Source organism: Nansenia antarctica (genome assembly GCF_963989245.1).
Source record: "Nansenia antarctica genome assembly, chromosome: 10".
Lineage (NCBI taxonomy): Eukaryota > Metazoa > Chordata > Actinopteri > Argentiniformes > Microstomatidae > Nansenia > Nansenia antarctica.
The window spans coordinates 34,368,971-34,441,059 of record NC_137680.1 but is presented as its reverse complement, the minus strand read 5'-3'; the positions used below and the strand labels follow the sequence as shown (position 1 = coordinate 34,441,059).

Below are 72,089 nucleotides of genomic sequence, written 5' to 3'. Positions count from 1 at the left end.
GTGGTTATATAATATTGTGATTTAACTTTATTAATTTTATATTTTACTTGGTTCCTTAATCTGACATATTCATCATAATCCTGCTGCTGGTTTGTTCTTTTGAACTTTACTAGAGCACTATCCCTATTTCTAATAGCCTCTAAGATCTTATGGGTAATCCATTTTGCAGTATTCTGCTTGACTATGTTTGACTGGGGCCAATGAATCCAACACCAACAAAATTTCCCTTTAAAAAGACTCCATGCCTCATCTATGTGTTCATCTTACTGTTTAGTATGTCTGTCCAATTTATTGCACCCAGAGACTATAAAACGTTCTTTTGTATACCTTTTCATTGTTCTTGTTTTTATATAATCACCTTGGACATGGGGAACTTTAGTGTTCTTGCGGGTACAATATGTTACCATAATGATCACTGATACCGTATGCCAACACTCCAGACTGACTAATTTCTCAGAATCAGACACTAGAATCAAATCCAGTATCGTTCTACTGTTTACACATACGCGTTGGTTCCTTAATTAGTTGTTTCAGACCATACCATTTTTGAGTTAATAAAAACAATTATTGATTGTTGTTTATATCGTGCTTATATTTTTTTTTGATTTTGTATATCTACTGCAATGCCAATGCCTATTTGAACCTGTACCTACTCTTTGTATCTGTACATCGATGTAATAAAAGCATTCTGATTCTGATTCTAATTCTGATGTTGAGTAGCAGGTTGGTTCTGCTCACACCACTCAACAAAACAGTCCACCAGTCCTTTGTACTCGGTCTTTCAAGCAAGTCAACACAAGTCAACTTGCCTTCACCAGTTAACCCTCTCCCCCTCCCCTTCCCATGTGTCCCCAGCACTACCTTAATTAGGCCCCTATAGTTTCTTTTATTTATTTTTTGTGTCTTTTTATTATTACTACTCGATCTTTTCAGTTTGTAAAGCGTATTTGAGTGTCTAGAAAAGCACTATATAAGTCTAATGTATTATTATTATTATTATTATTATTATTAAGAAATAACTGATGGGTACGCTACAAAGAGCTCTATCCTAACATTGTAGGTCGTTCATTATTATGATAATGTTGATGTGGTGAAACCCAAAATATGAGATATGAGGGGTGAAATGTGCTGCTGGTAGAGAGAACATAATTCACTTTAATGAACGCAGAGAAGGTCAGTGTTCATGTGGAGGACCTTGACAGTGAGGTGTGTGGAGAACGGTTTGTGTCAGCGTAATGGAAACCAGGTGAACAATGGCTATCCTCGTGAGATAGTGACACAATCGAAGCTAATTAGGCTAATTGCACCATAAACAATGTTGAACCGATCTAAGATACATTGAGGCTTTCCCTCAGAAACAGGTCACAGAGAGGTCAGGTGTAGGTTTCCTCAGGGGTTAAAGTTAAAGTTAAAGTTAAAGCAAATGCACTGGTTTGAAACTAGCTGGGTTTGTTGAGTCTGTTCTCTGTCCAGCCACAGCATGCCAGAGCACCGGCGTTCTGGACCGCTGAGAGAGTATCACTGCAGCCTGCGTGAGTGAGGGGTACTGGCTTAGGGAGCATGCATGGCTTTGGGGGGTTTTCACCACTGGATTACGCACCATGTCATGGTTCATAAATCCTCCAAGCGGAAGCTGAGTGTGGAAATGTAGGTATTGGGTGCAGGCGGCCAGGTTTTATTGTGTGTGTGTGTGTGTGTGTGTGTGTGTGTGTGTGTGTGTGTGCGTGCCTCTGTGTGTGTGTGTGCCTGTGTGCCTGCCTGCATGCATGAGTGAGTGAGTGAGTGCTTGCGTGTGTGTACAGTATGTGTCCAGTATGCGTGCGTGTGTTCCATGCTGCATCAGACAGACAGACAGACAGACAGACTGCTGCAGGGACTTCAAGCCTGCGCATTGTATCTATCACCACTGACAGCCCCCCAGACATTCTGAGAGCTGTGTGTTGGCCTGCAGTTGCTCCTTGGAATCAAGCTCTCATCCCCACTCGTTAACAACAGACCTCGACGGACAGAGGAGAGGAACAGCTGCCAACAACTACAAGTTGGGGGAAAGACAGGGAAGGACTTTCACTTTCACTGATTGCATTATCAGACATTTCACTTTATTCACAGTTATCGAAGGTCCAAGGTAAACCTTTTTATCTGGTCTATTTACAGCAACATAACGTAAAGGCCATTCATCTGAGAATCTTGACATATTATTGCATATGTGTGATGATCAATATTCACATATACATCATATACAGTGTCCTGTGTCAAGTCATGGGGCAGTGCATGAAGTATTCTTCCTTTTTGGGGTTTACAATCACACAATTCATATTAGGTTGAAGTAGAGATTGTTACGTTGTATATGATGGTATTTGTGTACATTCTGGTTTCACCATTCAGAAATTACAAAAAAATAAATATGCATAGTCCCCCTGTTTCAGGGTACCCACTCTCTGATTGATTGATTGATTGATTGAAAACCTTTATTGTCCCCAATGGGGAAATTTTGTTGTCAAACAGCTCAGTTAGGGCAGAAAACATTCAGTACAGAAAACAGAAAAACATTCAATAAAATACATAAAACAGTGCAGGCTCAATAAGTAAAAAGTTCCAAAAGTTCCATCTCCAGGTCTCCCCCACCCTGCAGGGCCTGGTTGTAGAGTCGGAGTGCAGCTGGAATAAAGGACTGTCCAAATCTTTTTGTACTTTGACGGGGGAGAACAAATCTGTGGCTGAACTTGCTCCTCATCCCTGCCAGCTCGCAGTACATCGGGTGGGAGGGATTGGCCAGCATGGCCGCCAGTTTTTTCCCCATCCTCTGTTCTGCCACCACCTCTAGGCTGTCCAGCCCGGTCCCCACCACAGAGCTGGCCTTCTTCAGCAGTTTGTTTAGCTTCGCAGCATCCCTGGCACAGATGTTTCCACCCCAGCAGGCCACGGCGAAGAACAGAACGCTGGCAACCACCGACTGATAAAACATTTGCAGCAGCTTGTTGCAGACACCGAAAGACCTCAGCCTTCTCAGGAAAAACAGTCTGCTCTGCCCTTTCCTGAGAAGAGCCTCGGTGTTGTCAGTCCAGTCCAGTTTGTTATTAATTTGTACTCCCAGGTACCTGTAGGAGTCCACCCTCTCGACTTCCACCCCCTTGATGGTGATGGGGGCTGGGGTCCTTCTCTTCCTCCTAAAATCCACCACCAACTCCTTTGTTTTGCTGGTGTTAAGCAAAAGGTAGTTGGTGTCGCACCACTGCACGAAGCTCTCCACCAGGGCCCTGTACTCCTCATCCCTGTCGTCTGTGATGTAACCGACGATAGAGGAGTCATCCGAAAACTTCTGCAGGTGGCACTGGTCGGAGCTAAACTGGAAGTCGGAGGTATAGAGGGTGAAGAGAAAGGGTGACAGAACAGTTCCCTGGGGGGCACCGGTGTTGCACACCACCACCTCAGACTGACAGCCCTGCAGTCTCACATACTGACGCCTGTCTGTGAGGTAGTTGTGGATCCAAGCCGTCAGGGAGTCCTCCACACACATCACTGCTAGTTTGTCAGCCAGCAGTGATGGCTTGATAGTGTTAAATGCACTGGAGAAGTCGAAGAACATGGTCCTCACCATGCTCTGTGGCCTCTCCAGGTGTGTGTAGGCCCTGTGCAGCATGTAAATGATGGCGTCCTCCACCCCCATGCTCTCCTGGTATGCAAACTGCCGGGGGTCCAGGAAGTCCTTCACCTGGGGCTTAAGGTGTTGCAGCACTAGCCTCTCCAGGATCTTCATGACCTGTGGTGTCAGGGCGACAGGTCTGTAGTCGTTTGGGGTGCTGGGCCGTCCCTTCTTTGGCACTGGGACGATGCAAGAGGTCTTCCAGAGCTGTGGCACCCTCCTCAGTCTTAGAGATAGACTGAAGAGATGTTGGAATGTGTCCGCCAGCTCTCCAGCACACACCTTCAGAACCCTGGGGTTGATGTTGTCTGGACCTCTGGACTTGTTCACATTCACCCTGGAAAGCTGCCTTCTCACCTGCTCAGATGTTATAAAGCTGTGAGTACCGGTGTCTCCAGGTGTGAAGCATGCTCCCTGGCTCCTGGTGTTGGTAAGGGGAGGCAGTTGCTGCTGGGGTGCTGCTGGGGTGTCAGGGGGAGTGGGGGCTACTGTTGCCAGGGGTGCGGTACATTGGAGAGGGGAGGAGAGGGTCGGGGGCTGTGGGGGGTGACAGGGGGATGGGGGGGGTGACAGGGTCGGGGCTGTGACAGGGTCGGGGGCTGTGACAGGGTCGGGGGCTGTGGGGGGTGACAGGGGGATGGTTGGTCAAACCTGTTAAAGAAGCAGTTCAGGTCATCTGCCTGCTCTCGGGTCCCCTCCACCACAGTATGTGGCTGCTTGTGGCCCGTGATCTTCTTGAAGCCCTTCCACACCTCCTTGGAGCTGTGGGCCTCTAGCCCGCCCTCCAATTTCCTCCTGTATTCCTCTTTGGCTGCTCTCAGCTCCTTCTTCACCTCCTTCTGAGTGGCCCTGGCTCCCTCAGTGTCCCCTGCCTTAAACAGCCTCCTCTTCCTTTTCAGAAGGTTCTTGATGTTCCCATTTATCCACGGCTTGTTGTTAGGAAAGCACCGTACCTTTTTAATGGGGACGATGCTCTCCTCGCAGAACTTGATATAGTCTGTGACACAGTCTAGCAGACCATCTATGTCCTCCCCGTGGACTCTCTGGAACATCCCCCAGTCGGTTGTTTCAAAACACGCCCTCAGCTCCTCCTCCACGTCTTCTGACCATTGCTGGACAGTCCTGGTGGTGATAGGCAGCCTTTTTATGATAGGGGTGTATGTTGGTTCCATCCAGACCATATTGTGATCGGATGCCCCTAGTGGCGGGAGGGCAGTGGATGTGTAGGCTCCCTTCACATTGGCATATAGTTTGTCTAGTATTTTGTTCTCCCTTGTTTTACATGTGACATACTGGGTAAAATCCGTCAATGTCTTTTCCATATTTACATGGTTGAAGTCCCCATTCACAATGATAAATGCGTTTGGGTGAGCGGTCTGTATCCCCGCGATACAGGAATGGATGACGTCATTTGCGCGCGCCGGGTTCGCGCTTGGTGGAATGTAAATAGTCACAGCCACAACATGTGAAAACTCTCTCGGACAGAGATCTGGCCTCAAACCTAGCGCCAACAGTTCTATGTCTGGAGTGCAGACTTGCTCTTTGATAGTGATATGACCTGGCTTGCACCATTTGGAATTAACAAACACAGCGATCCCGCCTCCTTTTATCTTACCGCTGTTTCTCGTTCTGTCCGCGCGGACCATTGTGAAACCATCTTGTTCCACCGCCCCGTCTGGGATACCAGGATTCAGCCAGGATTCAGTCAGGAATAGCAGGCTGCATTTCCCATATTCCCCCTGTCCCTTCATCAGAGCAGAGAGCTCATCAGCCTTGTTGACCAGCGACCTGACGTTCCCCATAAGAACAGACGGCAGGTAGGTCCTATTTGCTTGTCTGTCTCTCCTCGCCCTCACGAACGCGCCAGCCCTCGTTCCTCGTCTGCGTGTCCTTATTTCGCTGGGCACTCCTGTAGGGGGAGCGGCGGCTCGACTCCTAAAGGCAATGAGCTCCTCTCTGGAATACACCCGCATTCCTCCGTTTATCAGGCACATATTGAGCACTCCGGTTAAAAGATAAAAGATAAAAGTTTGAAATAAAAAGTTGAAAAGGGCTAAAAAAGGGCTAAAAAGTAGAAGTAAGACTGAGCTGTTTCACTGGCAGCCACCCAACCGGCGCCATTTTGAAGCCACTGAGCCTCTGAGAGGTGGGTGTCATTGTGTCAGCAGCTGTCATCCGCAAAATACGTCACCAGCCAAACTACAGACGCTTCACTGCAAATGCAAACCACAAATTATCCGAAAAAAAGTTGGTTAGGTTACAGTTTGATAAAAGTACCTTAAAAGCCTGCAGCGGTATATATCAGAGGTATATATCAGAGGTATATATCAGGTATATATCAGGTATATATCAGAGGTATATATCAGGTATATATCAGAGGTATATATCAGGTATATATTTGGTATAGTTGGTATAGTTGGTATAGTTGGTACGCAAAACGAGAAGACAGTTACAGCGGAGTTCCTGAAACAGCAAAGGATTCATCACGAGATCGCCCGCTTACCGGGAGAACCATGGTACTCAGTCCCAACCCTGAGGCGCAAACGTCGGCGTAAGGACCGCAAGCAACGACGGGGCTGCAGGGGAGGCCTGTTAGCTAGGCTAAAGAGGAGCCCGGACAAGCCAGCTTTGCCGAGTATATTCCTATCCAACGTCAGGTCCCTGACTAATAAGATGGATGAATTGAGACTACAGGTTGCCAAAAATAACATTGTGGGAGATAGCTGTGTGATTATTCTCACTGAAACCTGGCTAAATGAAACTATCTTGGACTCCGCGATTAGCCTGGAGGGCCGCACTCTACACCGTGCGGACCGCACGCTGCTTAGCGGTAAGACTCGCGGAGGCAGCCTCATTATATCTACGAAGGATAGCTGGTGCTTAAACACGAAAACTGTAAGTAGCCACTGTTCCCCAAACCTGGAATACTTGACTGTTAAATGCCGACCCACTTACCTACCGAGGGAATTCAATGCAGTGTATATTACAAGTGTTTATATTGCACCGAATGCAGACGGTAGCTTAGCATTGGCGCGGCTATATGACGTCATCAGTGGTCAACAAAGCGCAGATCCACAGGCAATTCACATTATAGCAGGAGACTTCAATCATGTCGACCTGAAGGCAGTACTACCCAAGTTCTATCAGCATGTTAAATGTGCAACAAGAGGAGAAAAAACACTGGACAAGGTATACACCAACATCAAACGTGCAGGGGAGGCTGGTTCATTAGGGGCAATTGGACAATGCCCCACCAAAGGGAGAAGAGAGAGATTTTTTTTCTATGACTTCTAGACAGTGTTGCTTCTGAATATCATAGTCCAATCAGCTAGTGTTCTGTGGAGTATATCATAGTCCAATCAGCTAGTGTTCTGTGGAGTATGTTCCAATCAGCTTCAAGTCCCGCCCCTTTCGGGGCAACTTTCACTCTACGCGAAATTGCACTAGGCTGTTCTCGTAGACTTGCATGTAAAATCTATTTTGGTTACTTCAGGCCATTCGGTCATTTGTCTATGGGGTTTTGGGACATGCACAAAGAATCGTACGTGCTTACGTCATGTCCGGCGTAGCTTTAGACCTGCTTCACCATCGCTATGGCGGCTAGTAATGTTCTGAACAACTCGGTTGAATCTTTAAAAGAAACACCGTTCAGCCGTCGTAGCAACCAGGAGAAATTAACAGTAAAGGAATTAGGACCACCCAGACCAAATTTAATTATAAAGCAAGTTTATACAAAGGCAGGGAAAATGGGAAAATCATATAACCGAGGATTTAGGAGGATTTCTTTCTGTAAACAAATTGAACAAATGGATTAGAAGGAGGCATCTTTTGTTCCCAACTTGAGGATATTACAACTGGACCTATTACCGAAGTCAAACTTCGTTTGTGGTCGCAATCTCCGCGGCTGTTAGGCTGCTACTGTTGGTGTTTTGCGAAGCCAGAATACACAAACTCGACCTGAAGGTAAGTGAGTCAGCTAAGATAAAAGCTACTTCAAACATTTAGTAATATCGTCAGCATGGTACGTTTTCTATTGTCGTCTTTTAGCTTGTTTGTTTATGTATTCAGCACACGCGCACACACACACACACACACACACACACACACACACACACACACTCACTAGAGGGGATGAAGAGGTCTGTACAGGGGGGTAGGGGGGATGAAGAGGTCTGTACAGGGGGGTAGGGGGGATGAGGAGGTATGTACAGGGGGGTAGAGGGGATGAAGAGGTCTGTACAAGGGGGTAGAGGGGATGGAGAGGTCTGTACAGGGGGGTAGAGGGGATGGAGAGGTCTGTACAGGGGGGTAGAGGGGATGAAGAGGTCTGTACAAGGGGGTAGAGGGGATGGAGAGGTCTGTACAGGGGGGTAGAGGGGATGGAGAGGTCTGTACAGGGGGGTAGGGGGGATGAGGATGTATGTACAGGGGGGTAGAGGGGATGAAGAGGTCTGTACAGGGGGGTAGGGGGGATGAGGAGGTATGTACAGGGGGGTAGAGGGGATGAAGAGGTCTGTAGAGGAGGGTAGAGGGGATGGAGAGGTCTGTACAGGGGGTAGAGGGGATGGAGAGGTCTGTAGAGGTGGGTAGAGGGGATGTAGAGGTGGGTAGAGGTGATGAAGAGGTCTGTAGAGGTGGGTAGAGGGGATGAAGAGGTCTGTACAGGGGGGTAGAGGGGATGAAGAGGTCTGTAGAGGTGGGTAGAGGGGATGAAGAGGTCTGTACAGGGGGGTAGAGGGGATGGCGAGGTCTGTACAGGGGGGTAGAGCTATTCTCATGCTAAAATCAACTGTAAATCCAGATTTTAAAGTTGATATTCTTCCCCGTGGAGCATGCCCCCATAACCTGTGCCCCACCCAAAATGTTTAGCACCAGCCGCCACTGCAAACGTGCTTACAAGGCTAGACCGCTAGCTCATCTAGGCATGTCTGACCATGTGTCAATCCTCCTGATCCCAGCATACACTACCATGGGGAAAAGTGCTCCCATCACCACTAAGACTGTCAGAACCTGGCCAGAAGGGTCCGCTCCACTGCAGATCTGCCTAAATGACACCCCATGGCAGGAATATGAGCATGAGGACCTGGAACAGTTCACGTCGTCGGTTCTGAACCACATAGTGAACTGCACCAACTCAGTCACCGTGGACAAACGGGTCCGGGTCTACCCCAACACGAAGCCATGGATGACTGGGAAGGTCCAAAAACTGATCAACGAGAGGGACAACGCCTTCTTCGCAGGGAAGGGCACACCGCTGTACAGCACCACCAGGGCTAACCTAAAGCGCGGCATCAAAGAGGCCAAGGCAGACCACAGAGAGAAGATTGAGGAATGCTTCCTGAGCAACGACTCCAGGCGGATGTGGCAGGGGGTTCAGCACATGACAAACTTCAGAGCCAACAGGCTCACAGCCGCAGAGGACGACCCCCTGCTGGAGGAAAAGCTGAACTCCTTCTACGCCCGGTTCGACGAGGGGCGAACGGAGGTAACCACAACACAAACACCACTCTCTCCAGCTCTCAGCAGCCTCACCCTCACAGAGCATGAAGTGAGACGCGTGCTGAAGGCGGTGGACCCCAGGAAAGCCTCGGGGCCGGATGGCGTCCTGGGACGGGTGCTGAGGGACTGCGCCGACCAGCTGGCCGGGGTTTTCACCAACATCTTCAACCAGTCCCTGTCCCAGGCCACCATCCCACCCTGCCTGAAAACCTCAACTATCATCCCAGTCCCGAAGAAAAGCACGGTGAGCTGCCTAAACGACTACCGCCCGGTGGCACTCACACCAATCATCATGAAGTGCTTCGAGAAACTAGTCCGGGCCCACATACTCACACGCCTCCCGCCCAACCTGGATCCATACCAGTTCGCCTACAGAGCCCACAGGTCCACAGAGGACGCCATCGCGACGACTCTCCACGCCACTCTATCCCACCTGGAGAGGGGAAACAGCTACGCGAGACTGCTCTTTGTGGACTTCAGCTCCGCCTTCAACACCATCCTTCCAGACAGGCTAGTGACCAAACTACTAGACCTGGGTCTATCACACTCTATATGTGCATGGATCAAGGACTTCCTGACCGACCGCCCCCAGAGGGTGCGGGTGGGCCCCCACACCTCCACAGCCCTCAGACTCAGAACTGGGTCCCCCCAGGGCTGCGTGCTAAGCCCCATCCTCTACAACCTCTACACCTACGACTTCACCCCCGTCCACCATAGCAACTCCATCGTAAAGTTTGCAGACGACACCACCGTGGTGGGATGCATCTCGGGGGGGGACGAGGCGGCGTACAGGGATGAGGTAGAGCAACTGAGCAAGCTGTGCAAGGTTAACAACCTGCTGCTGAACAAGTCAAAGACCCAGGAAATCATCGTAGACTTCAGGAGGAAAAAGTCAGAGATCCAGCCCCTGCTCATCGACGGAGAGAGCGTGGAGAGAGTCTCAACCCTCCGATTCCTGGGGGTGCACATGCAGGATGACCTGTCCTGGAAGGACAACACAAAAGCCACCATCAAGAAGGCACAACAGCGGCTATACATCCTGAGAGTCCTCAGGAAGGAACACAGAAAGCAGGAGATACTGGTGACCTTCTACCGCGGCGCAGTGGAGAGCATCCTCACCTACGGCATCTGCAACTGGTTCTCCAGCTGCACAACCGCGGAGAGAAATGCGCTACAGAGAGTCGTGAGAACAGCCCAGAAGATCACCGGCGCCCCCCTCCCCTCTCTGGAAGAGCTGTACAACACACGCTGTCTCAGGAAGGCCTCCAAGATCTCCAGGGACCCAACCAACCCTGGGTACGAACACTTTACCCGGCTGCCCTCGAAAAGGCGGTTCAGGACCATGGCCGCAAGGACAAACAGACTGAAGAACAGCTTCTACCCCAGGGCCATCCAGGCCCTGAACACAGCAAAGACCTAGGTTCTGGGCCCTGGACAGTCTGGACGGATTGATGGCAGCTGCTGGACTGAAAAAATCAGGTGTAGTGCTGAGGCACAAATATGTACATTTCAAGCCTGCAAACTGCGACACTTTAAATAAATGTGCAATAACACTATGTGCAATATGACAACCCTAGTTGTCTATCTGTACAGTATAGTATAGTGGATAGTGTACATAGCCTTTATTTATGTAAACCAGCTCCTTCCCTTCTTGTGTTTTTTTAAAGTTTTTTTTTTTCTTTCCTAACACCAGGGGAGCCACCCCTCCTAAATTTCGTTGTTTGGTACCTGTACTATAGCAATGACAATAAAGACCATTCATTCATTCATTCATTCATTCATTCATTCATATATCAGGTATATATCAGAGGTATATATCAGGTATATATCAGGTATATATCAGAGGTATATATCAGGTATATATCAGAGGTATATATCAGAGGTATATATCAGAGATATATATTAGGTATATATCAGAGGTATATATCAGAGGTATATATCAGGTATATATCAGGTATATATCAGGTATATATCAGGTATATATCAGAGGTATATATCAGGTATATATCAGAGGTATATATCAGAGGTATATATCAGAGGTATATATCAGGTATATATCAGAGGTATATATCAGAGGTATATATCAGGTATATATCAGAGGTATATATCAGGTATATATCAGGTATATATCAGAGGTATATATCAGAGGTATATATCAGAGATATATATTAGGTATATATCAGAGGTATATATCAGAGGTATATATCAGGTATATATCAGGTATATATCAGGTATATATCAGAGGTATATATCAGAGGTATATATCAGAGGTATATATCAGAGGTATATATCAGGTATATATCAGAGGTATATATCAGAGGTATATATCAGAGGTATATCAGAGGTATATATCAGAGGTATATATCAGGTATATATCAGAGGTATATATCAGGTATATATCAGAGGTATATATCAGGTATATATCAGAGGTATATATCAGAGGTATATATCAGAGGTATATATCAGAGGTATATATCAGAGGTATATATCAGAGGTATATATCAGGTATATATCAGAGGTATATATATCAGGTATATATCAGAGGTATATATCAGGTATATATCAGAGGTATATATCAGAGGTATATATCAGAGGTATATATCAGAGGTATATATCAGGTATATATCAGGTATATATCAGAGGTATATATCAGAGGTATATATCAGAGGTATATATCAGAGGTATATATCAGGTATATATCAGGTATATATCAGAGGTATATATCAGAGGTATATATCAGAGGTATATATCAGAGGTATATATCAGGTATATATCAGAGGTATATATCAGGTATATATCAGGTATATATCAGAGGTATATATCAGGTATATATCAGAGGTATATATCAGAGGTATATATCAGAGGTATATATCAGAGGTATATATCAGGTATATATCAGAGGTATATATCAGAGGTATATATCAGGTATATATCAGAGGTATATATCAGAGGTATATATCAGAGGTATATATCAGGTATATATCAGAGGTATATATCAGGTATATATCAGAGGTATATATCAGGTATATATCAGAGGTATATATCAGGTATATATCAGAGGTATATATCAGAGGTATATATCAGAGGTATATATCAGAGGTATATATCAGAGGTATATATCAGAGGTATATATATCAGGTATATATCAGAGGTATATATCAGAGGTATATATCAGAGGTATATATCAGGTATATATCAGGTATATATCAGGTATATATCAGGTATATATCAGAGGTATATATCAGGTATATATCAGGTATATATCAGAGGTATATATCAGAGGTATATATCAGAGGTATATATCAGAGGTATATATCAGGTATATATCAGAGGTATATATCAGGTATATATCAGAGGTATATATCAGAGGTATATATCAGAGGTATATATCAGGTATATATCAGAGGTATATCAGAGGTATATATCAGGTATATATCAGGTATATATCAGAGGTATATATCAGAGGTATATATCAGGTATATATCAGGTATATATCAGAGGTATATATCAGAGGTATATATCAGAGGTATATATCAGAGGTATATATCAGAGGTATATATCAGGTATATATCAGAGGTATATATCAGAGGTATATATCAGAGGTATATATCAGGTATATATCAGAGGTATATATCAGGTATATATCAGAGGTATATATCAGAGGTATATATCAGAGGTATATATCAGGTATATATCAGAGGTATATATCAGAGGTATATATCAGAGGTATATATCAGGTATATATCAGAGGTATATATCAGAGGTATATATCAGACAGATATCAGAGCATCAACAGTATGATCGGCTTTTTAAAAACCAACTCTTCTGCCACTAGCAGGTTTATGAACCTTTTGTCAACTTGTCAAATGATGTTCTGTATCAGATTACCAGAACATTCAGTTGTCTACTCTACAAAACTCAGTCACAAGGACGTCTCTGACTTTTCCCATTCAGGTTATTCACCTGAGGGCAGAATGGTGAAGGCTCCCCTCACAAGCAGCTGACCTGCTGACTGCTCACAAAGAGAACAGAGTCAGGCTTCCTACACGTCCTTGGCAGCGCTAACAGCGCTAGCAGGCCTCTGGGCCGCTCAATGCTGTTGTTGACCCACACAGCTGACAGCAGACAATGAGCCCTACATACCAACGGAATACAAGCGCTCTGGGGGCTAATGACGGCCCCTCGGCCGCCTGGACTGATCTCAGCATGGGGGGGTTGAGGACCTCAGTCTGTGATGTGTGTTCCTTGACAAGCTGCTGTACAGGGGACCAGAGGTGTCAAGTAACGAAGTACAAATACTTTGTTACCTTACTTAAGTAGAAATTTTGGGTATCTATACTTTACTGGAGTAATTATTTTTCAGCCGACTTTTTACTTCTACTCCTTACATTTTCACGCAATTATCTGTACTTTCTACTCCTTACATTTTAAAAATAGCCTCGTTACTCCTATTTCATTTCAGCTTGTTTTCATTACAGCTTTTCATCGTTAAAAAAAACACACACAAAAAAAACCTATCCAGATAAGTCGCGCCATCCGGATAGAGTGAATTTGATTGTGGTTGGATGAGAAGTATAAACATTATACCATTCCGACACCCTATTGGTTTGTACGAGATGCATTCCATCTGCTGCACATGACACAAATCACACTCCAGCAAGGAAAGCAGATGTATGTAGCCAAAGATGTCCGTGACCGTGCCAGAGACTCAAAATAACAGCGAAATGTCCCAACCAAGCACCAGCATCAACCAGGTTGATAGCCAGGAAGATCAGCCAACCCTTCTCCATCCCTGGCCGTACCTGGAAGAATTTTTTGAAATGGTTGGATGCAAAAACAACTCCTTTCGAATGCGCTGCAAGCTCTGCGCACCCAAGTACCACGAGCTAATGGCCTTCAAAAACTCACCGTCTAATTTGAAAAAGCATATTGAGGTAAGCTGAAAGTTTGTTACTATCAGTCGACATTTTGTAGTAACCTAGTAACGTACTAATGGTAAATTTGCAATGTTTGCTATGGCTAAGAACATGCCATGGTTTGCTTGCTAGCAGTAGGCTATGATTCAATGTTTCATTTGTAATCCTTCATGTGTTGAGGTCGGAGTTTTACCGTGTTTGTTGCTGTAAAGAGTTAATTATGTTCCCACGGGAGAAGAAATGTGCGCGGTGTGTGCCATTAACAATAATGTTACTTTTCAGTCATGCCAGCAGCTGCTTGTGGTCCTAAAACAGCTTTAAGTGGCAATATTCTGGTCTGCTCAACATAATTGCATAGACCAGTGAATACAGCGGAATAAGTCCTAGATAGTCTCAGCTTGTGGTTTGAGAGAAATAATATGAATCTCAATCTGTGCCTGTGCATTCATTTTCTCCACAGAAGAAACACCCCACTCGTCTAGAGAGGTACACGCAACTTTCTTCAACAGCCCTCAAAAGGAAGTCATCCACTGAAGGTTCTTTGACCCCACCCTCCAAACAAACCAAGCTGTGGGAGGCTCGAAGAGTGTCCCAGGCAAGTGTGGATAGTAGTCCTCAAATTCATTGTCCAAGGCTTGCACCCACCACACATTGTTCAGCAACAGGGCTTCATTGAGCTTGTGCAACATCTTCAGCCAAATACAAATGTCATGACGCGTAATACTGTTGTTAACAAAGTCACAAAGGCCTCTGTTGAAATGAAAAGAAAACTGAAAGCTGCCCTTAGTGAAATTGAGTTCATAGCAACAACAACAGACTACTGGACGGCACACCGTCGCGGTTTCATTGGTGTCACTGCGCACTGGTTTAACCCCCAGACCATGCAGAGATCCTGTGCTGCCCTGGCATGCAAGCAACTTAAAGGGTCACATACCTTTTCTGCCCTGGCTGGTGCCCTAAATTATATTCACACAGAATTCAATGTCAGAGAGAAGATCGTTCGCACTACAACTGACAACGGATCAAACTTCCTGAAAGCCTTCAGAGTTTATGGGCAGACTGACGAGAACAACAATGCTGAACCTGTAGGAGAGGGTGATGGAGAAGAGGATGATGGTGGCCAAAATGATGATAACGATGAAGAAGAGGAAAGCCTTGAGGGTGTTTTGTTGGAGGAATTTGTTGATGCCGGAGCCCTGTTGGAAGAAGATGACTACTTAGAATACCAGCTACCCAAGCACCATCACTGCGCCTGCCACCTCCTCAATTTAGTGTCCACAGTTGATGCTTCAAAAGCAGAGGTCAACCCACTGTACAAGCGCGTGTCAAGGTCCACATTTGCCAAATGCTCTAGCCTGTGGAATAAAAGTTCAAGATCAACCACCGCATCTGAAGTAATTGAAGACCACTGCAAACTCCAACTCGTAAGGCCTGTTGCTACAAGGTGGAATTCACTCTTCTCAGCCGTAGAAAGAATAGTGAGAATAACACGAGAACAAGGCGAGGGAGCCCTTGCAGCTGTCTGCAGTGAACTAGATACACCCAAGTAAGTGCTTGTTTTTCTGCCTTACAGTTAATGAAGTGATTAACAATAGATTAAGTCACAGTTTTATACTTGGAATACTGTAGAACACGTATGCACTATGCCAATATGCAGTCCCCATATTTACTATGAATGTGATTTGTAGCAACACAACTTCATTTCTAAAAGTCTCAGATGACAATATTTTTCCTTTTTAATGATCAGTTCCTCCAGTTGAAGGTGCTACATCAAGTAGACTTAATGTTCCATGTTGTGTTTTTCTCTTCTTCTTTGTACAGGTTTACTCCAGTGGAACTTGCATTTCTTGCAGAATATGCGAAGACAATGAGCCCAGTTGCAAAGGCACTGGATGTTCTTCAGGGAGAAACCAGTGTGCAGATGGGATGGTTGGTCCCCACCATAACTCTGCTAAGGACCAAGCTACAGCCCCTTCAAGTCGCCTCCAAGTTCTGTGAGCCTTTGATTGCTGCACTTCTTTCAGGCCTTGAGAAACGCTTCGGAGAGATGCTTGCAGATCCAGAACTGATAGCCGCAGCCATTCTAGTTCCCAAATGTAAGACCTGTTGGACAAGTGACGAAAATATCCTCAAACTTGGTAAGTGTCTCACTTCCGCTTAATATGTGTAATTTCTATGAAGACAGTGAAATTAGTTTGAAATTACATTTAATGACACACACACACACACACACACTATCCAATACACAGTTACAATACTGCCATATAGTCTAAATTGTCATGATTTTTGTTTTTTATTCCACAGGCCTTCGCTATATCAGAAGCCACTTGGACTGTCAGGCCAAGAAACACTTCAGTGAGGGCTCCCAATCGTCTGAGGAAGAGGACTTCTTTTCCTCCTTGAAGAAGACCGGCCCTCTTGAAACGTCCCAGCAGTTGGATGCGTACCTGGGGTGCCCAGGAGACACAGTAGAGGTACTGAAGACCTTCCCAGCTGTGTGCCAGCTATCACTCAAACTTAATACGGGACTCCCTGCCTCAGCAGCCTGTGAAAGACTGTTTAGTGTCGCAGGGCTGATCTTCAGGCCAAAAAGAGCATGCATTGGCTCAAAGAACTTTGAGAACCTGCTGCTTTTGCGACTGAACAAAGCTTATTGGTAACTCTGATGCTGATGTAGATTGTGTGTATGTGTGTGTTTTTTCAGGAAATATTGAATCACTACTTTGTTATGGTTTGTATGGTTTTGCCCTCACAGTTCCAATAAAGGCTATTGACTTTTGACTTGACGTTTGACTTTTTGCACCATTACAATACTTAGGCAACTAGTCATCATATCTTCCGTGTTCACATGTTAATGCTCAGTAGTACACATATGGTTCTTTAATGTATTTGCATTGTACTAAAATGTGTTCATTTTCAATGGGCATAAATGCGTCTGAAACAAGTGCATCCCAAATTTTTCAACATTAACATTTTAATAATAACATAAGTCATTATTGTTACGGTTAGTCAATGTGTTTGGACCCAGATGCAGAGCAGAACAGAATGGAAACGATGCAGGGATATGATTCCAAAATAAAGGTACTCTTTATTTGAGTAAACAGTAAATAATAAACCGCACAGTAAGCGATCAAATAAACGGGGAGAAAGCAAGTCTCCTAACAAGGCAAAAGGATTAGCAATAGTCATACGATACTTATCTCCTGGGCATACGAGGAGCAATAAGGCTACGACAAGACTAGGACAACACGCACACACACGACGCAACATAAAGTGAACAATCGACACAGAGGGAAAACACAGGGGGAACTAAATAGACCTAGACAATCACTCACAGCTGTTCACAATCACAGACAATTAGGACAGACAGAGAAACACTACACAACATAGGGGGCGCCAACGGGTCGCTCCAAGGTAGAGCGATCCCCAACCTGACAGTATCCCCCCCCGACGAACGGCACCTGCCGTTCACCTGGGTGCCTCAGGATGTAAACGTCGATAGTCCTCGATCAGGGAAGGGTCCAGTATATCCCTCTGAGGCACCCAGGACCGTTCCTCCGGCCCATACCCCTCCCAGTCCACCAAAAACTGAAACCCCCTACCCTCCGCCGGCAATTCATGACCCTCCTCACCGTGTACACCGTTTGTCCATCAACGATGCGCGGCGGGGGGACAGGGGGGGGTGGTGGGGCCAGGGGGCATGTAAGGAACGGTTTCAGGAGGGACACATGAAAGGTGGGATGAACCCGCATGGATGGTGGAAGTAGCAGTTTATATGCCACCGGGTTCACCCGTCGCACCACCTTGAAGGGTCCCACGAACCGAGGCGCCAGTTTCCTCGACTCAACCCGGAGAGGAAGGTCCCGGGTCGAGAAACAGACCTTCTGCCCCGGGTGAAAGATCGGGGCTGGGCGACGCCTGCGGTTGGCCTGAAGCTGGGACCGGACCGAAGCCCGCTGAAGCGCCGCCCTCACCCGCCTCCAGGTCCGACGACAGCGACCGACGTGGGCCTGCACGGAGGGCACTTCCGCCTCCTCCTCCTGCTCAGGGAATAGGGGGGGTTGGTAGCCATACTGACATTGGAAGGGGGACAGTCCAGTGGAAGAGCAGAGGAGGGTGTTGTGGGCGTACTCCGCCCACGCCAGCCGTCGGCTCCATGTCGCCGGATTGCCGGAGACGTAGCACCTCAGCATGCCCTCCAGGTCCTGGTTGACGCGCTCCGTCTGCCCATTGGATTGAGGATGGAAGCCGGAGGACAGGCTGACGGAGGCGCCGAGGCTGGTAGCGAACGCCTTCCAGAACCTGGAAGCGAACTGGGGCCCCCGATCAGACACCACGTCCTGCGGGAGACCGTGCACCCGAAAGACGTGCTGCACCACCAGGTCGGCCGTCTCTCGGGCTGAGGGGAGTTTGGGGAGAGGTATGAAATGGGCTGCCTTGGAGAATCGGTCCACCACCACCAGGATGGTAGTGAACCCGTCGGAGGGAGGGAGACCCGAGATGAAGTCTAATGAGATGTGGGACCAAGGACGTTTGGGGATGGGGAGAGGTCGGAGGAGCCCTGCTGAGGGCTGACGGGAGGTTTTGCTGCGCGCGCACACCGGACAGGCTGCCACAAAGGCGCGCGTATCCCTCTCCGCTGTGGGCCACCAGAACCTCCTACGAATAAAGTCCAGGGTCCTGGCAGCCCCGGGGTGACCGGTGAGAGACGACGCATGCGCCCATTGAAGCAGCCGTGAGCGCGCGGCCTTGGGGACATAAAGCCTCCCCGGAGGTCCCCCCCCAGGATCAGGCTCCCGTCTGAGTGCCGTCCTTACCACACTATCAATCCCCCATGACACGGGGGCAACAATGAGGGTCTCTGGGACAATGGGGTGGCTTCTCTCCACTAGGTCCACCGGGTCAAACTGTCGGGAAAGGGCGTCTGGCTTAGTGTTCTTTGACCCTGGCCTAAAGGAGATGGAGAAGCGGAAGCGAGTGAAAAACAGCGCCCACCTGGCTTGGCGTGAATTGAGCCGCTTCGCCCCCTGAATGTAGGCCAGGTTTTTGTGGTCGGTCCATACTACAAAGGGCTGCACGGCCCCCTCCAGCCACTGTCTCCACTCCTCCAAGGCTAATTTAATAGCCAAAAGCTCCCGATTCCCTACATCGTAGTTCCGTTCCGCCGATGACAGCCGACGTGAAAAAAAGGCGCATGGGTGCACCTTCCCGTCCTTCACACACCTCTGGGAGAGCACTCCTCCCACCGCTATGTCCGAGGCGTCCACCTCCACCAGAAATGGTATGTCCGAGTCTGGGTGGACTAGGACAGGGGCAGAGGTGAACCGCTGTTTGAGGTCCACGAAGGCGCTCTCCGCCTCCGTGGACCAGACGAAGGTCTGCAGGGTGGTCCTGGTGAGAGCCGTAAGAGGGGCAGCTAGGGCGCTAAAGTTACGGATAAACCGTCTATAAAAGTTCGCAAATCCTAAAAAACGCTGTAGCTGTTTGAGTGAGGAGGGACGGGGCCAGTCTAATACGGCGCTAACTTTAGCCGGATCCATCCGTAAATCCCCCCTTGTCACAATGAAGTCTAAAAACGAAACTGTGTCGGCATGAAAGACACATTTTTCCGCTTTCACAAACAATTGGTGGTGGAGGAGACGCTGGAGGACTTGTCTGACATGTTGTTGGTGTTGAGCAATGTCCTTAGAAAAAATAAGAATATCGTCCAGATAGACAAAAACTGAGTGACCGATTAAATCCCGCAGTACATCGTTTACCAGCGCTTGAAACACTGCGGGAGCGTTGGCGAGGCCAAACGGCATAACCAGATATTCGTAATGTCCATTGGGTGTGTTAAAGGCGGTTTTCCATTCATCCCCCTCCCTCATCCTCACCAGATTGTAAGCGTTGCGAAGGTCCAATTTCGTGAACAGTCGCGCCCCCTGCAGCGATTCGAAGGCGGTATCCATCAGAGGAAGGGGGTACCGATTCTTAATTGTAATGTCATTCAGCCCCCGGTAATCAATGCAGGGACGCTGTCCTCCGTCCTTCTTCGCCACGAAGAAGAAGCCTGCGCCAGCCGGCGAGGTGGAGGGACGGATCTGACCCGCGGCCAGTGCCTCCGTGATGGTCATTCATGGCGAGAGTCTCCGGGCGAGAAAGAGAAAACAAGCGTCCCCGTGGCGGCAACGTACCCGGTAGAAGGTCGATAGTGCAGTCATAGGGTCTATGAGGGGGTAGCTCCTGGGCCCTAGATTTGCTAAATACCTCCCCCAGGTCCCAATATATCCGGGGCACGCCTGTCAGGTCAGAACTGGGGAGGGGAGCGGGAACAGCGAGACTAGAGGGAGTGGTGTGTGACTTAGGTTGGGATAGGGATAGCAACGGGGATGGGAGAGTAGTGGGTGGGGTAGTGAGGGGGGTGTCATCGTGCACAGTGACAGCGGCTGCTTCCACGGCGAGCCGTCCTGTAGACCAGTCAATATGGGGGTTGAGGGCCGCTAGCCAGGGGTGGCCTAGTACGATAGGGCAATCGGGCGAGGTTACAATAAAAAAACTGTATGGTTTCCCAACTACCCCCCCCTACCTGGAGGCGCACCGGCACCGTGCGTTGAGTGATGGTACCTGACCCCAAAGGCCGACCGTCCAGGGCCCGAACTGGGACCGGTTCCTCCAACCTTTCTAAAGGAACCCCCCACCCCCCGGCCAGACCTTCGTCCATCAAATTCCCCGCTGCCCCCGAGTCCACGAGTGCCCGAACCTGACGAATACTGTCCCCCCCAGCGCACCTTACATAAAAAAAAAGTTCGTGGGTCGTTAAACCCAGAGGGTAGGTCCCCACCCGCCAGTACCCCTCCCGATACTAGCGGGCTGCCCCGTTTCCCGAGGTCCCTGGGCAGGTGGCATAGCGGTGACCCTTGCGCCCGCACCTAAAACAGCGCCGCTCGTCCAGCCGACGCCGTTTCTCTGTGCTAGAGAGATGTGCCGCGCCCAGTTGCATGGCCTCCTCTCCCTCCGTGGTCTCCTCCGGAAACCATCGGGCGGCCTCTCTAGCCGGAGGGGGTTGGGACGGAGCACTCCGTGACGAGCCCTTCTCATGAGCTCGCTCTCGGCGCCGATTGTCCACCTGCACCGAGAGCGCCACTATACCGTCCAACTGCTCCGGGAGCTCCCGGAGAGCGAGTTCGTCCTTCATCGCCTCCGAGAGCCCCTGGGCATAGAGTACTACCAGAGCTCTCTCCTCCCAACCCGCCTCCTTAGCCAGGGTGCGGAACTCTATGGAGTAGTCCGCCACCGAGCGATCCCTCTGTCGACAAGCCGTGAGCCGCCGGCCGGCTTCGTGCCCCGATATCACCCGGGAGGTGTCGAATATCTTGCGTAACTCCCGGGTGAAGGCAGTAGCATCGAAACACGCCGGTGACTGGCTCTCCCACTCGGCCGTGGCCCAGGAGAGGGCTCGGCCCGTCAACAGTAATGATGTACGCCACCCGGGACTGCTCGGTGGGGAAGGTCAGGGGCTGCAGACTGAAGATTAGTGAGCATTGGGTCAGGAACTCTCTGCAAGCCTCTGGTCGTCCGTCGTATCGCTCGGGAGGAGGCAGCCGGGGTTCCCGAGTGCTCACTGGAAGAGGAGGAGGTGCCGCAGCTGCCGCTGGTGGAGTAGGGTTGTCCTGGGCGGCCATTAAGTTGTTAATAGAGAGGGTCAGGTGCTGTAGCTGGGCCATCATTGTCTGCTGATTCCACTCCTGCTGGGCTACCAAAGCCCCCTGGTTAGCTAGCACAGCGCGAAGGTGTTCTGTCTCTGCTGGGTCCATAATGGTCGATTGTTCTGTTACGGTTAGTCAATGTGTTTGGACCCAGATGCAGAGCAGAACAGAATGGAAACGATGCAGGATATGATTCCAAAATAAAGGTACTCTTTATTTGAGTAAACAGTAAATAATAAACCGCACAGTAAGCGATCAAATAAACGGGGAGAAAGCAAGTCTCCTAACAAGGCAAAAGGATTAGCAATAGTCATACGATACTTATCTCCTGGGCATACGAGGAGCAATAAGGCTACGACAAGACTAGGACAACACGCACACACACGACGCAACATAAAGTGAACAATCGACACAGAGGGAAAACACAGGGGGAACTAAATAGACCTAGACAATTACTCACAGCTGTTCACAATCACAGACAATTAGGACAGACAGAGAAACACTACACAACATAGGGGGCGCCAACGGGTCGCTCCAAGGTAGAGCGATCCCCAACCTGACAATTATGGCCTTTAGAAAAATGTTTTTTGGGGGGGAAGTGGGGTAGTGCACTATAGGCCCCTGTGGCGTGGCCTAAGCTTTTGTCCTTAATGGCATTTTTTCCCCCTTACATTACTTTTACTTTTGTACTTTAAGTAGTTTTGAAACCAGTACTTTTATACTTTTACTTGAGTAAAACGCTTGAGTTGATACTTCAACTTCTACAGAAGTCTTTTTAAACCATAGTATCTATACTTCTACTTGAGTAATGAATGTGAATACTTTTGACACCTCTGCAGGGGACACACACACGCATCGTATGGAAGACGACACTCTACCGGTTAGCTTGATGTTTTATCTTATAGCCAATTTTATTTGTGTCATCAAGAGGAAATAGGCTTCCCAGAGATTTGAAATTGAGCAATTCTATTTAGATCCACCACATGTGAAGGACCTCTTTGGAATAATCAGTGAAGAAAGATAACAAAATGTGTCACTCAACTGTCAGTTTGGTTTTAATAGGCTTAGTACTTTCAAAGCCCGCTTTCCCCCCCGCCCCCTCTCCTTCTACACGGTGTGACATGAGACCCAGGCTGGAGGTTCCCCCCGCCCCCTCTCCTTCAGGCTGGAGGTCTCCCCCCCGCCCCCTCTCCTTCAGGCTGGAGGTCTCCCCCCCGCCCCCTCTCCTTCAGGCTGGAGGTCTCCCCCCCGCCCCCTCTCCTTCAGGCTGGAGGTTCCCCCCGTCCCAGACCTGCCGCTGTCAGAGCGCTGGAGGAGCTCCCATTAAAGGACTACTCGTTCAGAACATTGTCTTGGAGCGAAATGAAGCGAAATTACAATGACAGTTCATATGATAGCGAACTGGATGACAATATTGAAGTGGAGAAAGATAGCGGTGACGAAAATGGGTATGTTAAAATCACCTATCACTTGTAATTGTTATATGGAAATATTTATTGAAGTCGTCTCTGTTATCAATCTGTGTTCATCATTTGTACCACAATACCTCACAGCTATTGAGTATACTTATAAGCTATGCATGTTGCTGAGAAGTGAATGTTATTAATTAGGCTATTTATTATTATTATTTCTTATTATTATTATTATTATTATTATTATTATTATTTCAGACATTTGGGAGACTCCATGTCACCCCCGACAACCACTCAACTTCAAGCCAGAAAAAGACGCAGAGGGGTAAATGATCAGTTTCCCATGCATGTAGTATAATAGTTAGTTGTTGTAGCGCTATGTTCTAAGCCCATACTTCTCTCATTGGCAGATTATAGAGAAACGGCGACGTGACCGAATCAACAACAGTCTGTCTGAGCTCAGGAGACTGGTGCCCAGCGCGTTTGAGAAGCAGGTACGGTAGAATAATGACCTAGCCATAATTGGCCCGTTGAAGTAATATGAACTATCTCATTCCGCACAGGCTACCTTGTTATAAACTATTTGTTGTGGACAGTCTCAGTGCAATCAACGTGAAAATCATTTAATTCAAAATATTCACCGCCTGATCACAGGGTTCAGCAAAATTGGAAAAGGCAGACATTTTGCAAATGACTGTGGATCATTTGAAGATGCTCCATGTTGCTGGTGGAAAAGGTGAGTCTGTCTGTCGGTCTGTCTGTGGAAATGGTGTTGGCTGTGCAATGACCTGTTTTTGTGGTTGTGCAAGGCGCTATACATATTCAAAATAGTATGAAAATAGAATAAAATAAAAAATGATTCATGGTCAGAATATAGATGTACATGTAATAATAATATTGTAATGGGAAGTAACTGAATGTTTCCCTTCCGCTGTGGTGTTAGATCCTATGAAGTGGTGCTCTGTGTTCTGAGCCTGGCTTCTCTCTGCCTCTCTGACAGGCTACCTCGAGGCCCATGCGCTGGCCAAGGACTACCGCAGCCTGGGCTTCAGGGAGTGCCTGGCGGAGACAGCCCGCTACCTCAGCCTCGTGGAGGGGCGGGAGGGCGCTGACCCGCTGAGTGTGCGCCTGGTCTCCCACCTCAACGGCTACGGCTCTCACAGAGAGGTGCACACCACGGGCCTCGGACACTTAGCCTGGGGCTCTGCTTTCGGGAGCCCTCACGCCCACCTGGCCCGCCCCCTCCTCTTACAACACCACCCACACGGCCGGACAGCAGCCCACCGAAGCACCAATAGCCCGCCCTCCTCCTCCTCCTCCTCCTCATCATCATCATCCTCGTCCTCCCCCTCTTCTACAGACGCATCTGCGACCCCCAGACTGAGCGTCACGTCCCCCACAGAGCTCCTCAGGGTGCCCCCCAACGGTAGTCTGCCCCTCTGGCTGCCCATGTCAGCCTCCAAGCTCTCGCCACCCCTTCTCTCGTCCCTCTCCTCCCTGTCTGGCTTCCCCCTCTCCTTCAGTGCTTTCCCTCTGGCCTCCACCCCAGGCCTCAGCCCAGCAGGCCCCTCCCTGACCCTGGGTAAGCCCTACAGGCCCTGGGGGGGGCCTGCTGAGATAGGGGCATTCTGAACCCCCCCCTCACCAAGACTGAAGGCAACACCTGAGCGGTGCTGCCGCCCGCCCGCCTGCTGCAAACACGGCCGGGGGACTTGCCTCATCGGTTTTGGGGGGAAAACAGACTGAAGAAGGGGGATGAGGAGGTGTACGCTTCATCCTTTGTCAGCACTCCTGTATAAAGTCAGGGTAACTCAATGTTTTTCCTTTTTGTTTCTATGATCCTATATTGTTCAATGCTGTTGTTGTGTCCAGCTACCGCCTCCAAGGTAAATCCAAGGGGTGAATATTTTGCATGACCACTAACGGATTTGTTAACTATCAGAGTGCATTAAGTGACAGTTAATGGGTATTTTTTAGGTCAGATATGATATTTTGACTATTTTATATGTGGAGTTTAACATAATTTAGAGTTCCTCATTAACTGGATCTGCTACCTTTAGTGGTAAAAGTGGACATGCAACATATACTGTACAAAAAAAGAAGAAAAACTATAGTTGCCAGTTGGACACTTTTGTAATGTTTTTGTACCAATAAACTGAGTTTGGAAGAAGGGAAATATAATTTATATATCATTATGTTTCTGTATGCATTTCTACCAAACTATACACTATTGTTGAGTTTGAGGTTACGTATGGTTCCCACTCTACTCAGTTCTTAAATAAATGTAATGTATTCATTGTAATGACATGATTCCTTGTTACAGGAAAATGTGTAAAATGAAAATAATGGGAGAGGTCCTATTCACTCTACCAAAAGAAAGCTAAATGGACTGACTTATTCATAGCTTTCAGTCACGTGGTTTCTTCCCTAGCAACCACCAACCTGACGGGCAAAAAGTATCATAGCAACATGGCGAGTGGACGCAAACGGTTAATAAAATACAAAGGTTCCATCTCACAAAACATAATGGAATGTCAAAACTTTGACGCTCAATATCTCTGAACTACCCTAAACGGAGATAGAACCTTATCATTCTAAACGGAGATAGAACCTTATCATTCTAAAAGGAGATAGAACCTTATCATTCTAAACGGAGATAGAACCTTATAATTCTAAACGGAGATAGAACCTTCTCATTCTAAACTCACGAGTTATCTTCAGTTGATGGATTTGACTTAGGGGGCATTCATTTGAAGTAACGTAATGAACATACAAGTAACAACAACAGGTTAATGCAGCCAGCCAGCCAAGCAAAGACCATGACTATGCCCAGTTTATGCATTATACACTCTAATATAATTGTTAGATTGCCAGGGTATTCGTGACACAGCCCAATGAAAAGGGCTACCTGTAGGCGAAATCATTTTTCAGTTTTTTACATGTGCTTAAACTACAGATTGTAAGCTTTCAAATGATGCATCATACATTGAAATCGGAAACAAATTAAAGACGACATGAGTATTTGAAAGTTGCTACACCGGAAATCACTAAGCACAGAAAATCCCCATCAAAGATAATGAATCCCCATCAAACAACAAGAAACGAAGTCATTGTGTTATAGATTACACTTATTTAATTAACGTAAAACTGTTCGGAAAAATAACGAGTGGGTACTTCACATCTTCGAGTTGAATGTTAGCTAAAAAAACGAAAATGTGAAAAAAAAAAAAAAAAACTTTAAAGACGAATTTGACGTCTTTCTCATTTCCGAGAGGTGTCCAGAAACACCAGGAGCAGTATACGTTTAATACGAAACTCGATCAACCGGGCGTTCGGGAGTTCTACCGCTGCTGGACGGAACTCCCGCTGACAGCGGGTCGAGGGGATATTTCTACCCGGGAATTCGCTCATTGCTGTGTCCACGGTGATAGGAGTGGAGGATCGACTCCATTCAAAAACTTTTCGATTCCCTGGTTTCTCCTGTTTCCGAACACGTTGGAATTTTTACCGTAACCCCCGGAGAATCAAAGTTATTAAGCCGCAAAGGGTGCCTCCTTGACCGGCTTTGACCGTGAATAACACCGGCTATGGAGGTGCTACAAACACAGTTTTAATTTCTCTAAATTCACCATCAGTATACGGTCATTTTGAGCCCTTACACACCGCGCTGACACCCCGAGAACATATACTTTAAATACGAAAGTCGATCATCGGGCGTTCGGGAGTTCTACCGCTGCTGGACGGAACTCCCGCTGACAGCGGGTCGAGGGGATATTTATACCCGGGAATTCGCTCCTTGCTGTGTCCACGGTGATAGGAGTGGAGGATCTTCCCTGGCTTCTCCTCTTTCCGGACACGTTGGAATTATTTTCCTAACCCACGGGAAATCAAAGTTATTAACCCGCAAAAAGTGGGTTTTGCCCGTGGGTTTTGCCCGCAAAAAGTGCCTTTTGCCCGTCATGTGGGCGTTTCCACTATGCTGTGACGTCACATGAAAGCTATGAATATTCATAGCTTTCATGTGACGTCACAGCATAGTGGAAACGCCCACCTGACGGGCAAAAGGCACTTTTTGCGGGCAAAACCCACGGGCAAAACCCACTTTTTGCGGGTTAATAACTTTGATTTCCCGTGGGTTAGGAAAATAATTCCAACTTGTCCGGATAGAGTAGAAGACAGGGAATCCAACACTATTTGAATGGAGTCGATCCTCAACTCCTATCACCGTGGACACAGCAAGGAGCGAATTCACGGATATAAATATTCCCTCACCTCGCTGACAGCGGGAGTTGGGAGTTTCGTCCAGCAGCCGGTGAACGCCCGGTTGATCGAGTTTCATATTAAAAGTATATCTTCTCGGGGTGTCAGCGCGGTGGTTAAGGGCTCAAAATGACCGTATACTGATGGTGAATTTAGCAATAATAGTCTTATGTTTGTACCACCTCCATAACCGGTGTTATTCACGGGGAAAGCCGGTCAAGGAGGCACCCTTTGCAGGTCAATAACTTTGATTCTCCGGGGGTTAGGAAAATAATTCCAACGTGTCCGGATAGAGTAGAAGACAGGGAACCCAACACTATTTGAATGGAGTCGATCCTCCACTCCTATCACCGTGGACACAGCAAGGAGCGAATTCCCGGATATAAATATTCCCTCGCCGACAGCGGGAGTTGGGAGTTTCGTCCAGCAGCCGGTGAACGCCCGGTTGATCGAGTTTCATATTAAAAGTATATCTTCTCGGGGTGTCAGCGCGGTGGTTAAGGGCTCAAAATGACCGTATACTGATGGTGAATTTAGCAATAATAGTCTTATGTTTGTACCACCTCCATAACCGGTGTTATTCACGGGGAAAGCCGGTCAAGGAGGCACCCTTTGCAGGTCAATAACTTTGATTCTCCGGGGGTTAGGAAAATAATTCCAACGTGTCCGGATAGAGTAGAAGACAGGGAATCCAACACTATTTGAATGGTGTCAATCCTCCACTCCTATCACCGTCGTGTATCTTGATAGTTCTTCATGAGTGAGGTGGTCTAAATAGTAGGCAGCCATGTTGAGCGATGTTGCTATGATACTTTTTGCCCGTCAGGTTGGTGGTTGCTAGGGAAGAAACCACGTGACTGAAAGCTATGAATAGCACCTTTAACCAAAGCGCTTTACAACGGCCTCTCATTCACCCATTCACACACATATTCACACACCAATGGCGGCAAGCTACCATGCAAGGCGCCGGCCCGCTCACTGGGAGCAATTTGGGGTTCAGTGTCTTGCCCAAGGAATGACACTTCGACATGTGGCCAGCCGGGGCTCAAAACATCGATCCTGCCAACCTGGCGATCATTAGACGGCGACTCTACCTCCTGCGCCACAGCCATCCCAAATACAAAGCTCCCTGACCCCACTGCTCTGAGAAGGAGACACTAGTGTGAAGGAGAATGGGACATGGAGGGAAATGGAATCAGAACTGGGCTACACAGTCCAGAAGCTTTACCAATAAATCACTGTACAACTTCCAAGGTGTTGTTCATGGTAACAGCCCCAATTGTCTAATGATCTAGAGACTTTGATACTTGCTCTGATCTAACACTTCATTAGGAACACCTGTACACCTTCTCATTCATTCAGGTGGTGTAATGGTGTGGGGAATGTTTTCTTTGCACAATTTGGGTCCGTTAATACCAATTAATCACCGCTTGAACGCAACAGCCTATATTTGAGTATGGTTTCATGAACATGAGGATGAGTTCAGTGTTCTTCAGTGGCCTTCCCTGACACCGGATCTGAATCCAATAGAACACCTTTGGGATGTGGTAGAATAGGAAGATTCACATCTTGAAAGTGCACCTGGAAAATCTGCAGGAATTACCTAATGCAATCATGGGAACACGGACCAGAAACTCAAAGGAATGTTTCCAACATCTTGAATCAATGCCACGTAAAAGTGAGGCCCTACCCAGTATTAGCATAGTGTTCCTAATAAAGAAGGTCCTACCCAGTATTAGTATAGTGTTAATAAAGGGAGGCCCTACCCAGTATTAGTATAGTGTTCCTAATAAAGGGAAGTCCTACCCAGTATTAGCATAGTGTTCCTAATAAAGGGAGACCCTACCCAGTATTAGTATAGTGTTCCTAATAAAGGGAAGTCCTACCCAGTATTAGTATAGTGTTCCTAATAAAGGGATACCCTACCCAGTATTAGTATAGTGTTCCTAATAAAGGGAGACCCTACCCAGTATTAGTATAGTGTTCCTAATAAAGGGAAGTCCTACCCAGTATTAGTATAGTGTTCCTAATAAAGGGAGGTCCTACCCAGTATTAGTATAGTGTTCCTAATAAAGGGATGCCCTACCCAGTATTAGCATAGTGTTCCTAATAAAGGGAGGCCCTACCCAGTATTAGCATAGTGTTCCTAATAAAGGGAGGCCCTACCCAGTATTAGCATAGTGTTCCTAATAAAGGGATGCCCTACCCAGTATTAGCATAGTGTTCCTAATAAAGGGATGCCCTACCCAGTATTAGTATAGTGTTCCTAATAAAGGGAGGCCCTACCCAGTATTAGCATAGTGTTCCTAATAAAGGGAAGCCCTACCCAGTATTAGCATAGTGTTCCTAATAAAGGGATGCCCTACCCAGTATTAGCACAGGGGAGGCTGGTTCATTAGGGGCAATTGGACAATGCCCCACCAAAGGGAGAAGAGAGAGATTTTTTTTCTATGACTTCTAGACAGTGTTGCTTCTGAATATCATAGTCCAATCAGCTAGTGTTCTGTGGAGTATATCATAGTCCAATCAGCTAGTGTTCTGTGGAGTATGTTCCAATCAGCTTCAAGTCCCGCCCCTTTCGGGGCAACTTTCACTCTACGCGAAATTGCACTAGGCTGTTCTCGTAGACTTGCATGTAAAATCTATTTTGGTTACTTCAGGCCATTCGGTCATTTGTCTATGGGGTTTTGGGACATGCACAAAGAATCGTACGTGCTTACGTCATGTCCGGCGTAGCTTAAGACCTGCTTCACCATCGCTATGGCGGCTAGTAATGTTCTGAACAACTCGGTTGAATCTTTAAAAGAAACACCGTTCAGCCGTCGTAGCAACCAGGAGAAATTAACAGTAAAGGAATTAGGACCACCCAGACCAAATTTAATTATAAAGCAAGTTTATACAAAGGCAGGGAAAATGGGAAAATCGTATAACCGAGGATTTAGGAGGATTTCTTTCTGTAAACAAATTGAACAAATGGATTAGAAGGAGGCATCTTTTGTTCCCAACTTGAGGATATTACAACTGGACCTATTACCGAAGTCAAACTTCGTTTGTGGTCGCAATCTCCGCGGCTGTTAGGCTGCTACTGTTGGTGTTTTGCGAAGCCAGAATACACAAACTCGACCTGAAGGTAAGTGAGTCAGCTAAGATAAAAGCTACTTCAAACATTTAGTCATATCGTCAGCATGGTACGTTTTCTATTGTCGTCTTTTAGCTTGTTTGTTTATGTATTCAGCACACGCACACACACACACACACACACACACTCACTAGAGGGGATGAAGAGGTCTGTACAGGGGGGTAGGGGGGATGAAGAGGTCTGTACAGGGGGGTAGGGGGGATGAGGAGGTATGTACAGGGGGGTAGAGGGGATGAAGAGGTCTGTACAAGGGGGTAGAGGGGATGGAGAGGTCTGTACAGGGGGGTAGAGGGGATGGAGAGGTCTGTACAGGGGGGTAGAGGGGATGAAGAGGTCTGTACAAGGGGGTAGAGGGGATGGAGAGGTCTGTACAGGGGGTAGAGGGGATGGAGAGGTCTGTACAGGGGGGTAGGGGGGATGAGGATGTATGTACAGGGGGGTAGAGGGGATGAAGAGGTCTGTACAGGGGGGTAGGGGGGATGAGGAGGTATGTACAGGGGGGTAGAGGGGATGAAGAGGTCTGTAGAGGAGGGTAGAGGGGATGGAGAGGTCTGTACAGGGGGTAGAGGGGATGGAGAGGTCTGTAGAGGTGGGTAGAGGGGATGTAGAGGTGGGTAGAGGTGATGAAGAGGTCTGTAGAGGTGGGTAGAGGGGATGAAGAGGTCTGTACAGGGGGGTAGAGGGGATGAAGAGGTCTGTAGAGGTGGGTAGAGGGGATGAAGAGGTCTGTACAGGGGGGTAGAGGGGATGGCGAGGTCTGTACAGGGGGGTAGAGCTATTCTCATGCTAAAATCAACTGTAAATCCAGATTTTAAAGTTGATATTCTTCCCCGTGGAGCATGCCCCCATAACCTGTGCCCCACCCAAAATGTTTAGCACCAGCCGCCACTGTATTAGCATAGTGTTCCTAATAAAGGGAGACCCTACCCAGTATTAGTATAGTGTTAATAAAGGGATGCCCTACCCAGTATTGGCATAGTGTTCCTAATAAAGGGAGACCCTACCCAGTATTAGTATAGTGTTCCTTATAAAGAAGGCCCTACCCAGTATTTGTATATACTATTATATATATATAATACCAGTCAAAAGTTTGGACACACTTTCTCATTCAATGGTTTTCTTTATTTTTTATTAGTTTCTACATCGTAGATTAATACTGAAGACTTCAAAACTAAGAAAGAAGACATATGGAATTATGTAGCAAACAAAAAAAGTGTTAAACAAACCAGAATATGTTTTATATTTTAGATTCTTCAAAGTAGCCACCTTTTGTTTACCTTTTTTTGTTGACTACATAATTCCATATGTGTTCTTCCATAGTTTTGATGTCTTCAGTATTAATCTACAATGTAGAAAATTCTTTAAAACAAATAAAGAAAACCATTGAATGAGAAGGTGTGTCCAAACTTTTGACTGGTACTGTATATATATTTGGAGAGAGCTCATGCCCAGAAATACATATATATCTCGTCTCAAGTATATATCAAGTCAAGTCTATCAATAACAAGTCTCTAATTCTGAAGTCATGCTCATTCCCGCAGTTGAGTAGTATTCAAAGAGGCCTCCTACTGCCACCTGCTGGACAGAATCAGTTGCATGTTTACCATTCATCGAACATGGTCTGCACCAGGGGTTACTATGGGGTCAAAAAACAGATTCTCAGCTTTACATTTTTTTTCTCTTCCGATTGCTTAAGTCGCAGTGTTCAAAACTGAAGTCACATTGTCAAAAGTTCAAAACTCTTCATACATGTCTCAAAAGAAGCTCATTCAACCATACTCTGGCGACAATGTTCACTCAGAAAACATACACAGTCATTCATAACACTATGACCTACAAAACACTAACAACAGGGAGCATTACATAGTTTTCACAAGAATGAATATTTCATTATAAGAATGGTTTGATTTATAGTAATCATCGACAGAATAGTTGACTGTACAAGTATTAGGCAACAAGAATGAATCAGAAACGCTGCAATTTGCTTCTATCCTTTAGTGTATTCTTTTTTTGTTGTTGCAGAAAGTAAGTTACGGTATTTACTTCAAAGTACACTACATTTACTTGTGGAAAATGAAAAGTATATAAATAAAGTGGAGAAAAAAAACAGAAATTCCATGGCTACAATACAATAGCAATCACAAAACAAACGTCTCACTCCTGAGGGTTTTGGTCCACCCTCTGGTCTGCATCTGGTCACATCTAATGTCTTCCCTGGCAATGCCATCTAGTCTATTTCATTTCATTGTATATATTCTGCTAATATTTTCTAGACATTTCAATATGATTACTGCAAACATTCACCAAATCATTCTGTTTTGAATGTGTTCTTCACAGTTTTGAACACAGTGTGTTAACATTGGGAAAATGTGTTGCAAATACATAGTGTTTTGCAGGTGGTGGTGTTTGAATGAGAGAAGAGTTCATGGATTTTGGAGAACATGGTTATTGAATGCATTTTGTGTGAAAGCAGCAATGTAAGAATTAGTCACAGTCTGGTCCACATGGACTTCTGTTTCGCTGACTGTATGAAGAGTTTGTGTGACTGTATGTGACTTCAGTTTTTAACACTACAACTTAGCAAACGGAAAAAAATGTAATTCAATAGTTGTTTTTTTCAGATTGGGTTCACCATTTAGAAAACTGTAACCTGACCATCCTTTCTGAAGATAACTAGTGGTTTGCACTTTGCAAAGCCTCTGTAGATGAGTTGGTGACATATTATGTGGATGGTAGTCTCTGACACCTTCACACCTACCTCCTGGAGAGTGCTCCTGATTTGTGGGACATTATGTATTATTATTATTATTATTATTATTATTATTATTATTATTGTTATTATCATTATTAATATTATTACTATTATTATTATTATTATTGGTACTATTATTATTGTTATTGTTATTATTATTATTATTATTGGTACTATTATTACTATTATTATTATGATTATGATTACTTTTGGTGCCCTGAAATGCAGATGTGTAAAAAGGGGTGTAATTTCTAAATGGTGAAATCAATCGGAAAAAATAAAACATTGAACGTTAAAGCTGAGAATATCTACTTTAACCTCATAGTAAGTGTTTTAAAATCCAAACAGTTGAAGTATATACTGTAGCTAAAAGAAAACAAAATGGTTCCTCTTTCCAATATTTGGAGGGCACTGTACATATAATAATAATAATAATAATAATAATACATTAGACTTATATAGTGCTTTTCTAGACACTCAAAGATGCTTGTATATCAAATCATAGAGGTTGGTCTCAGGGGACCCCACCCGAAGATTAGGAACTGCTGCATAGATGACTCATTTAGAAAGGATCACACATCCTTGGGTAATTGGTTCTTTTATTTGGCAGTTTACATGTTTCCTTGTCTTTAGCACAGAAAAGTATGAGATGGCGCATGCCATGTTCACAGAACCCCAAACCTTTATTCAGCAAAGCTTGAATAAGCACAGAGAGATATGGAGGAGCAACACCATTCATGTTGGCAGCAGAGGATGCAGGCAGATCATTGTGGCATATCCAAAAGAGAGTCATTTAGTGTGCTGAATATGGAGCATTCTGCACCCATTCTCCATTTAGCTTCTAAAGAGAAAAGAGGCTAATGATACCTCACCTGAAACACACATACACACCCACACGCACACACACACACATGTTCACACTATCAATAACAAGGAGGAGGCAACAGCACATTCTACTGGCCAAGATGCTGTGTCGAGACAGTTTGATAAGTTCAGAACATTCTAGGAGACGTATCTCCAAATACTGTATAGATAACAGAATAGAGACAGAGTACGCTTGAGGAGATCACATAGTCACCCAACAGTAGCCAGAGGTCAGGAGGAATCTTGAAGTCCCGTTTTATAAACAGTTGCTCCCTCTGGCCACACATATTCCACATGACTGTTTCTAGACAATCAACCTATTAACCTATTCAGTTCAGGTGGGTATTTCAAGCTTGAGGGTTTGTCACATTGTTGATGTGCAGTTATTACATGTGCGTTCATTACATGTGTGTCACGGTGTGCAGGAGTGAGAGTGTGTGTGTATATGTGTGTGTGAGGTGATAACATGAGGTGCGGCGATATCTTGAGTAGTATGGCGTCTGAGTACACTAACCATTTGCATTCTTCACAAAGACACAGAAACTGACATCATCAGAAAACGAACGTCAGCTAACAACCAACTCACAACACCAAAGCCTTTCACAAGAAAATTGTCGCAGATTCAAATTTCAAGAACCAATAAGTAAATAACAAACAAAACATTTGAAATTGTACAGCTCAGTACATTTGTTTCTTCTCTACCTGCCTATCCATCACTATAGATAAATAGATAGATAGATAGATAGATAGACAGACTGATAGATAGAAAGATAGATAGATAGATAGATAGATTTAAAAAATAAATAAGTATTTACAAAATAATATGCATTCATGTTGTTTTTTCTTCAAAATCAAGAAAATCATTAACAGTGATCCATTTTGTATCCACTGATAATACTGATAGGGTAGGTGCTTATGGTGGGGTTGATGGAAGGGTGTGGTGTGGTGTCTCCGGGGCTAGGTGACTGCTCAGGAGGGGCCGGGGGCGGGGCTAGACGACGGAGGGTTGGCGGGGTTAGACGGGGCTCACGCTGTCAGCTCTTCCCTCAGCTCTTTGTTCCTGCGTACCATAGCTGCATGTCTCTCCTGGAGGGCGGAAGAGGAAGTTGAGACCAACACAGGACAGGAAGTCACACTGTAGCCATAGCTACAACACCCCAATAAGTGACAATGACGAATGACCACAATCACTGACGTTACAGAAGGCAGTTCCAGCTGTTGTTATTCAAGAAAATCATTAACTTCCCAAAGGAAAGTGATCCCAAGGACTTCCTGTTAAGTTCAGAATAGATTTCAAAATCCTTCTGCTTGTTTATAAAGCTCTCACTCGCACAGCACCAGAATATCTGAAAGACCTTTTGCTAGCATATCAGCCCAGTAGAGCTCTCAGGTCTTCTGACGCTGGTTTTCTCTGTGTACCACATGTACAAAAGAAGAGATTTGGTGAGGCTGCATTCTCATTTTATGCACCCAAATTGTGGAATGCACTGCCAGTTTACATTAGGGATGCAACCTCAGCACATATGTTCAAGTCAAGACTAAAAACCCATCTTTTTAATATTGCCTTAAATGAGTAAATAATTAAATGATGATTATATAATGATTGGAGCACTTTGAGCTGCAACGTTTGCAGGAAAAGTGCTATACTGATAAAGGTTATTATTATTATTAGTAGTAGTATTATTAGTATTATTATTTACTCGATATGTCATTAGAACCCTATTCTATCCCAGGGTGACACTTGGAGACAAAGCGGTTCAGCGGTCTCACCTTCTCCTGCAGGCGGTCCATCATGGCTGCCAGGTGGGCGTCGCGGTTCTCTTTGATCTGATCCATCTTCATCTGGAGCTTCTCCTCCGCCATCTTGCTGAAGTTGCTGTTCTCCTCCATGGCCTTCAGCAGCACGTCTCTCTCGTGCTCACGCTTCTCCGCTAAGGCCCTCAGCACCTCCGCCTCCTGGGACTGAAACACAGAGAAGGATATTACATCTGATCATATTACATCTGATATTCCATCTGGATTATCTCACTATCCGTTAAAGTATTTGACCATGACCATCACATTACAGTCTATTAGTGGTAGTTCATTTTTAAATACTGTATAATATGACAGGTTGTCTTCTTGTTACATGCGTCACTAGTGGCGCTTTTCCACTACCGTGCCGTACCGTGCCGTACCGCGTGAGCCCGGTTTGTTTTGCTTTCTCCACTGCCAACCGAGCCGGGCCGTTTTAGCTACGCTTCGGAAGGAGTAGCGAAAGGTACTTTTTGCCAGGCTGTGTGTGACGTGTGACGCTGCAGACCGTTGATTGGTCAATGGAAATCGTCACTCCATGTTCATAGAGTTCACCGCTATACACAATTATTTATTTTTTTATACTTTCTTTTTTTTCAGAAGCTATCCACTATTTTTAAATACCACAACAGATTTCGCTCTTGGAAAATGTCATTTACTTTTTCTGTAATTACTTATTAATAAAGATTTGAAAAATTATGATATCCATCATATTATCTATGTTTAATGTCATTTCAATGGCTCGCTCCAGGTCTGTTGTGTATAATGGAGAAGCGTATCCTACTCGTACCGTACCGTAATTTCAAATGCGTGCCATGCCGAGCCGTACCGGTCTGGTCAATGGAAAAGTGCCATAGGTATTTCCTATGTACACCTTAGGCTGGAGACTATTGCCGCTTTTCCATTGACCATACCGGTACGGCCTGGAGCGAGTGGGGACAGTAGGAGGAGTTAAGTGTCATAAGAGCACTTCACTTTAATAAGTGCCGCTATACAGCTCAACAGGGGGAAATGCGATAAGAATTATGTCAAAATGCAGCACTATCATGCACAGATCAGCCTTAAAACATGTAACGTTAGATATATAACGTTAGACAGGGAGCGATGTATTTCTAAGGAAAGGCTGTGCTTGACGCTTCCATTGGACTGACGCCGGGGCTCATACAATCTCCGCGTTTGTTATAGATACGAGTGCTCCGGTGTCTTGCTGGTAGTCAAATATATTTATTTATACAGCATATGGATGTTACGTGCCTGTTACTTGCCGCTTTCAGTTCTAGTAGATCTAGTAGTTCTAGTAGATCGCGCAACCAGGGAAATGCCGACATGTGTGAAAGGGAGCAAGGGAAATCTACCATAATAGCGATTTTTTTGTTATGCTTGTTGTAAATAAAAGTTCTATGATGCATTGAAATTACATTAAACGATAATACGATGGTTATCATAATTTTTCAAATCTTTATTAATAAATAATTACAGAAAAAGTAAATGACATTTTCCTAGAGCGAAATCTGTTGTGGTATTTAAAAATGGCGGCTAGTGGTGAACTCAGGAACATGGGATGACGATGTTGTGACCAATCAACGGTCTGCAGCGTCACACGTCACACACAGCCTGGCAAAAAGTACCTTTCGCTACCCCTCTGGAACTAGAACTAAATCGTCCCGGCTCGGCCCAGCTCGGTTGGCAGTGGAGAAAGCAAAACAAACCGGGCTCACGCGGTACGGCACGGTACGGTACGGTAGTAGAAAAGCGCCATATGTGCAGGGCCACTATTCAATGAATAGGGTTACTCAAACACGAATGCATAGAATCACACATGTTCCTAGAACCACTTTGTTTTCAAACACAATACACACACAAACAGGACATGTGATATATATATATATATATATGCCATTTAGCTGACACTGTTATCAAAAGCGACTCACATTGCAGTGAGTGCAGACATTTTCAGTATATGTGACACGGTTTCATTAAAAAGTCTGCATCTCGGCAATTGTGAAACCTCGCAATCGAGCCAAACAAGTCTTGTTGTGAAAAAATGTGTTTTCCAGTTTTTGGCATAGGACGACAAACGAAGCGATGAAGAACCCACTCGATATCATATCCAACAGTTTTACATTCACTAAATACCTACATTTAGTTAGCAAAGTCGGGTGGGGGGTATTAGTGTGGCAGTGAGTGTAGCCACGCCCACCCCAGCTGTATGTAAGGAGCCATGTGCGTGCGTGTGGATCTGCATGTCATCCCTCCTCTCTCTCTCACCCATCCTTCCAGTCTAAATCTTCACTGTAACTGTCAACAAAAATGAAAAATATGAGTGGGACTGCCCCACTCAGAAAAATAAATAAATATATATATATATATATATATATATATCGACAGTGGGCAATTAACTCTTTGACTGCCAGTCATGTTCAGAGCGGAGAGCTCCATACTGCCAGACTTTTGGGGCATTTTCGCTGAACTTTGAAGACCCACCAAATATTGACTTTTCGGACTACATAAACATTGAACATATCTACCAAGACTTTAGACTCTCTTCTTTCATCAAGTTTGTTTCTAGCCTCTTTGAGTGTTTAGAAATCGGCCGTAGAACATAGGGTGGTTTGAGAGGAAGCTCTCCAAGTACGCGGGACTGGTCAGTGACTGCCAGCAGGCTGGGTGGAGAGCGAGGTGTTTCCCAGTAGAGGTTGGTTGCAGAGGATTTGCAGCCCGTTCCTTGGCCAGAGCCTTCAGCAGTTTGGGCATCGATGGAGAGAGAAAGAGGAGAGCCATCCGTTGTACCACCAATGCGGCAGAGAGAGCCTCTAGATGGCTGTGGCTCAAAAGAGGAGAGCCATGGAGTCATGGTAGCTAGTTAGCCATCTGGACACAAGCTGGGGTCTGATCAGCCCCGGCTGGGTCACCTGGAGGAGGGTGTATGATGTTGAAAGACCCGAAACGCCCGATGATTCCAGGAACATCACTGAAGATGTGTCCAGAGGCATCAGTAGATGTATTGACAGGTTTCAGCAAAAACACCTGATTTTGACCAATAAACAGAAAAAACGAGCTTTTTCTGCAGAGAAGCAAATTCAAGCAAAACGGTGACTGACGTCCACATATTTTAGTTTTAGTGACACCTCAAACATCTGAAAAGTTGTTTACTTCTATGAAACAATAAAAACAACACAGGAAAAAAGGCTTTTGATGACAAAATAACTACATTTATTCACAGATTTAGAACATTTAGAATCATCATCACTCAATAATATTTTTTTTCTGTGTGGTAGGCTTTGAAGCACTCTCCTGAGTGCAGGGGTACATGGCAGGACCTGCACCACATTCTGGTCTCTCTCCTTTTACCCCTTCGAATGCAGACCCTACATTTTCTTGCTGGCTGTGTGTTATTGCTGGTGGGCCTTAAGCGTTCCAACTCATGCCTGGCCATCCGGCCATCCAGCCTGCTGTCTGGGTCTCTCTGTCTTGCTGCCCTGGTTTGTCGGACCTCCTCTTCCTCCTCCTCCTCCTCCTCCCCCCCCTCCTCCTCTCTCCCCCTCCTCCTCCTCCTCCTCTTCCTCCCCCTCCTCCTCCTCTCTCCTCCTCCTCCTCCTCCTCCTCCTCCTCCTCCTCCTCTACATAGGTTTTTTCAGTCCACAACCTCGCCACCCTCCTCATGAACTCCAAGTGTGTTTTGCACTTCCCCGGGTTCCTGGCCTTGTACAGCACATAGGCATTGAACACACAAAGCTGAAACAAGTACGCCACAAACTTTTTTTGACCAGTTGAGTGTTTTCCTAATGAATGGGTAGTATGCAATGTTCTGGTCAAGTTTGTCCACCCCATTCATGCAGGCATTGTATGCCACAACACACTCCGGTTTGAGCTGACCCACCTTCTCCTTCTTCCCCTTCTGCCACACCTCCACCCTCTGCATGCTGTCATGGTGGCAGGTTGTCACCATCCTCACCAGACGCTTGTCCTGCCATGCCATAACCAGCACCCTGCCATTGTGCCGCACCAGCCTCCCCTCCACACCCAAGTCGGTCTTTGTCGGCTCCCTTATGATATGCGGTTCCCCCCTGTTTTTTCGCAGTGTTCCGCAGACGTTGGTGTTGGCTTTGATCAACTGCTCACACAGTTGAACAGAGTTGTAGAAGTTGTCCATGTACAGTGTGTATCCGTGTCCTGTGAGACGGTCAAGGAGGGAGAACACTGTGTCTGGGAGTGTGTTATGCTGGCCAACATAAGGCTTCATGTTAAAACAATACCCAGTATAAGAGTCACACAGTATGTAGGATTTAATTCCATACTTCACCGGCTTCTGAGGGTTATACACTTTGAATGATAGGCGGCCACGCCACTGCATCATTCCTTCATCAATGCAGATACTTTCAAAGGGCTGATACAGCTCTGAATGAATTTGGCTACAACATGATCTAAAACAGGACGCACTTTATACATTTTATCTGTGGCGTCCTGTGATGCATTATTGTTGTAGTGGAGGAACTTCCAGATGAGCTGGAACCTGTTCCTGGGCATGGTTTTATTGAAGTATGGAGTGGCGTCCTGTTGATCCACACTCCAATACATTTCTAGATTTGGCTTTTTTATGTAACCGGTGATGAAAGTGAGTCCAAAGAATTGTTTCAGTTCTGGGACTGTCACCGGTTTCCATAACCTCCCTCTGGAGTGTGGCAGAGTGTCGGGATGTGCCTGTAAAAACTGCTGGGCATACAGGTTGGTTTGATCTGCAATGTGCTGCAGCAGCTCATCAGTAATAAGCAGCTCCAGGAAATCAACCGGCAGGTCAGATTCCAGCTCTGCAGCAGCATTCTGGGGTCCAGGGGTTGCCGTGAATGGAACCTTTGTGGGTTGCCACTCACCCTGACCCCAACCAGCATCTTTCTCTGAAGACAGCCGTCTCCTTGCAGCACACCCTCTGGTTGAGGCACGTCCTCTGCTCGATTCAGGGACTGTAAAATATTGAAATATATACAATTTTATACAAAATATATATACAAAAGGCATGTTTTATTGCTTTGTAATGATGTAGTGTAATAGTGTAATAGTAATAGTGTAATAGTGTAATAGTAATAGTAATAGTAATAGTAATAGTGTAATAGTGTAATAGTGTAATAGTAATAGTAATAGTGTAATAGTGTAATAGTGTAATAGTGTAATAGTAATAGTAATAGTGTAATAGTGTAATAGTGTAGTGTAATAGTGTAGTGTAGTGTAATGATATTTCTATATATGATATGTTTACCTTTGCTTTTCACACTCGCATTTTTGTCTTGGATCGTGGATCCGCGCTGATCTGGAGAGGATTCCCTGCTGCTAGCCGATCCGGATGGCAACCACTCGTCCGACTAGTCGGGGTCTGGTTCTACGTCCTCCGACTCTGAACTGTTTGAAGAGTCGCGGCGATGTGGCTCCGATGGCCCAGCAATGCTACCACGAGTGTAGCATTGCGCGTTGCTCCGGTTCTCACCATCTGCAACATTTGGCGCATCTCCTGCACCAGATCTGCTTGCAGTTGACCTGATCGGCACCACACTCCTTGCAGATCCACTGCCAGACAAGCTCTGTGCCAGTGTCAACTGCTTATACTGCTTGTCTCCTCTCGTTTTCGCTATTCGTTTCGCCATTTTCTACAACCCACAACACGCCCCCTTCTTCTCCAGCTTTTATATCTGAGCTAAATCGAACTGCTGCCCCCATCTGGGGCAGAAATACATTACACCCAAGTCTGAAATTCACACACCAGGTGTATAAGACGTCAATATGGCAATCCCCGAAAAAAAGGGGGAAAAAATGGCAGTCAACGTTACTATTTTATAAGACGCCAAATGGCGTCTTTGGCAGTCAATATGAACTCCTTCATATTGGACTATACATAATGGGAACTCCGAACGGGAACTCCGAACTCCGAATCTGACGATGACAGATGACGGAATGTCAGACATTGATCTCCACATCAGTTCACTATTCTTGGGACAGTCGTCTGCAGACAGACCTTCTGCTGTGTTCTTGGGTAAGTTTTAGTGAGTTACATGTGTTGTTTACTAGGATTTTGTGTTGTTTACTTAGAATAGCCAAACAGTTATTTGTTGTTTTGTGAGTAAGGTAGATAGAGCGTTGTTAGCCTCAGTTATCAGACCACTGAAACTGCTCACCACAATTATGCCACCCCTCTCCAAAACTAATAGGAGATGGTGGGAGGAAGAAATAGGTTGTCAAAGATAAAACATAATGAATAAATACATTTGTTGCAGATCTACTAAACATGCAACATACTGTAATATGTTTCATGCACCATTTTAGTGTGTTTGTGTGTACCAGCTAGCCAAACAAGTGTTAGCTTGTTAGCTAGCTAGCTAGCTTTGTTAGAGATATAATAAATTATAGAAACGGTAAATGCTTTTTTTTGGTAATGAACAATAATGTTGTGTGGAATCAAAAATAATGATTAATTCATTGATATGTAGATTTGCTGTAGAATAATACTGTGAATTTAAATGATTTCACTAGCCTACTTCTTACAGTACACCGAGTCTATGGAAAACCTACACTATAGAAGTGTCCACACCTCTGACCTGAAATTTGTGTTACAGAATGACGAGGTGAGAGGTTCTGACAGATGACACCTTGATGTGAGTCACCAGCACTTCAGGTATTTGTCATTGTCATTGTATAAGCAATTCTATTTTATGAAGATAGTAGTAGACTATTTCGTTAAAAGTGGTGTTGGTAACAGTGGGCAATCATTTTAAATGTACTGTCTTCTTTTTTTATTACAGCTTTGATGCCCAGATGGGATGGGAAGGAACTACACCGAAGTCCCACTAGATGCTTTATGGACTATAATGATAAATGCATGCACACGGACACAACATTATTATTTTTTACCATTCTATTATTGTATTGCTCAATTGTATCCTAATTTTGTCCATTGCCATGAATTTTACTCTCTTGTACTTGTAATGGGATGTAATAAACGTTTGGCACACATGGCAATAAAAAATCATGAATTATTATTATTATTATTATTATTATTATTATTATTGTTTAGCTATTTAAACATGTCATAATACCAGACAAGTTTATTGCAATGGTTAAGGCATTCTACAAGAATTGCAAGGTGGCAGTACTGCATGGCAGCAGGAAGTCTCAGTGGTTTGAGGTAAAGTCAGGTGTGAAGCAAGGCTGCGTGATGTCAGGCTTTTTGTTCCTACTAGTTGTAGACTGGATAATGAGGAGAACACTGAGTGGAGGAAAGACAGGGATCAGTTGGCAAATGATGAACATGTTAGAAGATCTAGATTATGCAGATGATATAGTATTGTTAGCAGAATCATGGAGTCATGCACAACAAAAGCTTGACCGTCTGAATGAATATGGTCTACAAACAGGGCTAAGGATCAATGCAAACAAAACGGAATCGATGAGGATGAACGCCAAGAAAAGCACAGCCTTCACAGTGTATGAGAAAGATCTCAAGGACGTCAACACCTTCACATATCTCGGTGCAACAATGACAACGTCAGGTGGTGCTTCTGAAGACATGAAGATTCGTATAGGAAAAGCAAGGAACGCCTACCATCGTTTAAAGAAGTTGTGGAACAGCATTCAGTATCGGAGGAAGACCAAGATGAAAATCTTTCAGTCAAATGTAATCTCAGTGTTGTTATATGGTTGTGAGACATGGAAGATGACAGCGGCTGACGAACAGTGCCTAGACACATTTGTCCACAAATGCCTAAGAAGGATGCTGAGAATATTCTGGCCTACACGGGTGTCAAACGAAGAAGTGAGAAAACTTGCTGGTATAGAGATGGTAAGCACGCAGATCAGAAAGAGAAGATGGAAGTACATCGGCCACGTGTTGAGGAAAAGCCCGGATGACCATCAACGCATAGCCCTCAGATGGACCCCTGATGGACGAAGAAAAAGGGGACGCCCCAAAGAAACCTGGAGAAGAACCGTCGAGAGGGAGCGTGACATGCTGGGTCTAAGATCCTGGGAGGCGGCGGCTGCTGTGGCGAGGGACAGAGACCGGTGGCGTAAACTCGTTGGAGGCCCTACTCTTCACACCCGAAGAAAAAGGACCTAAGTCAAGTAAGTCATTTAAACATGTCAGCCCTGCAATTTTGTTTCTTGAGGGTTTAGCTGACAACCCCACTGACAGATGACAGGTAGATAATGACAGGTAGTGTAATGGGGGAGTGGTTGTCTTGAGGGTGTGGTTGTCTTGAGGGAGTGACTAGGGTGGAGTTAATCAGCTATTGTTCCCACCCATTACCTCTGTGAAAAACGTCTCTGAAGACTTTGAGGCTGGATATCTCAGTACGGTGGTATCAACATTCAAATATCCATGACTTCTTCAACTTGTTTCAGATTTCAATGTATGACACGTCATTTTAAAGCTTACAATCTACCCTTTCATAATCTGGAAAAAAACAGAAAAATGATTTTGCCCTACTTGCGGACTTTTTAACCATGCCCTGTCACATATATGGTCCCAATAGGCTAGGTGCACGATCTCCACTACTTCCTGAAAGGCACCTTGCATGAACATATCCTGTCTCACTCTATTGGTTTAATTGATTAATCAGCTGTGCGGTAAACTGTTGGAACACACAGTGCACAGCTGATTAATCAATTAAACCAATAGAGTGAGACAGGATATGTTCATGCAAGGTGCCTTTCAGGAAGGAGTGGAGATCGTGCACCTAGCCTATTGGAATTGAACCCACAACCTAAGCGTTGTTAGCACCATGCTCTACCAGCTGAGCCACAGAGGAGCACCATGTGAGGGGCCTGCTCACCCTCCTGCGGTCCTCAGCCGCCTCCAGCTTCTTCTGGATGTCCTCCAGGGAGATGTCCCTCCTCGGGGGCGAGGTGACACTGTGGGCCGAGTCAGACACCGGAGAGGGCGGCTTCAGGATGACCTCGAAGGCCTGGCCAGACGCCCGCTTGTTGATGGCCTTCACCTCCATGTCTGCCTCAGAGGAGGGGGAGGCGGACAACCAAGCGTCAGAGGGGCAATGGCAACTCAATGATATTAGAATCATTTATTATCTCAAAAGAATAATAATAATCAAGGGGCTGGATATGAAGTCAAGGGCGACTTTGTGTACATTTCTGGATTGACTTGAACTAGAAATGGCCTTGGCTACTTCTCCACATGCAGACTGCAGCACTTCAGGCAGGTTCTTACCTTCAAACTCACAGACCAGCTTGTTGCGTGACTCTGGGTAGAAACAGGAGCAGATGAGGGAGAGCACAGACAGCTCCTTCATCTTCTCTTTGTATGCTGCAGGAACCCAAACACGCACCGCACAGCACACGCACCGCACAGCACACACACACACACACACACACACACCGGTCAGCAGGAACACAAACACGCCCCGCGGTCAGCAGAGGCTCTGTCTGGGTAGTACGGCTCTAAACAACAGCACATTGACACTCAAAACACCTTTAAAGGCCAGAATCTCATATTTCTGAAGGCATTAATAATTTAAAATGTTTAACTGCAATAGAAACCAGGGAGACCTCACAATGATTTAATGACACAGATTATTTTTCCTTCCATCGTTACTGGAAAGTTGTAACCATAGTAATGCAATCCTTTTTGTTTGGTCATCTCTGCACGGCATGACAAAGCAAAAGAATGGCCCAGACCTGAAGATTTGATATGCCCAAAATCACACAGATAAATTCATATTCTGCTGATAAATGTATTGCTCTGTTAACATTAAAGATCCATAGTTACTTTAGTTTCATCAGTGACTGACAGAAGAAACATACACAGGTCTATCTGTTAAGCCTACATGCGTATGCATTACTTACACCAACTAGTTGGCCTTCACTTGAGTAACTATGAATCACCTGTGTCATTATGATAAACCCTGATAACAGGAAGCTAATTAGCATTTCCAGGATCCTGTGGGCTGAGACTATAGATTCTCCCTCCTCTTAATGTTGCTTTGATGGTCATTACAAAGACATTCTTCATTACAGGGTGGTTACCATGGTAACGGAGACCTAGTGGAGACTCCACTTACCCACAAATGCTTCTATCTACACTGAAGATGTATCATCTCTACACTGAAGATGTATCATCTCTACACTGAAGATGAAGATGTATCATCTCTACACTGAAGATGAAGATGTATCATCTCTACACTGAAGATGTATCATCTCTACACTGAAGATGAAGATGTATCATCTCTACACTGAAGATGTATCATCTCTACACTGAAGATGGATGACTAATGTAGACTCAATGAAGCTGCCAATGTTGGTACGTTGTATAAGTTGCACCTGCAAGTTTGCTCTGATCTGAAGTCTTTATGCTCATGGGCTGATGATAGTTAAGTATGGGTCTTACCTTCCAACCTGCCTCAGTAACATAAAATCATGGATGCAACTGAATTTTCTGAAACTCAACTGCAATAAATCGGAAATCCTCATCATCGGCCCAAAGTCCCTCACCCGTTCCACCCAGACATTCTCCCTCAACATCGATGGCTTCACCGTAACCCCCTCCAACCACGTCCGCAACCTCGGCATCATCTTTGACCCCACCCTCTCGTTCCTTCCCCATGCCAACCAGGTCACTAAATCTGCTTTTTTTCCACCTCAGGAACATTGCCCACATCTGACCCTCCCTGTCCTTTTCCACTGCTGAAACACTCATCCACGCCTTCATAACTTCCAGACTCGACTACTGCAACAGCATCCTCTACGGTTTGCCTAATAACATCCTAAACAAATTCCAATACGTCCAGAACTCTGCTGCCCGTCTGCTCACCTCCACTCCCCGCCGTGACCACATCACCCCTGTGCTCCAAAACCTACACTGGCTGCCGGTCAAATACAGGATCCAATTCAAAATCCTACTCACCACTTACAAAGCCATCAACAATCTGGCCTCCTCCTACCTTGCCGACCTCGTCCCCCTCCACACCCCCTCCCGTTGCCTCAGGTCTGACGACCAAACCACCCTCAAGACCACCAGGACCAAGCTCCGGACCTGGGGTGATAGGGCCTTTTCAGCCGCAGCCCCGTCCCTCTGGAACGCTCTCCTCCCCAACCACATCAGACAGGCCAACACCCTGCCAACATTTAAACAGGCCCTCAAAACCCACCTCTTCAAGCTTGCCTTCACCAGTTAACCCTCTCCCCCTCCCCTTCCCATGTGTCCCCAGCACTACCTTAATTAGGCCCCTATACTTTCTTTTATTTATTTTTTGTATCTTTTTATTATTACTACTCAATCTTTTCAGTTTGTAAAGCATCTTTGAGTGTCTAGAAAAGCACTATATAAGCCTAATGTATTATTATTATTATTATTATTATTATTATTATTATTATTATTATTATGGTTATTGGCTTATGATGCAGGCTGAATATCACCCCTGAGAAGCTGAATATCACCCCTGAGAAGCCGGCCTTTTCCTCATTTCATTTTTTCCCCCTCTTTTTTTAGTCTCTAGTCCCTAGTCTCTCTTTCCACATCACAAACATCAGGTATACCCTCACTTCACCACAGTATCATCAGGTATACCCGGCTCACTTCACCACAGTATCAGAGAGAGCACTGTCCAAAGAGGACTGCATATTGTCAATACTGATTAGCCAACTCCTGCAGCGTGTGGATCGGCCCCTTGCTGCAGGGCTGGCCGGCCTCCCACCCTGCTGTCTGTCCACCCTCCCACCCTGCTGTCTGTCCACCCTCCCACCCTGCTGTCTGTCCACCTGCCACAGCTCAGACATGATTCACACAGACTCATCTCTCCTAATGCATTCTACAACAAGTCTGGGTAACACAACTAGTAGGTGTTTCCAGCTGCATAAGAAAAGAGCAATCATCCTCATCATCTTTTCATTTGATTCATTCAACATTAAGTCATTTAGTGAGTAATCAATCACATAATCAATCAATCATAAAAGATATGGCTTTACTGTTCGCCTCTCCCGTTGTTTTACATTATAGGCCTACTATGGACATAAAAACATGTTTTATTCAGTGTCCCGGTTGTTTTCTTTTGGCTATGGCTGAGATTCAAGGCCTCGAGTCCCTTATTATTTTTTATTTTCTATCTTCTTGATTTGGATCTAAAACACTGATTTCATCGCAAATATGACACAGAAGAAAATGAATAGAAATAGCTCAGGCTATATGAATGTCTATATATATCTATATGGCTATATGAATGTCTCAGGCTATATGAATGTCTATATATATGGCTATATGAATGTCTCAGGCTATATGAATGTCTATATATATGGCTATATGAATGTCTCAGGCTATATGAATGTCTCAGGCTATATGAATGTCTATATATATCTATATATATGGCTATATGAATGTCTATATCTATATGGCTATATGAATGTCTCAGGCTATATGAATGTCTCAGGCTATATGAATGTCTATATATATCTATATGGCTATATGAATGTCAATTGTCCGGTGAAAACAACGTAGCCACACCTCGTTCATTATCCCCAAAACTATATTCTCAATAATAACCGTGAACAAATATGCTACAATTCGAATAGACAAACACATTGAAGATGTAAGTAGGCTACGTGATCTCTCTGCCTGTCAGCGTGTCTTGGTGGTCTTGGGTGGTCGGCAGGGTGGGGTCTCTCTGTCTCTCTGCATTATGCTGTCTCACAGCCGCAGGTGCAGCATTGTCAATAAAACATTGTAAATAATAGAAATTGCACACCTCTATGTATATCAAACGATTTGTTTTTCTACTCATCTGCATATTTCGCTGCAAATGGACAAAACCTTAAGCATAACATAACATCCTGTTTTCATTGAACTGAATAGACTATCAGCCTTTCTTGAATAACATGTCCCCCCACCTCCTCCCCCCACCCACATATCGGTGAATACCGTCCCATTTTCACTTTCCGAGGGTTAACACTCTCTCGCAGATTTTGACAATGATATTTCTATCCAACTCCGTTTTTGTTTGCTTTCACTAAGAACAATGCTCCGTGGGGCGCAGCTGTCAAACACGCATCTATAGAAAAGGATGTAGTTGTCGGCATGGATCTTCCAGCATCCAATCCCAGAATCAAACGCTCCCAATACTTCCTCGAGAAATGAAGAATAAAATCCTTACCAACTGCAGTTTTGGCCATGGCTGTTGTGTAGCAGCGGGTGTAGCAGCTCTGGTCAGTGGGTTGAAAATGCTGTTTTAAGGCACTGAGTCAGCGAATAAGACCACTGGAGGAGAGGAGAGGTACTGGAGGAGAGGAGAGGGCTGGAGGAGAGGAGAGGAGAGGAGAGGTGCTGGAGGAGAGGAGAGGGCTGGAGGAGAGGAGAGGAGAGGAGAGGAGAGGTACTGGAGGAGAGGAGAGGGCTGGAGGAGAGGAGAGGAGAGGAGAGGAGAGGGCTGGAGGAGAGGAGAGGAGAGAAGAGGAGAGGTGCTGGAGGAGAGGAGAGGGCTGGAGGAGAGGAGAGGTGCTGGAGGAGAGGAGAGGAGAGGAGAGGAGAGGAGAGGGCTGGAAGAGAGGAGAGGTGCTGGAGGAGAGGAGAGGAGAGGAGAGGAGAGGAGAGGGCTGGAGGAGAGGAGAGGAGAGGTGCTGGAGGAGAGGAGAGGAGAGGTGCTGGAGGAGAGGGCTGGAGGAGAGGAGAGGGCTGGAGGAGAGGAGGAGAGGAGAGGAGAGGAGAGGAGAGGAGAGGAGAGGAGAGGAGAGGAGAGGGCTGGAGGAGAGGAGAGGAGAGGAGAGGGCAGGAGGAGAGGAGAGGAGAGGGCTGGAGGAGAGGAGAGGGCTGGAGGAGAGGAGAGGTGCTGGAGGAGAGGAGAGGAGAGGAGAGGGCTGGAGGAGAGGGCTGGAGGAGAGGAGAGGTGCTGGAGGAGAGGAGGGGAGAGGAGAGGGCTGGAGGAGAGGAGAGGTGCTGGAGGTGAGGAGAGGAGAGGAGAGGGGCTGGAGGAGAGGAGAGGAGAGGAGAGGTGCTGGAGGAGAGGAGAGGAGAGGAGAGGTGCTGGAGGAGAGGAGAGGAGAGGAGAGGAGAGGAGAGGAGAGGAGAGGGCTGGAGGAGAGGAGAGGAGAGGAGAGGTGCTGGAGGAGAGGAGAGGAGAGGAGAGGAGAGGAGAGGAGGAGAGGAGAGGGCGGAAGATGGGGTTTAATTATGACCAACTCTGTCAAGAGCACCACCCTCTGTCCTTTGATGCGAACCTTTCTGAGACAGCAATTCATCAACAGTAAAAAATTAAATACACTTATTCGGAAGATATTATGAAATATCCTACAGTTCATGTACACACCATTGATAACTAAGCAAATACACATGCACACACGCAGTCATAGCACTTGAGCGACTCTCGTGAGCTACCAGATTAAAGTTTCTGAATGAAACGCTGAGATATCGCCCTATAGAGTTTGGAAAATGTACATTACAGAGTTGTCAATGAGGCCATCATGAAGATTCTATAGCAGCTAAGTTCCATACGGAATAGGAGCATGCATCAATAATCACTACTGTCATTGTCAATCAGCAGCAAAGTGCATGAGAGGAAAGAACACCGACGTGATGATTGAGAAGACACACACACAAATACATTTGCAGTTTTATTACTCAGTATGTAACATTTAGCCAACCAAGACTTTACATCTTATTTTTAATAACAGGACATAAACTTAAAACATAAATGAGGAATGCATGTCTTAATTTTAACATTCTTGAAATGCTTTGAGTCATGACAAGTGACCACGGGAGCACCTAAAACTTCAAATACACATGAAAACATGAAAACCAAAATTTTCCTTTAAGGCTTTAGGCTTGAAATATCACCTCACAGTGAAGGAATGACATACCTACAGACAGCTATGTTCTTCAAACTGTTTCTAATGTATAGCAATGCAACTACTTAGTTACATAAGTTTATTTGGTACAAAAAAAATAGAGGTAGTGTGAAGTAGTTTGTTTGATTATTATCAAGATTACAAGGCTGGATAACAATTACAATATATGGCAAAAAATGTTTTACACATCTCTGAATGATAACATTGTGAATACTGTATACATACTATATTGAATGAGATGTGGCATGAAATTAAGCTTTAAAAAAAACAGGAAAATAAACAGCAATGCGTGATCAGATATTACATATATATGCCATTTAGCTGACGCTTTTTATCCAGTGACTTACATCAGAGTGAGTGCATTTTTATCCAGTGACTTACATCAGAGTGAGTACATTTCAGTATATATGGTGACCAACCTAAGCGTTGTTATCGCCACTCTCTACCAGCTGAGCCACAGAGGACCATGTTAAAATCAACAACCTTTTCTTGAAGGGTTCTTTAACAGCTTTTTAATGAAGTTGCAGACAAGTATTTGTGAGCGTTGCTGGTAGCCGTTGAGAACGTCATGAGAGCTGCTCACCTGGTCTCCTTTCAGGCGATCCAGAAGTGTCACACACACTACAGCGGCTTCAGACAGCAAGAGATAGAACAACGTTTGATTATTTACCACTGCACCCGTTTAACAAAAACAAAAATCTGGCCATATTGAGACAAAGAAGCAAAAGTCCATGGTATGTTATCTATGATATGATATGTTATCTATGACATGATATGTTATCTATGATATGATATGTTATCTATGACATGATGGGCCCTATTATGCACTTCTTAACTTGCCGTCTTAAGTCTTAATTAAGACGCACCGCCAGGTTAAGACCTACCGCCACCCTTATTATGCGCTTCATACGCGCTACTGCTATTATGCAGGTGTCGATAGGCACCCACACATAAGACGTAAAACTCCCGTGCATATATTACTCATTGTGGGAGTGTTCATATGTTAATGAAGTGCACTAGGCGCCCCTGCTATTATGCGATCTGACTTTGCTCCTAGCGCTAAGAAGTGGTTTGAAAAGTTCTTAAGTTTAGACTTCATGCACGTTTTGAAACACGAGCGCGCCTCCGTGGTTTGCGCATGCATGTGGGCACACATGAACACGCACGTGGCTCCACGGCAAGACGTCAATTACGGTCACAGTATAAATGCCACCACTGGCAAATGTTAAGCCAGAGAGAGAGAACAATGGAATATATCCTAGGAAGGAATTATGATAGACGAAGACGGCGCGCCGAGCGCATATACCGGCAACGACTTTGTTACTTCGGGCTGACAGGTAGGCCAAATCTCAAATCAATCCTGGATTCGTGATCTAAGCATTTTAGCGCTTTCAATTGGTGATCCAACTGTTAATAATGCTATAATATATTGCAATTACAATTATATTATAGCCTATTATTAAAATATGTATAATATAGCCTATATATATATTCTTTTATTCTGTTTACAGAGCAGCAATGCTTGTATGAGCTGCGCTTCACCCGTCAGGCAGTAACTGACATATGTCGTTTGGTCAGCAATGACCTCATGCACGAGCTTGTTACTTTCTTCTGCAGAGAAGCGCGCTGACCTCCTTCTTAGGACTTCCATAATAGCATAGCGCTAAAGACTCAACGCAGCCGGTTCTTAAAGGGAATGGCACCTGGCACGCTGATTGGGTTGATTGAGAAGACGCCCAAAACACACCCATGACTAATTTCTTTGCTTAGCGCCGGGTTTTAGGCGCCCACTACCGCACGCATAATAGCAAAGTGGCCTTGACCACGCCTCCACGTCTTAAGTTTAGATCTACCGCCTCGTCTTATTGCTTAAGACTTATGAAGTGCATAATAGGGTCCGATATGTTATCTATGACATGGAGGGCCCTATTATGCACTTCTTAACTTGCCGTCTTAAGTGTTAATTAAGACGCACCGCCAGGTTAAGACCTACCGCCACCCTTATTATGCGCTTCATACGCGCTACTGCTATTATGCAGGTGTCGATAGGCGCCCACACATAAGACGTAAAACTCCCGTGCATATATTGCTCATTGTGGGAGTGTTCATATGTTAATGAAGTGCACTAGGCGCCCCTGCTATTATGCGATCTGACTTTGCTCCTATCGCTAAGAAGTGGTTTGAAAAGTTCTTAAGTTTAGACTTCATGCACGTTTTGAAACACGAGCGCGCCTCCGCGGTTTGCGCATGCATGTGGGCACACATGAACACGCACGTGGCTCCACGGCAAGACGTCAATTACGGTCACAGTATAAATGCTTTATTTCAGAAGGGAGAGGCAGAGAAGCGCGCTGACCTCCTTCTCAGGACTTCCATAATAGCATAGCGCTAATGACTCAACGCAGCCGGTTCTTAAAGGGAATGGCACCTGGCACGCTGATTGGGTTGATTGAGAAGACGCCCAAAACACACCCATGACTAATTTCTTTGCTTAGCGCCGGCTTTTAGGCGCCCACTGCAGCACGCATAATAGCAAAGTGGCCTTGACCACGCCTCCACGTCTTAAGTTTAGATCTACCGCCTCGTCTTATTGCTTAAGACTTATGAAGTGCATAATAGGGCCCGATATATTATCTATGATATGATATGTTATCTATGACATGATATGTTATCTATGATATGATATGTTATCTATGATATGATATATGTTATCTATGACATGATATGTTATCTATGATATGATATGTTATCTATGATATGATATGTGATCTATGATATGATATATTATCTATGATATGATATGTTATCTATGATATGATATATGTTATCTATGACATGACATGTTATCTATGATATGATATGTTATCTATGATATGATATCTATGATATGATATATGTTATCTATGACATGACATGTTATCTATGATATGATATGTTATCTATGATATGATATGTTATCTATGATATGATATATTATCTATGATATGATATGTGTAACTAATACAGCTGGTATAAAGTGAAAGTGAAACTAGAGATGTGAAACTGGGAATGCTATTTCTGCCAAGTCATGAGGTGTGTGTGTCCTACCTCGTAGACCGCTGAGTTTGCACATGGCTGCAAACACTGAGGACTCCATCTCAATATTGCGGACCCCGGCCTCATAGGCCTTGGTCAGATAGTCCCGCTTGTCCTTCTCTGTGTAGGAGCAGAAGGCCCCGTCCAAACGGGCTTGCCCTGAACACATAACAACATTGAATGTGAAAGGGCAAATGTACCCGCAATCCATTTTCAATGTGTATTTCTGATCAATCCATGATGCGTATCATCTCGAACTACAAGCATTTCGCATGCAGCTGCATAATAGCTATCCAAACGCCAAATCTGTGTTTACTTCCTAAAGAAAGTCTCATACCGTGTTAAAATACGTCAGACAAGAGTGTTTGTGACTCTGCCCCTGCTCTAGGAGGTTAGTGGTTCCCAGAGAGTAGCCTGCGCTAGCTCTTGCACTGTTCAGCAGAACAGACCTCGCATGGGAGGGAGAGAGGGGAATCTTGGAAGTTCTAGGAATTTAATCAAATGGGCAATTTGAAACATCAGGACTGACTTCAAAGAAAGATATATTGACTCAGAGATAGAGTGACTTTTTGTGAATGCATCTACTATTGGATAATGAAAACAACAAATCCACTGGTAAATCCAGGGTAAAATTATGCTTTGACAACAATAATTATTGTACACACCTACACTCAAAAAGTGTCCTTTACTACATTTATTAATTCATTCAATGATAAGAAAAGCACTGACATGACACCTCACCTTCATAGAAATCCAAGGTACACATGGTGTTGCCCATGACCGTCTCAAACAGATCCAGCTCTTTGCTGCACTGTAGCAGTTCATCAGCCAGGCCTCGGTCCAGATCAGTGCTGCGGACCACCGTCTTCCCCAGGATCACCTGCTCGAACCTGGGTAGGAAGGAGGCATCTACACACTGTTTGGTGACCACAACGGTGCCTGGGCTAAGGCCTGCGGATGTAAATAGTAAATAAGTATTATTATAGCTTTATGAAGGCATATGAATAACATTATACCACTTCTCCTGCATTATCACTAGTTTGTAAACAAAATCAAAAAAGTGTTTCTCTATTTTCAATTTACAGCAATCATGGTGCCATGACAACAAATTAACTATTATAATCAGTTTGTTACTATAACTTCAAATGGAAATCACATGGTTAATGACAACATATTTAAGGCACTGGATACTAAGTAGAGCAAGACAAACTACTTCTAAATAAATCCTTTACCTACCTATACCCCCTGAGGTCCCAATGCGCACAATTGTAACATCCGTGCAGCGTGCGTGGTAGAGCAGCTTGATGAGCTCATGTAACATTATGGCAATGGAGGGGATGCCCATTCCATGCTGGAGAACACAGAGACATGTCACACACACATTACACTGTAAGGACACCCATTCAATTCAGTCTCATGCCATGGAAGAAACTTAAACCCAGATGTGCACGTTAAGGCTTAACCTTCAACTTTATACTGAGAGATCATTCCATGACATGAATGTGATGTATGTGTGTATGTCTTCACGTACACTAACAGACAGCACAGGGCCTATCTTGTACATGGCATAGCGGTCCGTTCCAGCACAGATGTTTGGGTACTCAGACTTGGGGTCCTCCAGCCCGAGCTCCCCAGCCATGTACTCTATGAACGACTTCATCCTCCAGGGACTGCCCCCAACACACACAAACTGGGAACAGGACAAAAAGAAACGTTCAGGCAGTTCATGTGTTCAGAAGGACTTGGGTAGTGTAAAAGCAAATTTGTGACGATACCAATAAAGATGAACATTTTATGTCTAATTCAATTTAATGCAATAAATAGGATGATGTTATGCTTTTCCATTTAGAGTTGCAATTTTGTAATAAGGAAGTAAAATGTTTACTTTAACATCACCAAACATGGCTGGAAGGTTGTGAGTAGAGGTCCCCAGGTTAAAGTGGTAGAGTACGTCATCTTTCATTGTCTCAAGGTGGGGATTGTGCACATGGACAGTGTTTGCACTAAGTGTGAAATAAAAGGAGGATCACTTACATTAAACATATCTTTTCAGGCCCAATATGCAATTTGAACAGAACTTGTTCGTTAAATCCTAAATGTAGGATTATGATATCACACGTATTGTATTATATGTGCATGTATTATGTGATAACCAGCTGTGGGTACACTTTACACTTTACTACAGTAACCAGCAGGTACTTTACTACAGTAAAGTTTACTACAGTAAAGTGAAAGTGCAATTCAAATTGTGCAATGTCTTTTCTCGGTAATAAATTAAACCACAGGAAGTCTGCCTTGTTCTAGTTTCCTGGTTTAATCAGAACCTGGACTAAAGTCAACATAGGAAGAGATGTTATGTAAATGTCATGATTGTCAAATAAAAACTAACTAACTAACTAACTAACTAACTATGTTCTACTTATAAACATTGATCCAACCACAATGTATTTCTTACCTATTGCACGTCTCATTCTTTTCATCACCTGTTTCCATTTTTTTTTCCATCTGAGAAATGTAGGCTACAAAGTTAGACAATCCTCTAGGCTACATTAACATCACTATCTTGAAGAGTCATGTTATAGATTCAAAGCGTGTAACAAACATGGCAATGTGTTATGAGAGATGAGCAGCAGGTACAGATAATTTACGGTCATTAGAGGAAGACCTCCTGTTCACCGGTGAAACACAACATCCTACATGTGTAATAATCACCATCGACTTCAACGACAGCATGACTCTGGTTCTCTCTCAGCAGGTTAACACAGTTACCATAGTTACCCTGCATGTCAATTACCTCTAGCAGGTGGAGAATTCGCGTATGAAAGATGCCGTTTGAAAGTGATGCTCCTGGAAGTGTCACGTGATGCCCTGCTCCTGGAAGTGTCACGTGACGCCCTGCTCCTGGAAGTGTCACGTGACGCCCTACTCCTGGAAGTGTCACGTGACGCCCTGCTCCTGGGAGTGTGAGTAGGGTCCATCTGCGCGCATCAAATCCATCACCCGGAAATGTGATGTATCATACGTCATCATACCGCGCCTGCATATTTGCATAGACTACGTCATCGCCTTACTACGGTAACGGTGGAAACCATGAATCGCCTTACTACGGCCTTACTACGGTGAAAACTACGGAAAAAACTAATATGTAGAGTACAGTCCTATCAATTGTTCGAAAAGGAGTAGGAAGAAGCCTGTCCTACCCCTGTTTATACTTAACAATTATGCTTACATTATATAATCCAATTAATTAATACATATATTTCAGTATCATCCGTTCTAATACTTTTTCATTAAAAAGAATTTAAACCTTTTTTTAAATAGAGCAATAGAGCAATATTTCTGCTTTCCTTCATATTTTTGACATTAGGAACAAGTTATTAGTGTGATCAAGATATCCGACCTCATGTACAATCCTCATAGCTTTTTTCTGTAGTGTAATCAATGGGTTTAAAGTGCTTTTATATTCATTTCCCCATATCTCCACACAGTAACTCAAATAGGGTAAGACAAGACAACAATATAGAGTATACAACATCCTCTGTTCCAGAATATGTTTTGCCCTGCACAATACTGCAATACTCCTTGATACTTTGGATCTAACGTATCTTATATGAGATTTCCAACAGAATTTACTGGGCTTAAAGTGCAGACTCTCAGCTTTAGGTTAAGGGTATTCACATCCAAATTGAAGGAAGGGTTTATGAATTATAGCTCTTATGTATAATAACCAAAAGTAATTAGACAATTGACTCAAAAGCTGTTTCATGGGCCAGTGTGGGCTATTTATTCCTTCATTATTTCTTTATCAATTAAGCAGGTAAAAGGTCTGAGTTGATTCCAAGTGTGGCATTTGCATTTGGAGGCTGTTGCTGTATACGCACAACATGCAGTCAACAGAGCTCTCAATGCAACTGAAACAGGCCATCCTTAGGCTGTAAAAACAAAACAAAAATCCATCAGAGAGATAGTGGGAACATTAATACTGGCCAAATTAACTGTTTGGTACATTCTGAGAAAAAAAGAATGCACTGGTGAGTGTGATGACATGGACATGCATGGCTTCCAATGGCACTGGGTCACTAGTGTTTATTGATGATGTGAAGACAGAAGCAGACAGATGAATTCTGAAGTGTTTAGGGATATTCTGTCTGCTCAGATTCAGACAAATTCAGCAAAGTTGATTGGATGGTGCTTCACAATACAGATGGACAATGACCCAAAATATAGTGTGTAAGCAACCCGGGACTTTTTTAAGGCAAAGAAGTGGAATATTCTGCAATGGCCAGAGTCAATCACCTGATCTCAACCCAATCAAGCATGCATTTCACTTGCTGAAGACAAAACTAAAGGCAGAAAGACCCACGAACAAACAACTGAAGACTGCTGCAGTAAAGGCCTGACAAAGCATCACAAAGGAGGAAACCCAGCATTTGGTGATGTCCATGTGTTCCAGACTTCAGGCAGTCATTGCCTGCAAAGGATTCTCGACTAAGTATTAAAAATGAACATTTTACTTACTGTATGATTGTTAATTTGTCCAATTACTTTTGAGCTCCTGAAAATAGGAGACTGTGTATAAAAATGGTTGCAATTCCTAAATGTTTCATACAATATTTTTGTTCAACCCCTTGAATTAAAGCTGTAAGTATGCACTTCAATTATTCTGGATTGTTTCATTTCAAATCCTTTGTGGTGGCATACAGAGACAAAATTATGGAAATTGTGTCACTGTCCAAATACTTCCAGACCTAACTGTATATAAATAAAAGAATGTCAATGACCCCAGGTGTGGGACTTTATTAGGTCAAACAGGTTTGAGGGGTCAGGCAAAGGACTTGGTGGAGTCAGGCAAGGGTCAGGCGATCATCGTTGTAATCCATGGAGCAGGGCAGGAACCGTGGTGCAAGGTGCTGGGCTGGAGGTGTCCATGGTGCTGAGTGCACACTGATGAGCTAAATAAAACATTCTATTTCTGATGTCAACAGCACTAGGGCTCCTTCACAAAACCCTTACTGGAATCTTCATACACTCTGTGAATTAGTCTTTACTTTCTGATGAGTCAACAGCAATAACCCCATCCAGTGCGACATGTAGATAGCATATATTTAGAATATGTAAAATGCAAACACCAGAAATGCAAGAAAGTTTATGAGGTATACCAAATGGAATTAATAACAAGTGTTACAACCCTTCTGTCTAGAGTAAAATAAGGGCCTAACAGGGTAGAGTGCAGAATGTACAGGTGTGTTGCAACACAAATGCCAAAAAAAAGTGTACAAGGGATCAAATCAATTCAAGCTTTATTTGTATAGCGCATCTCACAAGATACGACTCAATGCGCTTCAATCAAGACATCATTGCTGATTGCACTTTAGCACAAGTGCTCTTTCAACATTGTCTCTATGGTCTTTCAGCTTCCTTTTCTTCTCACATCTTCGACCATATAATGGTGAGACAGCTGCTTCTCACTGTTGAGACAAAATGTTTTAAAGTAATCTCACCTTCAACTTCATTATCTCATTGGTCAATCTCTCCTCGGTTACGTCCATCTCTGCCTCCTCCATCAGTTGTGAAGTATTCCTACCTCGACCCTTCATGTATTCTGTGTTGAAGACAATGTTGTTGGCCCTGGTCTGAGGACCTATCCATGGTGCCCAATTATGGTAGGAAGGGGATACCACACAAGGATTTGCAGCATTACCTAGGCAAGAGCAAACAGACAACACAAGCAAAAACACTAATGGTGGTCAACAAGGCTATATACTGTACATAATACAGGTACATGCACCTAGAAAACATATACAAAAATGTACACCTGTCTTCAGTTGGATACACTTGGCACAGATCACTCTTTAAATCCTTCCCTTTAAATTCCTCCAAGTTGAAAATCTTCACTTACTCTTCACAAAGCCTCGACAAAGGATCTCTTGGCTAACGGAACGCCAGAAGTCCTCAATGTCGACCCGGCCATCAAATATAGGTGGTGGCTCTGGGATATCACTGACTGAAAGACAAACAGTTAAATAACATAGTAAAAATAACAGTGGTCATTGTAACAGACCTCATAAGAGATAAGCACTCACTTGGCATGCTGAAGACTCCCTTCTTATGCAAATCCATCACCACAACGGGAGGATGATCTCCACAGTTCACACATGAGAAATTATATGTATGCGAGGAAAGGGCTTCAAAATGCAGGTAACCGTGGAGTATGGAGTCCTTGGCTGGATAAGTTTGATTGTTTGTGGCTTGTAAAATCTCCACAGCTCTTCCCACTGCTGTATGGTTCTACAAATGGACGTGGAGGGAAAACTGTCAGGTCAACATCAAATGGAAAGCACAGGCTAACACATACAAAATATCAAACGTGTGTTACCTGTACAGAGTTCCTCAGGTAAAGGCATAACTGATGTGTCAAAATGACACGATCATTAAAATTATGCAGCCCCTCTGCCCACTCCTGGTAGTGGTAAAATGTGCCACATGCTGCACATTTTTTAACGTATGTTGTTATCCCTGTAAAAAAGGATGTCAGTGACATGATGGTTACTATATGATGGACAAACCACATATTTGGTAATTCATGGAACTAAACAATTCAGAAATAACGATGTCTGTCATGAAATGCAACCTACCCTCCACAATTCCAGTGACTGTGACGATCTTCGCTTTTCTGGACACGACAATTGGCTCAGAAAGAGCAACTTCGCCGGGACACTTATGGCAATAGTTCTCTTGTGGAACCAAGTGCCTTGGCATATCCTCTGATTGTAAGACTTTTCTGGGAAGATCTGTTGGCAGGGCTTTGTGTCCTATAAGGTAATCCACCATATCCAACAGCCTTCCCTTTCCTTCTGGGGGATACAGGGGAACAGCCTGTGTGTCCTCAGGTGCTGCCTGTGTGTCCTCAGCGGTAAATGTCTCATAAGAAGAGTCTTCGAAAGACTTTTGGTGAAAAGGGTAGGCCTTGTTTGGTGCACGTGCCACTTGGCTATAGATTTGTGTGGGCAGGATGTTCTGGGTTTTGAACATGGGCAATGCCAGGTGTTTATGGAATGTTCATAGTGGACCATGACCCTCCCCAATCTTGAATAGGAGGAGATGTGTGGTTCCAACACTGAAAAGAAAATGCGTCCGTGTTCTTGGCCAGGGTTCACCTCAACACTGAGTGGTGCAGCTTCTTCACCAGCAGCCAGCTTCCTTCTCAGACACACACTCTCTGTGTCCTTGCTAAACCATTTGTTCAGGACCATTTCTGAGAGAATCCCTTCATCAAGATCAATGGCTGACTTGGTGTTCACAGGACAGTACACCAAGGACCGAACATGGTTGCAGTCAAAACCCGATAGGCTACTTCGACGTGCATAGTCATATGCCTTGCTGCATGTCTCTAATTCACAGGTTACCTGGTTATTACCCCAGGAACATTTTTGGACATGAATCCAGTGCACAGGACCCCTAAAGGTCTTGGAAACAGCAAACATTCCCTTTTTGTTATCTATGCAGAATGATTGTAGATGGTGATTTGCTGTAATGTCTAATGGATTTGATGAGTGGTACCTTTCGATGTGCTTCTTGACGTTCTTCTTGTTGAGTACTAAGTTACAAAAACAACATGTTGTTGATTGGTACCTTGACCTCGATATCTGGGGGGCTGTCTGAGACGTAGTTGCTGGAGCCGTCGTCCCCACAGCAGCTGGGAGTTGAGTGCAACACTTTTTTAAGTGATTAAGAAAATACTCCTTACGCGTAATGACTCGGGGGCAAAAGCCACAGTGATAATGGCTGTTGGTCACACAGTCACAGTGGCATTTATAAAAAGCATATCCTAAAAGAAATAAAGAAAGTGATTTAGAAGATAGGCCTACTAGAAACATACCAATAAGTTGTATTTTTGTAAATACATAATTTGAAAAAATGTGTTTGTGAGAACAATACATAATCATGTCACTAACAATAATAGACCCCTGGTCTGAGGTAGATTACTCTTCCTGCTACGACTGGTGAATTGATGATTCACTTGCTTAGTCAAATGTATTGATTAAAAGTCGCTTTGGAAACAGGCGTCTGCTAAATGCCCAAACTTTTATTAAATAAAAATTCGATAACATAGGGTCCATGCCTATAACTTGAACTTTTGCATTTGAATTAATAATTAAACCCACATTAGGTAATTAATTCAGCGTTGCTAACAGGTCAGAACCGTAATATAAATCTAATGTGGAATGTGAAAGCTCACACAAACATCAAATGAGCCCACAATGTCTGATCTAAAACTAATTTACACCAAGGATGTGCTGGGGCACAGAAATAACACATTAACACCATTTAAAATTCAAATGATGACATGATAATATATAGGTGGACTTACCTCCATATTTCACAGCAGAACTATGGTGGAACTGCATATGAGATAGAAGAGCAGGGTACTTCCCTGCCTTGTGACAACATGGACACTGGAATGTGTCCAAGTCCAATCTCTTAAGCGCAGGATATTGTCCATCTGGAAACATCATGTTGGTCTATGGAAGAATAAAATATAATTAAGTGAATGTATCGAATGTGACTCCAAATAACTTTCATTTCCTTTAAATTGAATATTTCATTCCTTTAATTCATCTTGCTTGAAAATATGTGACCTGAGCTCAAAATATTATATGTGCAACCTACATACAACAGTGAACACACTACCAAAGTTCGAAAATAGCATATAGTTCATCTTTAACTTAGTGTTACTTGTAATAATGACCACGTGAAAGCCATTCCCTTCCCCCCACCTGAGCGCGGCGTTTTTTAGCCCTGCCGGCTGTACATGTTTATCTTTGTTTTGTCACTATTTGCACTTCTGGTTATATGCATAACTGCATTTTGTTGTTGGTACTTGTACTCAGCAATGACAATAAAGTTGAATCTAATCTCATATCTGATAACGCTAAACCACATAGAATTACCCAATTAGCCAAGCCAGATGAACAAAACTACAGCCAAATGCGTAACACATGCAACAACCTAAATAATAAATACATATATGAAAACTATAACATGTTCATTAATAATATTTCGAAATTCTCACCTGAGCTGCATTTGCCATTGTACTTGTAATTCTTCTTCTTCGTCGTCTGTATTGTATTGTAGCGAACGGAGACTGGTAGTCATCTGTATCGAATTGTAGCGAACGGAGACTGATACACTCCTATAGTATCCATCTGCGCGCATCGGTTTTGGACCACGTCATCGTAAGCGCGTCGGTAAAAGAAACCGCGAGAAACCGCGAGATTTTGAAGGATCTTAAATGGATTTTAAAAACACGGCGACATTGTATAGGACATTTAACGAACAATAATTTGAACACGCAATTGATAAGAAGAAGAAGAAGAATTACAAATACAATGGCAAATGCAGCTCAGGTGAGAATTTCGAAATATTATTAATGAACATGCTATAGTTTTCAGATGTGTATTTATTATTTAGGTTGTTGCATGTGTTACGCAGCTGTTTCGCACGTAGTTTTGTTCATCTGGCTTGGCTAATTGGGTAATCCTATGTGGTTTAGCGTTATCAGAGATATTAGAGAGATATTAGATTAGATTCAACTTTATTGTCATTGCTGAGTACAAGTACCAACAACAAAATGCAGTTATGCATATAAGATGTACAGCTGGCAGGGCTAAAAAACGCTGCGTTGTCTTCAACCACTTAATGTAATTTAAAAGTTCACAATAGCTACATTCTCAGATGTCTACCGATTACTTATCCCCCTATTTTTATTGCTTGTTTTCTTGTTTTTGAGAGCTGACTTTTTGCAGGCGCCGAGCTGTGGTCCCGAGCAGAGGGACGACTGGCCACCAACGGAGCTGTCCGTGTCTGACCACTGGGGGTTGGACACAACACTGAACACTACACTACACTGGACACTGGACACAACACTGAACACTACACTGGACACAACACTGAACACTACACTGGACACTGGACACAACACTGAACACTACACTGGACACTGGACACAACACTGAACACTACACTGGACACTGGACACAACACTGAACACTACACTACACTGGACACTGGACACAACACTGAACACTACACTACACTGGACACAACACTGAACACTACACTACACTACACACAACACTACACACAACACTGGACACAACACTGAACACTACACTGAACACTGGACACAACACTGAACACTACACTACACTGGACACAACACTGAACACTACACTACACTGGACACAACACTGAACACTACACTACACTGGACACTGGACACAACACTGAACACTACACTGGACACAACACTGAACACTACACTACACTGGACACAACACTGAACACTACACTACACTGGACACTGGACACAACACTGAACACTACACTGGACACAACACTGAACACTACACTACACTGGACACTGGACACAACACTGAACACTACACTACACTGGACACAACACTGAACACTACACTACACTGGACACTGGACACAACACTGAACACTACACTACACTGGACACTGGACACAACACTGAACACTACACTACACTGGACACTGGATACAACACTGAACACTACACTACACTGGACACAACACTGAACACTACACTACACTGGACACAACACTGAACACTACACTGGACACTGGACACAACACTGAACACTACACTACACTGGACACAACACTGAACACTACACTGGACACAACACTGAACACTACACTGGACACTGGACACAACACTGAACACTACTGGACACTGGACACAACACTGAACACTACACTGGACACTGGACACAACACTGAACACTACACTGGACACTGGACACAACACTGAACACTACACTGGACACTGAACATCTGTCATTACGTGAAGCGCATTGAGTCGCATCTTGTAAGAAATGCGCTATACAAATAAAACTTGTATATACAATTGATTTGATCCCTTGTACACTTTTTTGGGCATTTGTGTTGCAACACACCTATACATTGTGTTTGACCTAATAAAGTCCCACACCTGGGGTCATTGACATTCTTTTATTTATATACAGTTAGGTCTGGAAGTATTTGGACAGTGACACAATTTCCATAATTTTGTCTCTGTATGCCACCACAAAGGATTTTAAATGAAACAATCAAGATGTAATTGAAGTGCATACTTTCAGCTTTAATTCAAGGGGTTGAACAAAAATATTGTATGAAACATTTAGGAATTGCAACTATTTTTATACACAGTCTCCTGTTTTCAGGAGCTCAAAAGTAATTGGACAAATTAACAATCATACAGTAAGTAAAATGTTCATTTTTAATACTTAGTCGAGAATCCAACTGGGTCTCGACTACCTCTGCATGAGTGCGGACCAGGCCTCCGACCACGGGTCCAGACCCTCAAGAACGTGGACACAGGACTACGCTTGGAGGATGTCGCAGTCGGTGACTCAGGCGCAAAACTGCTGTGCGACTTCTCTACGGGCCAGCCGCGGCCGCTAGTCCCTGTGAACTAGCGCCGGCCCGTTTTCGAGGCTGTTCACAACCTCTCCCACCCCTGCAGGAAACCATCCGTGAAATTAGTTTCTGAGAAGTTCGTATGGCAGGGACTCAAGAAGGAGGTAAGGGGCTGGGTCGACACGTGCGTGGCCTGTCAACGCGCCAAAGTACACCGCCATACCAGAGCCCCTTTTGAGCCCTTCACTGTTCCTGAGAGGAGGTTCGACCACGTCAACGTCGACCTTGTGGGACCACTGCCCGCCTCTCACGGCTTGACCTACCTTTTCACCATGGTGGACAGGACGACCCGCTGGCCCGAAGCCGTTCCCCTCTCCTCGACGGCGTCTTCCGACGTGGCCCGTGCGTTCATCGGCACGTGGGTCACGCGCTTTGGGACCCCGTCTGACCTGTCCTCTGACCGTGGCTCGCAGTTTACCTCGGAACTGTGGAACGCTGCAGCTAGTGGTTTGGGGGTAAAGCTGCACCGCACTACTGCCTATCACCCCCAGGCTAACGGTTTGTGCGAGCGGTTCCACCGCTCAATGAAGGCGGCCCTACGCGCGAGTTTGACGGACGGCAACTGGGTGGACAAACTTCCGTGGGTCATGCTGGGCCTCAGATGTGCCCCCAAAGAGGACTTGCAGTCCTCGTCTGCCGAACTCGTATACGGCCAAACCCTACGAGTCCCCGGGGATTTCATCCCGGATGCCACTGTCCCCTGGTCTGCAGCCAGGCAGCGCTCCTCCCTGCTGGAGGCCGCTGAGGTGTTCGCACCCGTCCCCACTTCACAGCACGGTACCCCTGCTTTCCGGGTCCGCTGCGCTCGTCAGACTTTGTCTTCATTCGCCACGACGCCCACCGCGGCCCCCTACGCCCCCATTACGATGGCCCGTTCAAGGTCCTACAACACGGGGACAAGAACCTGGTGGTGGACGTTGGTGGTAGACACGAGACGGTCTCCATTGATAGGATCAAGTCCGCTCACGTGGACGTTTCCCGGCCATTGGAACTGGCTCAGCCCCCACGCCGTGGCCGCCCCCCCATGCCCCGCCCCCGGTCGCGGTGCCTTCAGCTGCGCCGGCTGCAACTGCCCCGGCTGCCCCTGCCCCGGTTCCCCCTGCCCCGGCCCCGGCTGGCCCTGCCCCTGCCCCGGCTGCCCCTGCGTCCCGCACCCGCGGGGGTCGGATCGTCGTCCCTCCCCGACACAGGGATTTTTACTATGGGTGAATTCTGGGGGGGCTTGTGTGGTGGGTTGACATAATTCACCCACAGAACTATGGGTTGGGAGTATTGTTCCGCACGGACAGTTAAGTGCGTGGTACCCAAGTTGTTTTGGTCAGTTATAGTTACTGCTTGAAGTGTGTGGTTGAGACTCGTTCATGTCATTCAATAAACGTCTAGCTTTGACATTTGATACGCCGCCTACGACTCCCGTCTCTCGGCACTACAATAAATAAATATATTTGACTACCAGCAAGACAGTGCAGCACTCGTATCTATAACAAACGCGGAGATTGTATGAGCCCCGCGTCTATGGAGTTTATCTTGAGCCTAATTAAATCAAAAGCAAATAAATATTTTGTGAGAAAAAAAATCCACTTTGTAAGCAAAAACATAGATCCGTAAGCAAAAACATAGATTTGCACATTTTAAAATATTTTTTTTGTTCTCAACTCCAAAGCATTTGTTTACAAAGCTCAACTTTCTTTTGCTGAATTAAAATATTTGTTTGTTAAACCTGTTGTTTGCAAAACAACAGGTTTGCAAAACATGATGTTTGCCAAACAACAGCTTTGCAAAACATGAGATTTGCTCAAAAGTTCAGAGTACGGTCAGGGCGGGACCTACAACAGAAAGAAGTAACGCACGTCCCTATTGGCCAGTGGGTTAACATTTTATATGAAAACACCTGCTAGCATGATCATTTCACACGTAATTCGCTCCGCTAACGTAGTACGCTAGTTAAATCACATCACAGTGATAAATATAATTCCATAACTGCATACTACTACGGAGCACACACACACACACACACACACACACAGAGGAAATCAGTTGGCTAGTTAAATCACATCACAGTGATAAATATAATTCCATAACTGCATAGCCTACTACTACGGATCGCGCGCGCGCGCACACACACACACACACACACACACACACACACACACACACACACACACACACAGGCACGCACGCACGCGCGCACACACACACACACACACACACACACACACACACACACACACACACACACACACACACACACACACACACACACACAGGAAATCGCGCAATCAGCAGGGAGAGAGCCCGGAGCGCACCCGCGTCTCGGGCGGAGAGCTTGGTAAAATCATATCCCCCATATTGGTTAAGCGGCCCTCCCGGTTTCAATGGTATCAGAATCTACAACCTCAACCTGTCTAAACCAGCCTCGACGGTGATATTGTAATCAAAATCAAATTCATGATTGATGAAAAAAATAAACGATGAATGACGGTGTGGGCAAGCAACACAACCGAACTGCCGTTAATCCCCAACACTGCCGTTAATCCCCATCGATATTGATTAGTCATGTTTAGTCATGTTTAGCAAACAAATATTTTAATTTAGCAAAAGAAAGTTGAGCTTTGTAAACAAATGTTTTGGAGTTGAGAACAAAAAAAAAGATTTAAACATTTGCAAATCTATGTTTTTACTTACGGATCTATGTTTTTGCTTACAAAGTGGATTTTTTTTCTCACAAAATATTTCTTTGCTTTTGATTTAATTAGGCTCAAGATAAACTCCATACACGTCAGTCCAATGGAAGCGTCAAGCACAGCCTTTCCGTAGAAATACATTGCTCCCTGTCTAACGTTATATATCTAACGTTACATGTTTTAAGGCTGATCTGTGCAAGATAGTGCTGCATTTTGACATAATTCTTATCGCATTTCCCCCCGTTAAGCTGTATAGCGGCACATATTAAAGTGAAGTGCTCTTATGACACTTAACTCCTACTACTGTCTCAACTCGCTCCAGATCTGTTGTGTATAGGCTAATGGAGAAGCGTTTCTGAAAGTACGGTACGGGTAGGATACAAATGCGTGCCATCCGAGCCGTACCGGTCTGGTCAATGGAAAAGCGCCAAAAGTCTCACTATCAGCCCAGTTCTCTTGAGAAAGCTGACTCGACACTTCCTGCCCTGTCCACCTCCACCACACTCCAACAAGCCCTCCAAACCTTCTATTGTCAGCAGGGGCGTCACAAGGGGGTGGGGGACCATGAATGATTCATGGGGCCCTAGCCTGGTGGCCTTATTGGTTTAATGAAAAATGTTTAATTGTTGTTGTTGCTGCTGTTGAGCATGGAGCAAGATCCCAAAGCATTTTACTGTCTATAACAACTGTATGCAATATACAGTGGGGGAAATAAGTATTGAACACATCAACATTTTGTCCAGTAAATGTATTTCCAATGAGCCTATTCAAGTGAACTTTGCACCAGACTTTGGTATTAACTCAAACAATCCAGACAAAAAATCTAAACATTAAAGTCCATATGTAAATAAGTGACATTTGATTTGATTTGAGAGTGTTTTGAGATTCAAGTGGATACTTTTCTTTTTACGAAATAAAGACATCACAACATTGGTAAGTTAAATTATTGTTTATTTATATTCTAAAATGATAGATACTTACCTGAAATAAATATAGATATCCTTGTCTTATCTTATTACTACTAAATGGATACATTTTAATACAAACACAGTCCATTCAAAGAGGTTTGGAGCTGTCAAACAAAGAGTTTACAAGTCAGAGGCAGACAGGAAGCCCATCTCCACAGACAAGTTCAGAATCCCTGGAATGGCCTTGTTTCACCAATGGCGATGTACACTGCCAATATTGTCTAACATCAACATAAGGCATTTCTGTTAGAAATCCCATCTGCAAACCTGAGGGGTTCACACACTCCCCCTGTACCTTCTTTCTCTTTGCCTGGCAAGTTTACGACAGAAACCCCTAACTGAATAATGTAGCCGGTGTAGGTACGGAATTTGAACGGTTGTCCAAATTTGAACGGGGTCCTGCCATTACTGATGACATCATGTGCAGAGATGACATCATGTGCAATCACCATATGATTGGCTGTGATGACGTAACACATTATGATTGGCTGCAGAGCCGTAAACGGAAGCCAACTGGGTTACAGGAGCTGGCTAATTTGCTAACGTTAGTAAACAATGTCAACATGAACTCCACCCTAACCCCAACCTTAACCCTAACGACATTAGCAAACTAGCCCGCTCCTGTAACCCAGATGGCTTCTGTTTACAGCTCTGCAGCCAATCATAATGTGTAACGTCATCACAGCCAATCGTACGGTTATACGTATCAGTAATGGCAGGACCCCGTTCAAATTCAGACAACCGTTCAACTTCGGTACCTACACCGGCATGAATAGCATGCTGCCTTTGAGGTGCCTGCTTCGAAATATGCAGCCAACAAAAAACTGACCGAATTGTTTTCACAATTTCTGTGTTCGTAGGGTCATCAGAGACCCAAATGTACACAAGAACTGAAAACGTGAGATTTTCATAATATGGGACCTTTAAGTGACTTTGAACATCGCATGGTTGTTGGTCGATTTTTTTTAAAATATCCAGTGAGCAGCAGTTCTCTGAGCAAAAATGGCTTGTTGGTGGCAGAGGTCTGAGGAGAATGGCCAGACTGGTTGGAGCTGATAGAATGGCAACAGTAAGGGCCAATCCCGATTCCCTTTTCTACCCCTATGGCTCGTTTTCGAGTGTGACTCGATTTGAAGCCAAGGCCTTCGAACAGAGAGAGAGCTGAAGTGGTTGCTAACGGCAACATTAAATTAACTGAAAAGTCCAATCAGTTCATGATGATTTGGAGGCCTACTAGAAAGGCAGGTGTTAGTTTGTGACCTGTATACCTAATATTAATACATTTTTAAACTTAACCTTGTGGAGAAACGTCAGTAGGACTACATTACTAAATATTGACTTCCGATACTTTGTTAATCTTGGGACGAAACAGTCCACATTGGATGGGACTGGACCATTGATTATCTACCAGCCTAGCCTGCCTCCAAAAGTGATGTGTCTCGCTATTTATGTATTTATTTAAAGGATCCCCATTAACTGAGGCCCATGGCATCACTTGGACGTAGCTTACTTAGCCTACCTGCAAAGTTTTGTGATGGACTGCATGCTTTGTGTAAATAACCATGGGTGTGACTCAGGCATTTACATAGTGGCACACAGCAACAGGGAGGCATGCAGTTAACCAAATGGCCCCCACTTTAATCTTGAAATATGACTGACTATATATAAATGACTTTATTCTCAACATTTTATTCTCTACATATTTTTACGTAAATGTTTTATTTCGACTTTTCAAATTATGCTTTACTCTAGAAATGTAGAGATTTTAAAGTATTATCCATACAAAGATAAACAAGAAAGATCTAAGTACAACCGACCCATCACCTTGTTTCAATACTCTTCCAGTACTTCCATACTAACACATGTAAATGTGACACCTATACCTCTAAAATAACACTTCAACAGACAATGACAAGTGATGCAAATTATTTTCTTTTTTTGAGAGCATAGAAATACAGGTTGTTAGGACAGACAGATCCCATCAACTATTGACAGTGTTTGAGCATAGAGAGGCTGTCAGCATCCATGGCTGACATAATATACACCAAATTATACCATTTACTTTGAACAGTCAACATATCAATGAGAAGAACCCATGACTTCCATTTATACCTCCCAAAAGAAATGTTAACACTGGCACGCACTATTCAAGCTTTCCCTCATTACAGTAACCAAGGAAACTCCTGTCAAAATCTACAGGAATTTACATTCCTGAAAATAATAAATAACCGATATCTTCTTATGAATCACCCGCCAGCATAACCCAACTCAATAGTCAAATAGGTTAACAAATAAGGATAAATAAAAAATAAAATAAATAAACACACTTCAACACAGACAATTAAGCAGGAACTCAAAATATTCCTTTTAAACACTACAACCACAATGGTCTCTGAACACAAAGTTGCAGTTCAAAAGCTCAAGAAAGCAAAAAAAAGTAACACTATGTGCTTAGGCAAGTTAAGTTGGCGGGTCCCTGTAAAGCTGGGCCAATTTGGATTAGCATTACATTAGCTTTAATCGAAATCTAGATGTAACGCAGAGAAATAGGCACATTATTACACCATTTAGATGACCTTCAGAGAAGGATAGAGAGAAATTATTTTCTTTTCAGATAATTTTCAATCAGCTGTTCTCAATGGGACAATAGACAAGTGATGCCGTGGGCAGGTAAAAGGATTCAATATCACAGGTAAAAGGATTCAGTTGAAAGGTAAATCCCCATACTCCAACATATCAAAAAGTTAATGGGGAATAAATGCAACTTGTGTAGTATCTCTATTGTCAAAGTCGTTTAAAGCTAATTCGAGGCTAATAGCCTTAACAAAAGCCCTAATCATTAGTCTGTTTAACATCACACAGCGCTAGGGGGCTTTGTTAGCAGAGTCGTCATTCAAACAAGAGACATATACAAAGGATTTTAGATTGCAGCACACACAACATGTAGGGCATCTTTTCAAGGATTCACACAGCATCTGAAGTCAATGCTTCCTCTGACAGAACATACTATTGTGACCACTAAAAGAACCACCAGACGCCAATCGTTCTGTCAATCTTGTAA

General features: G+C 44.6%; 4 protein-coding genes and 1 long non-coding RNA gene across 5 annotated transcripts in view; 1 reads left to right on the top strand and 4 right to left on the bottom strand.

Annotated features, from left to right (window-relative positions):
- Window positions 1-23,108: 23,108 nt before the first annotated feature.
- On the top strand, window positions 23,109-24,790 carry LOC308165955 (hairy/enhancer-of-split related with YRPW motif protein 1-like; the record flags this gene model as incomplete). Its single annotated transcript, XM_080540164.1, has 5 exons — window positions 23,109-23,194; window positions 23,417-23,483; window positions 23,569-23,652; window positions 23,813-23,894; window positions 24,159-24,790. 5 exons carry the CDS (start codon window positions 23,109-23,111, stop codon window positions 24,788-24,790), a joined length of 951 nt encoding a protein of 316 aa, XP_080396290.1.
- Window positions 24,791-35,199: 10,409 nt separating this feature from the next.
- Window positions 35,200-49,125, bottom strand: stmn2a (stathmin 2a; the record flags this gene model as incomplete). Its single annotated transcript, XM_080540914.1, has 5 exons — window positions 35,200-35,259; window positions 35,944-36,135; window positions 44,784-44,956; window positions 45,176-45,271; window positions 49,107-49,125. 5 exons carry the CDS (start codon window positions 49,123-49,125, stop codon window positions 35,200-35,202), a joined length of 540 nt encoding a protein of 179 aa, XP_080397040.1.
- Window positions 49,126-51,268: 2,143 nt separating this feature from the next.
- Window positions 51,269-55,831, bottom strand: upp1 (uridine phosphorylase 1; the record flags this gene model as incomplete). The annotated part of the gene is made up of 6 exons (XM_080541242.1): window positions 51,269-51,423; window positions 53,881-54,027; window positions 54,610-54,819; window positions 55,105-55,219; window positions 55,400-55,558; window positions 55,754-55,831. 6 exons carry the CDS (start codon window positions 55,829-55,831, stop codon window positions 51,269-51,271), a joined length of 864 nt encoding a protein of 287 aa, XP_080397368.1.
- Window positions 55,832-61,347: 5,516 nt separating this feature from the next.
- Window positions 61,348-62,981, bottom strand: LOC308165862. The gene is made up of 3 exons (XR_013937682.1): window positions 62,942-62,981; window positions 62,240-62,390; window positions 61,348-61,696 (listed from the first exon to the last, which is right to left on the bottom strand). It is a non-coding gene; the product is annotated as an uncharacterized lncRNA (long non-coding RNA).
- Window positions 62,982-70,826: 7,845 nt separating this feature from the next.
- The window catches only part of gra (granulito), a 4,360-nt gene continuing 3,097 nt past the window's right edge, over window positions 70,827-72,089 (bottom strand). The window contains exon 6 of the mRNA XM_080541241.1: window positions 70,827-72,089. This exon is cut by the window's right edge and continues 1,171 nt beyond it. The gene's annotated coding sequence lies outside the window, so the exon portion shown is untranslated.